General features: G+C 47.8%; 3 protein-coding genes across 35 annotated transcripts; 2 read left to right on the forward strand and 1 right to left on the reverse strand.

The window, feature by feature from the left end:
• The first annotated feature begins 14,857 nt into the window (after nucleotides 1-14,857).
• On the forward strand, nucleotides 14,858-27,563 carry ATXN2L (ataxin 2 like). 28 transcript variants are annotated; one of them, XM_053671574.1, is made up of 24 exons: nucleotides 14,858-15,487; nucleotides 17,022-17,058; nucleotides 17,261-17,317; nucleotides 17,400-17,471; nucleotides 17,851-18,001; nucleotides 18,851-18,975; nucleotides 19,759-19,850; nucleotides 20,298-20,498; nucleotides 21,347-21,522; nucleotides 21,673-21,783; nucleotides 22,532-22,744; nucleotides 22,835-22,906; nucleotides 23,142-23,212; nucleotides 23,395-23,690; nucleotides 23,771-23,840; nucleotides 24,368-24,514; nucleotides 24,638-24,710; nucleotides 24,804-24,991; nucleotides 25,387-25,516; nucleotides 25,608-25,729; nucleotides 25,892-26,104; nucleotides 26,261-26,504; nucleotides 26,654-26,813; nucleotides 27,082-27,563. In XM_053671574.1, exons 1-23 carry the CDS (start codon nucleotides 15,186-15,188, stop codon nucleotides 26,806-26,808), a joined length of 3,318 nt encoding a protein of 1,105 aa, XP_053527549.1. In that variant the 5' UTR covers nucleotides 14,858-15,185; the 3' UTR covers nucleotides 26,809-26,813; nucleotides 27,082-27,563. The 28 variants fall into 28 exon arrangements, with proteins under 28 accessions (XP_053527549.1, XP_053527562.1, XP_053527548.1 ...); XM_053671587.1 differs by having other exon boundaries at nucleotides 26,261-26,450; nucleotides 26,777-26,813; XM_053671573.1 differs by having other exon boundaries at nucleotides 27,059-27,149.
• Nucleotides 27,564-31,153: 3,590 nt separating this feature from the next.
• TUFM (Tu translation elongation factor, mitochondrial) lies at nucleotides 31,154-34,708 on the reverse strand. Its single transcript, XM_037140048.2, has 10 exons — nucleotides 34,567-34,708; nucleotides 34,263-34,457; nucleotides 33,636-33,802; nucleotides 33,275-33,379; nucleotides 33,024-33,188; nucleotides 32,744-32,876; nucleotides 32,543-32,647; nucleotides 32,273-32,424; nucleotides 32,062-32,181; nucleotides 31,154-31,503 (listed from the first exon to the last, which is right to left on the reverse strand). The coding sequence occupies exons 1-10, from the start codon at nucleotides 34,607-34,609 to the stop codon at nucleotides 31,330-31,332; spliced, it is 1,359 nt and encodes a 452-aa protein (XP_036995943.2). The 5' UTR covers nucleotides 34,610-34,708; the 3' UTR covers nucleotides 31,154-31,329.
• Nucleotides 34,709-44,718: 10,010 nt separating this feature from the next.
• Nucleotides 44,719-52,893, forward strand: SH2B1 (SH2B adaptor protein 1). 6 transcript variants are annotated; one of them, XM_037140039.2, is made up of 10 exons: nucleotides 44,719-44,828; nucleotides 46,784-47,811; nucleotides 48,075-48,176; nucleotides 48,426-48,517; nucleotides 48,628-48,803; nucleotides 50,464-50,667; nucleotides 50,848-51,059; nucleotides 51,199-51,370; nucleotides 51,831-51,930; nucleotides 52,108-52,227. In XM_037140039.2, the coding sequence occupies exons 2-10, from the start codon at nucleotides 46,873-46,875 to the stop codon at nucleotides 52,142-52,144; spliced, it is 2,034 nt and encodes a 677-aa protein (XP_036995934.2). In that variant the 5' UTR covers nucleotides 44,719-44,828; nucleotides 46,784-46,872; the 3' UTR covers nucleotides 52,145-52,227. The 6 variants fall into 6 exon arrangements, with proteins under 6 accessions (XP_036995934.2, XP_036995933.2, XP_036995929.2 ...); XM_037140038.2 differs by having other exon boundaries at nucleotides 51,199-51,426; nucleotides 52,108-52,198; XM_037140037.2 differs by lacking the exon at nucleotides 51,831-51,930 and adding an exon at nucleotides 46,402-46,429 and having other exon boundaries at nucleotides 44,763-44,828; nucleotides 52,108-52,893.
• The last annotated feature ends 2,330 nt before the right edge of the window (nucleotides 52,894-55,223 follow it).

Below are 55,223 nucleotides of genomic sequence, written 5' to 3' on the forward strand. Positions count from 1 at the left end.
ATAGTCAATAGTCAACAGAGGAAGCAAGCACATACAATGGACTAAAGATGGTTTATTCAATAAATGGTGTTGGGAAAATTGGACAGGTGCAGAAAATTAAACTAGACCACCTTCTTACACCACACATGAAGAATAAATTCAAATTGAATGGAAGACTTAAATGTTAGACCCAAAACCATAAAAATCATAGAAGAAAACATAGGCAGGAAAATCTCGGGCATTGCTCGTAGCAATATTTTATCAGATACATCTCCCCAGGCAAGGGAAACAAAATGAAAAATAAACAAATGGGACTACATCAAACTAAAAAGGTTTTGCACAGCAAAGGAAATCATCAACAAAATAAAAAGACAACACACAGAATGGGAGAACATATTAATGGATACATCTGATAGGGGGTTAATATCCAAAATTTATAAAAACTTATAAAACTCAACACCAAAAAAGAAAAAAAAACAATTAAAAAGCGGGCAAAGGACCTGAATAGACACTTCTCCAAAGAGGACATACAGATGGCCAATAGACATATGAAAAGATGGTCAACATCACTAATTACCAGAGAAATGCAAATTAAAACTACAACGAGATACCATCTCACACCTGTCAGAATGACTATCATCAGTAAATCAACAAACAATAAGTGGTGGCAAGGATGTGGAGAAATGGAACCCTTGTACAGTTGGTGGGAATGCAGACTGATGCAGCCACTGTGGAAAGCAGTATGGAGATACCTCATGCAGGGCAACCCAGCTGCTGGATTATGACGCTGTGTTCTGAGGACTGTATGTGGGGGTGGGGTCAGAGAGGGAACAACGGCACTTGCTCTGTTCTCTCTCAGATTTCAGTCCCCTCTGCTACTTCCCACAAGCAAACTGGGCCCTTCTGGTGCTGGTTCTCAGGTGGGTGGGCCTGCATATGTTCTAGAACTCTGTGGGTCTCTCCAACAAACTCTCCTGTGAGGCTGGGAGTCTCTCCTGGAACCTTTTCAATCAATGCTTTTAGGCTTTATTTCCCAATGCTAGTGCCCTGGGTTGTATGGTGTGTCTCACTGCCCATTTCTGCCTAGTCTATCTGCGCACAAATGTGTGATCTGGTCAGGCAACTAACTGCCTTGCACACTCTGCTCATTTCCTCCCCATGCCCAGGGTCTGCTAGCCCTGCACTGCCTGTGCTCCTGGGTCTGGCAGCCACCACCTTTTCCTGTTGAGATCCCTCTCCTCAGGCCCCTGACCCTGCCTCTCTTACCAGTCTGTATGAATGGTTGTCGGACTTCCATACAGTTCAATTTTTTGTCTGTTCTGGTTGTGTTTTTGTTTCTAAATCTTAGTTGTCCTGACTTTTTGGTTGTGTGAGGGGGTACAGTATTTCCACCTATGCCTCCATCTTGGCGGGAAGTCAATATTGATATTTTTTTGCTTTCACCAAGATCATTCATCAATGGATATTTGTTAAGTGCATACTGGTAAACATCATGACTATTAATATAGTATGCCAGTTACCAATTTATTGCCTGCCTTTCAGGTGCAAATCCATGAATTTGTTTGCTACTGGAGTTGGGACTGGCAAACATTTCTCCTTTGCCAGTAGAGGGCATTGGAGTGACACTCTTGGTTCCTTTGAAGTTCTTTTTTCTCTCCACTTACTGGTAAGAGGACACCTGGTGGCAGTCGACTTCCAGTTTGCCAGGCCCAGTCTGTGGTTCCTTGCCTGACAACATGCCAACATCCCAGTGGAAGGGTCTCCTGCTTGAGGTTCCCTGGCCACCAGTCTCGGCCTGATGCTATGGGACCAGCTCTGATGGGGGGACAACCCAGCAAACTTACTCACCATTCACTGGGCTTCAGCCACATCTCTTCAATGAAGTCTGAAACCCAACCTTAGGGAGGGCACACTCTTTCAAGTTTGTTCCTTTCTTGGTACTCTTCCTCAATATTTGGAGTTTTTTAGAGTTCTTTTAAAAACATTCAGTAGTAATCCCTGTAAATAGTTCATTCATTATGTTTAAATTTCCCTGTTTAAATTACTGTTTTTCCTGCCTCATGATTGGATCCTGATACAGAATTAGTACCAAGACTATTGCTAAGAGATACACCCACAAAGATAGGGTTACGGGATTGGTTTGGTCATACCATTGGGTTTGAGCCCTGTGCACTGAGTTCCTGGACAATGGGAAATGGAATGTTAGTAATTCATGACATGCAGTGGCATCAAAATCAAGCTGCCACCTATGGCTTATTTTAATGAAGTACTAACTAAATCACCTGTTTTGGGAGCCCAAATGACTGCTACATTTCATTGATATATCAGTAATGATGACTGTAAGGACTGTGGTGTGTGGCCAGTTATTTCAGTTGGTTAGAGTGTTGTCTAGATATCCCAAGGTTGTGGGTTCAATTCCCAGTTAGGGCACTCAAGAATCAACCACTGAATACATAAATAAATAAAACAACAAATCTCTCTCTTTCTCTCTCTGTCAAATCTATTTCTTTTTAATGTGCACTGGCCCTGGCTCTGTGGCTCAGTGGATTGAGCGCCAACTTGCAAACTGAAAGGTCACCAGTTTGATTCCCAGTCAGGGCACATGGCTGGGTACAGGCCAGGTTCCCCAGGTGGGGGCGTGTTTGAGGCAACTGAGAAATGTTTCTCTCACACATCAGTCTTTCTCTCCCTACCTTTCTCCCTCTCTTCCCCTCTCTCCAAAAATAATTTAAAATTTTTTAAATAAAAGTAAATAAAAATGTGCAGTGGATTGCTTACAGAGAGAAAATGGCAAACACTGGGCTTTTAACTCTCAGCTCATATCACAATCTCAGAACCAGAAAGCTTTCATAACAGCCCTAAAAGTATCTATTATTTGTCATAGCCACAGTACTAACTTTGCTTAAAATCAAAAGCAAAACTGTGTGGAGGAGTTCTGTTTCCAGCCAAGACAGAGTACCAGGGACTAGATTTACCTACCCAAGAAGTAATTTTTTTCCGCAGAATACATGATTATCATGTATGAAGTCCAATGGAATCTGCAGAAATGCCATTACAACTAGTAAGTTTAGCAAGACTGTAGAATATGTCAATGTGCAAAAATCTACTGTATTTTTATATTCTAGCCACAAGCAATTTAAAATTAAAAATTTAAAATACCATTTACAAAAGATAAAAATATAAAGTACTTAGGTATAAATCTAACATAAAAATGTGAAAGACATGAACACTGAAAACTATAAAATGTGTCTGAGAGAAATTAAAGAAATAATCTTAAGAAATTGGGAGCTATACTTTGTTCATGGATTGAAAGACTGACTTTTAAGATAACAGTTCTTCCCAAATTAATAATCAATTTTCATGCAATCCCAACCTAATCCCAGCAGACCTTTTTATTGTAGAATTGACAAGGTATTTCTAAAATGTATATGGAAATGCAAAGAACCTAAAATAATCAAAGTAACTCTGAAAAAAATGAGTAGAGGGCTACTCTACCATAGTAACTTCAAGTACCATTATAAAGCTACTGTAATCAAACCAGTATAGTCTTGTTGTAAAGATAAATTAATCGGTAAAACAATAGGAAGTCCAGAAATAAACACAAAAATGGACAAATGACTTTTGACAAAGGCACTAAAACAGTGCGATGGGAAAAGGATGGCCTTTTCAACATTAGGTATCCACATGCAAAAAAAGGCTTAGATCCATACTTCAGGCCATATATAAAAAGTAACTTGAAAAGGATCAAAGGCCTGATGTAAAATTAAAACTGTAAAACTTCTAGAAGAAAACATAGGAGAAAATCTTTGTGGCTTTGGATTAAGCAAAGATTTCTTAGATTTAACACCAAAAAGATAACTCATGAAAGAACTAATGTATAAATTAGACTTCATCAAAATAAAAAACATATGCTTTTCAAAAGGCACTCTTCAGAGAAAAAAAGGATAAGCTACAACTGGGAGAAAATCTTAGCAAAGTATATATCTGATTCAGAATGAAGAGCTCTCAAAACTCAACAATGAAAAGCAAACAACACAGTTAAAATATGGGCAAAAGATTTGAACAGACTCTTCACCAAATAAGATATATTGATGGCCAATTAGCATGTGAAAAGATGGTTTAATTGCAAATTAAAACCACATTGAGATCGGTAGTGGAAATATCAGGGGGGATCACTTTGTAAAGTATATGATTGTCTAACCACTATGATGCACATCTGAGACTAATACAGAATAATATGAAATGTAAACTGTAATTTAAAAACTTTTAGCATTAAAAAAACACATTGAAATACCACTTTATACCTATCAGAATAACTAAAATGTGATGATGATTGACCACACCAAGTGTTGGCAAGAATGCAGAGCAACTCGAGCCCTCCTCCTACATTGTGGGTAAAAACAATGCAACAGTTTCTTAAAAAGTTAAACATACACATATCATCTGATTCGGCTATTCTGATTTTAGTAATTTATCCAAGACGAAAGGAAATATATGTCCATTCAAAGACGTGTATATGACAATTCATGGAAACTTTGTTTGTAATAGTCCCCAAACCGGAAACAACCTAAATGTCCATCAACACTTGAATGGATAAACACATTGTGATATACCCATAATATAGATTGCTACTCCACAAAAAAAGAGTGATTAACTACTGATACAACATAGATGAATAATTGTGCTGAGTAAAATATGCTCAACAAAAAAATACTACAAACTGCATGATTCCATTTATATAGAACTCTAGAGTATTATATATACTCTATCTTGAAAGAAAAAAAATCTGTGAAACAAACATTGAACTCTACCCAAAATACACATGATAAAGTCTTTGGGTGAAGTTAACTTAGTTAATTTTGAAATGCATAAAAAACTATGATTACAACATCAGTAGAGATATGGATAAATGTATAGTTATGGGATAAGACAAGTATATTCAAATATTAATTATGGAATCCTGTTCACCATAAATTTTTCAACTATTTGTATTTTTTTAAGTTTTTATAGTAAAATTTTTGGAAAAATGACTAGGACAATGGGTTTGAGTAGCTTATTCTGAGATACCCAGAGAAACCAAATGGAGATGTCAAATAGGCAGTTGGGTATGTAAGCACAAATTTAAGGATACAGATTATGACTGCAGGCCAGATCTAGTCTGCTGCCTGTTTTTGTATGCTTATGTGCTAAGAATGGCTTTTACCTTTTTTGAAAAAGATCAAAAGAATAATGACATGTGAAAATTATATGAAATTCAAGTGTTAATGTCTATAAAGTTTTTTAAAAGATTTTATTTAATCACCTCTAGAGAGAAAAGAAGGGAGGGAGAAAGAGAGGGAGAGAAACATCAATGTGCAAGAGAATCATCAATCGGCTGCCTCTCACATGCCTCCAGCTGGGGACCCGGTCCATAACTCAGGCATGTGCCCCAACCTAGAATTGAACCTGCAACCCTTCGGTTTGCAGGACAATTACAACTCACTGAGGCACACCAGTGAGGGCTATAAAGTTTTATCTGAACACACCCATGCCCATTAGTTTGCATACTGTCCATTGCTGCTGTTGAGCTACAACAGAGAATGAAGTATTTGGGCTAGACACTCTCTTCACTTCAAACTGATGCTAGGGGCTCTGCAAATCACAGTGGCACAGTCTAATGTGACAATGTTTCAAGTGCCATACATATTGCCATACCCTTACTTTTTTTTAAAGCACCAGTTCATACCCATCTTGTCAAAATAAATAGCACTCAACTGTAGATTATTTTATTATCGAATTAGATGGCAAAGGATTGTGTTTACTTAAAAACTACTGGTGTGCTGCATGAATACATTGACCTTACCAAAATTAAGCATTCATCATAACATTCCTAACTCACAGGAAAGCAACAGTCAGAAAATTTAAAGAATATTTCACCACAGCAGAATTTCTTCACAAAAATAAAAAATGAAAAAGATAGACTGCAACCAAGTCCAAGTATCTTTTACTAACCAGGCAAGGAAACTATTTACTAATGATGAGTTCATTAAATCATATTGAATTACAGTAGACAAAGAAACATGTTAAGAGAAAAATAAAACCTGCTTAATATTATTAGCCACTAAATGAGAACAACTGATAAAATAGATGAAGAAATTGGGAACAACGCTGATGACAACTTAAAAAGCAGGTGAATGATTTCAATTGTTTTTCTTGGGTCTTGATGATTTAACAGATGTTACCAGTGCTGGTACTGTTGTTTATTTGAGAAATCAATGGTGAGTTTTAAGTGACTCAAGTATTTGGCTCTATGAACAGTTCAGTGGAATAACTACAGGCAAGAATGTTTTTAAAGACATTGAAAAAACACTAATTCAGTACAAACTAAAGTGGAATCTGCTAGGATGTGTTACAACCAATGTTGGTGAAAATATATGTGGAGCAGAAAAAGCCTTAGTTGGACAAATTTACAAAGCTTGTGAAAATGTAAGGTGTTTAAAGCCTATAATTATTCATTGTATTATTCATCAGCAGGTACTCAGCAAAAATTATTTTAATCTATTAAACCAATACTGTCAATTGTGAACTTCATTTGTTCTTGTGGACTTAATCATCAATTCCAGGAATTTTTGTTAGAAATAGACTTACCCTGCCACATAGCAGTTTGATGTTGTAGCAGTGCTAGTTTTACTGTTTGTTTTGTTTCCCTTTGCTTCAGAAAGCTTCCGTTTCCATTTGGTCCAATGCATGGAAAAGGGCTCCAGGGTGGTTAAAATGATGCCAAGCGGTTTCAGGGAGAGGCTCAGGCAAAAGGCAGACACCGGGAGAATGCAGAGGGGCCCCTCGAAGGGATCTGGGCTCCAAAGGCTCCTAGTCATGCTTGAGGGTGAGCCTTAGAAGGGACACTCGCCCAGCCCGGCCTGGGAAACAACCAGCCTGTAGAGGTTAGTCAGATGGTCACCCATCTTCTTGATGAGTTTCACCTCCTCATCCAAAAAGTGGTTCTTCAAAAACTCACAGAGATGAGAATCTACAATGGTAGAACCCAAGGCATGCATGTTCAAAAGGGCCTGGTTCAGATTCTTCTCCATGACCACAGTGGCTTCCATGGTGTCCTCTCATCTTGGGAAGGCTTCAGAACATCCTAGAAGAGAATGTGGCCACCGCACTGATTTGCATCTTTAAGAAATGCTCGGAGCCCCCAAGCTTCTCCTTGACCAACTTAGGAAAGAAGTGGCCCATGCCCTCTAGAACCACACTGCTAAGGTTGAAATAGAAACCTAGAGAGAGGTAGATGTAGGAGGCCTGCAGGTGAAGGTTAACCAAGCAATTGATGGCAGCCTCCACCTTGGTGGAATAATTCCGATGAATTTGGGAGCCATGGTTATTTGGAAATAAAGAGTTAAGGTCAAAAAACAGTGTTGGCTGGTCTCGGAGGCTGAGGATAGCTGAGGTTGTTCCCAAGGTGGTGACTGAAATGAAGTTGGATGGTGGCTGGAGGCTGGAAGGGGCATCCCTCGGGTCTGTTGGTCCCTAGGTCTGAAGCAAGAGACAGATCCAAGGACTGCTGAGGGCACTACCTACTGTGGTTTTGAGCCCAGGGCTTAGTTTGAAATTTTTCTGAATAGGAATAACCACCCTCAGCAACAACTATCAAACACTGAAAGGCTTTGATAAGCAGTTTTTGTTGCAGACTTGAGAATGTTTCTCAACCTAAAGTTACAAGGCAAAATATCCTATGTATACATAACTTATACTGCTGTAATTCTGATAACATTGTTTGACTCATAAGTAACATCAAGCTACTTTATGCACATGAAGTCAAAAGTTCAAACAAGAAGCAAGATCTCACATAAATTTGTAGTAGCTATATTTTCCAAGCTCAACAACAGTTCCAGAAGCATTTTTAGGACTTCAGTATAACTACAAAGGAAATTTTTATATTTCAACATCTATTTAAATGTGTAATTAAAGCAATTCCACCTAAATTCCAAATGGAAATAATCAAATGGCAATGTGGTGACATGCTAAAAAACAAGTACCAAGAAAAGAATCTGCCCTGGCTGGTGTGGCTCAGTGGATTGGGTGCTGGCCTGTGAACCAAATGGTCATTGATTTGATTCCCAGTCAGGGCACGTGACTGGGTTGCAGGCCAAGTCCCCAGTAAGGGGCACATAAGAGGCAGCCACACATTGATGTTTCTCTACCTCTCATCCTCCCTCCCTTCCCCTCTCTCTAAAAACAAATAAGTAAAAATTTTTTAAAAAGAATCTAATACAATAGAATTCTACAAATGCCTTGCAAATGATGAATACGCTCAGTAAAATCATAAACTTATGCCTTGATAGCATTTGGCAGTAGCTATTGTGACATTTTTAAAAAATCATTACAAATTCAAACTAACAGATAAACATTTGCTATAGAATCTGATGATAGGAAACACTAACTTCGAATCACACTAAGCAAAATATTATAGAGTTAATTATTTTCATTTTAGATTTGTATTTTAAAAATTGTACTGAATATTTTAATCTTATCTATATTTTTCTCATTATACAAGTACCCACATAATGTTATTCTCATTTTTGCTAGTTGTCCCAACTACACTAAAAATATTTACTATTTACCCTATACAGAAAATGTTTGCCAACTCCTGATGTAGAAAATGCAAACAATCTTTGGTGACAGAAAGCAGATCAATCGATAGCTGCTTTGTAGATGAGGGGCTTGTAGAGGGCAAGTGGGAGAGAAAACAAAGGGTCACAAAGAAACTTTTGGGGACATAGTTATGTTCACTATTGCGAAGGTTTCATGGGTGTACACATGTCAAAACAAAATTTTGTACTTTGAATACATGGAATTTATTGTAGTTTAATTCTACCTCAATTATGCTGTTTTAAAAAATTAATTCTGTCAGTTGAAAAATTATAATGACTGTTGAATTCACAGTTGCACAAGTTTCTTATGTCTAATTCTGGGCACAGCTTGGGAAAGAATGGGATTCTGAAAGTTGGAATAGAGATGTCTTATTGAAGCACGATGAAACAGAAAATCTTACAACCCAAATATTCTGAGTCTCTCATGCCAGAGGTATGTTGACTTCTGAAGAGGCCAGTATTCCTTCTTGAAAACTCTGTGATAACCTCATCTGCAACAGACTCCTTGGAAGGGGATGATCATCCTCCTTAAGACCACCACTACTGCTGTCGCCGTCGGACCCTGTTGACAAGGGCAAGTATCAGTGCACTCCAGAAGCTTCAGGTGCGCGCTATAACCCAGGAGAAAATAAAATAGAGCAAAATAATTTTAAGGTTTTGCTAATATAGACCAGCAGAAGCATGGGGAATATGTGTGGAAGGGGATAATAAGGATATTAGACCAAGTAGAGCAAAATGCAACACAAGGTTGGGTTAAATTAATTGATATGGGTGCATTTGCTAGAGTCTGGATTTAATGTGTATGCTCATGAAGCTGGAGGTTGCTCTCATAGTTTACTTGGTTAAGTTGACTGAAAATTGAACTTGACAGTGGCCTACTTTTAACAAAGTTGATATGCTAGAATTTGCTTGCCATGGTGCAGAGTAGAAAACCCAAAGGCTTAGAGAAATAGGAATATCAGAGTATATTTATCATGTGCAATCAACATACTCATCCCCTAACTATATTCGACCAGAAAGTCTCTAAGACACTTCCTTCACTAAGGCCCTGAAAAACACAATGAGGAAAGCACCTGCATTATTGAAAAGCTCTGTTGTTGGTATTTGTGTAAGCCCAGTATTACCATGGAGGGTGCTACCATTGAAAATAGCTCCATTATTTCAGTAGGGATAATGAGAACCTGCAGTGGTAAAGGCCAAATGACAGTATGCTACCACCAAAGACAAGATGGGTGCATCTGTTGTAAAGGGCATCAGAAACATACTGGTAATCAGAATGCCTTGGCCCACAGTAACTTGGCAATGGCTAATCTGTTATCATGTTCCTAAGAACAAATAGATGTGCAGCCTATTAAAGAATTGCTTGATCTTTCTAACAAAGAAAAAATCTTGCTCTGGTAGCCAAAAACCTGACTTGAGTAACCACAGTGGAGAGCCATGGTCTCTCTGTTTCTAGACCTAAGTCAGCATAGATTCAGAGCTTCCTGATTGAATGGGGAGGTTGGGTCTCCTTGAGGAAGGATCTACGACCTGTTTACTAGATTGACTAAGCATTAGGGAGAATACCCACACTTTTTGAGGATATTAAATACTGGCTCTGAATTGGCACTAATTTCTGAGGATCCAAATGCCACTGTGGCCCACCAACCAAAGCGGGGGCTTAAGGTGGTCAGTCAGCCTTAAGCTGTCTATCAAATAGATAGAGTCTTAGTTCAAATCCAACTCACAGTGGGATCACTGATCCATGGTCTTACCCTGTGGTTACTTCCGAGCCCCTGGGAGTATAATTGGAATAGGTACACATGGCAACTGGCAGGATCCCTACATTGGGGATGATCCATGGAGCGAGAACATTATGGCAGGAAGGACTCAGTGAAAGCCCCCGGAACTTCCACTTCCTAACAAGATAGTTAACTAGAAGCAATATCACATCCCTAGGAGAATTGCAGAGGTTAATAACACACTGGAAGACTTGAATGGGCAGTTTAACCTGTGCAAACATCAGATTGACCTTAGAGAATTACTACTGTGGACTCTTGTAAATTGATTAGTTGTTGACTCCAATTGTAGCCGTTGTCTCAGATGCAGTGTCATCACTACAACAAATCATCATGATCCCTGGTATGGTGAAACGGCTTACTAAAGACTCAATTATAACCCTGGCTGGTGTGGCTCAGTGGACTGGGTGCTGGCCTGCAAACTGAAATGTTGCCAGTTGGATCCCGGGTCAGGGCACATGCTTCGGTTGCGGGCCAGATCCCCACTTGGAGGCACATGAGATGCAACCAATCAACATTTCTCTCACACATTAATGTTTCTCTCCTTCTCTTTCTCCCTTCCCCCCTCTCTAAAAATAAGTAAAATTTAGTTTTTTTAAGATTTAATTATAATATCACTTGGGAGACCACACTCTGAAAGGATGGGGTTTTATAGGATGCAGTATATACTTTAATCAGTGACCATTATATGGTGGTGTCTCCCCTATAGCTGAAATACATGAATCTGAGAAGCAAGGGGTGAAAAATGAATCTTGCTCTTCTTACTATTATACTTACTAACCCATTTGCAGAATTTTTGCTTCCCATATTGGCAACTTTGAGCTCTGCTGAATATACAAGTATATGTGTGTGTGCACATATATGTACACACATATGTGTACATTTAATATACATATTAAATGTATATATAAGTGCAGGATGATATGACAGCTGTCACAATACAATTTAACAAAGTTATTCTGAATCAAGTTAAAGACAACTAAGCACTACTAGAGCCATCTTATAGAAAAAAAACAAATGAGCTTTTTGTCAAATCCAATATTTGAACTATAATAGATTGCATATATCATGTTCTTTTGCCTCATAATATGTCAGTGTATATTTACTAAGAATATGATCTTGCTCACATTCAGGAAATTTATAAAGGATGTAACAATTTATAGTTTATATCCAAATTCACCTATTTTCCCCCATAATGTCTTGTACAGCCATTTTCCTGGATCTAGGCCAGGATCAAGTACTTCCTTTAGTTTTGGACCACTTTACCCTTCTTTAATCTGGTATGGTTCTTCAACATTTCTGTCTTTCATGCCATGGACATTTTTGAATAGTCTAGTTATTTCTCTTACATGTTTCTTTTTACATGTATGTGCATATATGTTTATGTCTATTAACAGTGTGGATGCATGGGTCCTTTCTGTGGGACATTTAGAAGGCAAGATCTGGGAACCAGGTACATGTCTGTCTGTATTTCCTCATAAATTCTATACTGATTCCCATTCCAATCCCCACAAAGATTTTGCTCACTTCATTCATTCCACATCTGCTTCTCCTGACTTCCCCAGTGAGAACCCTGGTTCCCAACATCTATATATTTATTCACATGCACTATCAACACACCCCAATAGTTTCAGAATGGAAATACCCTTGCCACCACAGCCAACCTACTAAGAATTCAAGATTTATTTGCAGTTATTTTTCTTTAGACAGGTGGTTGAAAGTTACTTGAATTAGTCCTATTTTCCCCTTCCATATTACTTTTAGCCACCTAAAATAGAGTTGGACTTATTTACATCTATATTCAGATTTTAGGCACCTTCCATCTGATTTTTTTTACATATGTTGATCATTAACATATAAAAGGTCAAAACTATGTGAAAGGTATATTGAAGGAAGTTTGCCCTCTCCCCAGAGCTGTGTAACTTCCTTTAAGAATGTAACCTGGCCTGGCTGGTGCAACTCAGGGGATTAGGTGCTAGACTATGAAATGAAAGGTCTCTGGTTCACTTCCTAGTTAGGGCACCTACATGCTTGGGTTGGATCAACATTATCTCTTGCACATCAAAGTTTCTCTCCCTCTTTCCCTCCCTTCTCCTCCCTCTAAAAATTAAAAAAAAAAAAAAAAAAAAAAAAAAAGAACGTGCCCTGGCTGTTGTGGCTTGGTGCACTGAACGCTGGCTATGAACCAGGGAGTGGCTGCTTTGATTCTCAGTCAGACACAAGCCTGGGTTACAGGCAAAGTCCCCAGTAGGGGGTGCGTGGGAGGCAACCAGACATTGATGTTTCCTTCTTTCTCTCTAAAAATAAATATATTTTTAAAAAGAATGTAACCCCAAACCAATTATCCTTCATTTTTCCCTACCCCTCACAGGTACCCAATTTTATTAGTTTTTGGTTTATCTTTCTGAAGCTTTTACTTGCAAAAATTTGCAGACATACTTGTTTTATTTCCTCTTCTTCCTGCACAAAAGGTAGCATAGTTTATACTATTTTGAACTCTGCTTTCTTAACAATATATCATAGAAGTTCTTCATATCAAATCAGTGACAGAAAATCTAAATTACATATAATAAGACATTTCAGTCATTTACCAATTGAATCACTGTGTGCCAGCCACTGAGCACTACAGATAGGGAGATGAGTAAAAAACAGCCTTTTAAATGACCTTAACCGCCAGTGGAAAGGAGAGCCATATAAACAAAACCATCACAGTGCTCTGACAGCCCAGAGGAGGTAGTCAGTCACAGGATGTTCCAAAGGACTGACACTGAAACTTGAAGAATGAGAAAGTACATGAAGGAACAGCATATGTAAAGGCAAGAGTTGAATAAGGGAAAGGCATGTTGTGGAAATGGAAGTTTAAACTTAAACTCAGTATGGGAGTAGGATGTAGGTGGGAGAGAAAGGAGTGCCCATAATGAAGCTGGAGAGGTAACACAGCACCAGATGGTATAAGTAATGCAAAAAAAAAAAAAAAAAAAAAAAGCTGGACTGTGTTTTTAAGGCATCCAGGAGACATGGTCTTTAAAATACCATTCGGATCCACTCATGTCACAAGTATTTAATTGGCTGCCTGCATTGGCCAGGTACTGTAGAACGAGCAGTAACACTTAGATTCCAACCCTTGGGGAGCAAGAAGACAGAATTCAAGCTTTTAGATAAAGTGGGGGAAATGGCTGGGCAAGCACAAAAGAAGGGAATCTAACACACTTGAGGCTAGGAGTGCAGCAGGGGTGAAGGAACATTTCCCAAAAAGTAAGGCAGACTTTTATCTAGGTTGGGCATGTCTGGGGGAGAGGGTTTGGGAAGAGCTCTCGTGTTAATGCCAGAAGTGAAGAGAGACTGCAATATTAAGTTTCCCTGGGACTAATAACCACAGATCTATCACTGCTTCACTCCATTCTCCACATAACAATGAGTAATCCTTTACAAATCTGATCGCTTCATTTTCAGTAAAAAGCTCCCCACTTCTTTGAGGTTAATGTCCATCTGCTTAAAATCTGGTCCCAGGTTATGGTCTCCAGTTTCACTCTTTTAAACCTCTTTCCTCTTGAATTTTATTCTTGATTTGTCATATCCTATTCCCCTGCCTAGAAATCCTAGTAACCAGTATCATTCAATACTGTTTGATTACAAGGCCTCACTCCTACTGCTTTCATGGTGCCTTGTGCTTCACCTTGTCATTGCATTGTCTCAATCTACCACTAGGTTGAACTCCCTGGGAGCAGAAAGTGGTTTTACTGCAGTAGCATCCAGAGCATGCAGCCTAACGTCCTACATGTCCAGCTAATTTTAAATGAATGAAGGCAATCTTCACTGCAGAGGTAGCATTCTGAACTACTCTAGGAACTCTGGCCTTCAGTCTCTTTATTACTACAGTTTAAGGGTTCATTCTAGGGCTTGGATAAACCAACCATTTACATTTAAAATCACTGAAGTTTAAAATCATTTAGGATTAGGCATAGATTTATCTGAAAAGGACCGGCGTGCTCGGACTGAACATCTTAAAGCCCACTAGTCTTTTACTTAAGGTAGATAAGGTCGAGAGTACCGCCTCAGAAAACCTACCAAGCGTCAAAATACAGCGGCTAGTCTAGTCTCCGGATTTTTGGCACTTTGACTCCGCCCACGGGGCCCCAAAATGGCGGAAGAACTGCACGCTACGTCGTGACGTTTCACTGTGAAGGCATCCCTACGCTACGCCGGCGGCATGGGCGGGGCGGCCGACTCTTCCTCTCTGTTTCCTCCGCTCCTCCCCCGGCTTCACACGCTCATTGTGAAGCGACAGCAGCCGCTGGCGTCCTCTAGAGCCATTAGTGAACTAGAGGGCCTAAATTCTTGGCGCGTGAGCGCCCGCGCTGCTCCTTCCCCATTCCAAAGGCTGGGGGCGCGAGGTTCACCTTTATTCTTCTTTCTGCCCAAACTAACCGCCCCGGTACGCGCGGGCAGGGTACCGCGCCGTCGCTCCCCGCCCCTCCCCCTTCAAGAGATCCCGCCTGCGCGCTCCTCCTCCTTCCCTTTCCCCGGCGACGCGCACGCGCGCCAGCCCGGCTCGCGCCCTCTCGCTTTCCTCCGGCCAACGAGACCCCCCCTCCCCTTCCGCCTCACCGCGCTTCCTCGCCCCGCGATCTTCTCTATCCACCCCCAACACCGCCGGCCTCCCCCGCCCCCCGCCCGCCAACGGCGGGTCCCCAGCTTCCCAGTCTCCTTCGCTTCCCGCGCTCTCCGGCGGGGGCCTAGCTCCAACCTCCTCCCTCCCTTCCTCTCAATTCCCCTTCCGGACGCTTCCATCATGTTGAAGCCTCAGCCGCCACAACAGACCTCCCAGCCCCAGCAGCCGTCCCCCACGCAACAGGCCGTGGCCCGCCGGCCTCCCGGGGGCACGAGCCCTCCCAACGGTGGCTTCTCGGGCCCTCTGGCCTCAACCGCGGCTCCCTCGGGGCCTCCCGCTGCCTCCTGCCCGGGATCTGCAGCCGCTATCGGGAGCGGGCTCCGCCGGGGAGCCGAAAGTATCTTGTCGCCGCAGCCCCCACCGCCGCAGCAGCAGCAGCAACATCAGGAGAGGCCAGGGGCAGCGGCCATCGGCAGCGCCAGGTGAGGAGGGGTGGGTTTCCGGGCACTGGAGCGCTCGCTGTGGGACAGCAGCGGCTTGGTTCCGGCCAGGCAACCGGGACCTCAGAACACCGCGCGAGGCGCGCTCCTAGCCTGGCCACCCTTGAGGGACGCCGGGAGAGGGAGAACCCCTGCCCCCTTGAAGGTAGGGATGGGCCCACTCAGGTCCTAACAGGTCGGAGGTAAAGGGTTCCCTGCCAGTCACCAGGACTTTAATTAAGGACCGTGCTCCGCTCTCACAGCCTAGTCAGGGCTCGCTGCCTGGGCCTTAAGCGCCGGCGGGACGCATACCGCTAGCGCCGTTGGAACGAGGAGTTGGGGGGGGGGTAAAGAGGTGATAGGGTCCCCTACTCCATTACCGCGAAGGGTCTCGCGGTTCCGGGCTCCAGCCAATAGGGAGTCGGCTGCGCGAAGAGGTTCGGGCCGTGGCCAATGGAGGGGGGGCGCGCGGCTCACAGTTTAGCCAATGGAGAGGGAGGGACTTGGAGCGGGTTGCCACCTCCTCCTTCCAGGTCGGCCCAGTAGGAGGGTAGCGCGGTGGGGGGGGGGGGGGGGCGGAGAACGAAAGGAGAGACTACTGGGAGGACTGCGGTCCGGGAACCTTCTGAGCGCGCGCGCTCCTTACGTACGTGCGCATGGATTCTATGTCTCATGACCCGGGCACTTGGGATACCAGGGTAACATAGGGCCGTGGCTAGGAGTGTGTGTGGAGGGGCTCGTTGCTACGTGGGAGACACTCCACTCGGTTTCTAATGTGTATGGGTTAAAGGAATTGAGCGTGGCGGTACACGCAGGCGCAGTGGGTTCTGATCGCGGGAGGGGGTATTTTGAAGAGGCCCGTGGGGCTCAGTGCGCAGTCGCAGACCGGGCGAGGCCTCCCGGTGGATGCCTTTTGCGGCTGCGCTGTCCCCTAGCCCTGCCAACGGCCCCCTCAGCACCCTCCTCAACCGCTGGTTACATCAGCCAGAGAGGAGCAGGATCACCAGGGGACTGACGACCCCTCCCAAAGTGGGTAACTAGCTGAATGAGTAAAGAAGTCGACGGGGTGGGTTGTAGAGGGAGTACTCCTACCAGGGTTTGGGGCATAAGGCTCTGAAAATGATTGTATTTTCTGTTTGGGAGGTAACGTGCCTGAGCTTGGTGTTTACGAACCTGCAGTCCCTGAGCTTCCTGTTTTACATCTGAGATGGGTGATTAGTTATGGAATACTGTATAGCATTGGTCTCTTGGAAGCATGAAGCTCTGGCCCCTTGGAGAAAGTGAGACAATGGTTGTTGATTGAGGTCTGTTTTGCTGGCATTTGGAGGAAATGTGTTTACTGGTTTATAATGTGTATGCCTTTTTTCTCTATAAGGTGAGAGTTTGAAAACTTCATTGATTAATTGTAAACTAATGTTGGTCTAGGGATCAGCATTTTCACATGGTATGTGGTTCTAGGATACCAAGCCCTTTGAAATTAATTGTGTAAGGGGGATTGAACAGATTTAAATAACCAATTTTTTGTTTCCTCTTATAGGGGACAGAGCACAGGAAAGGGACCCCCACAGTCACCGGTGAGTGCCCCCAATGGTACAAAGACTTAAAAAAGATATGTGGGAATATGGGACAGGGTAGGTGCAGAAATAGTCTAGTGGGCTCAGAAGGGCAGGGGGCCCAGCACATAAAAGGTGATAATATGTGGAGTGTGGACATTTAGAAGGAAGGAAGGTAAGATGCCGGCTGGCTATTTATTTCTCCCTCCTGTATTACTGACAGGTATTTGAGGGTGTTTACAACAATTCCAGAATGCTGCATTTTCTTACAGCTGTTGTGGTAAGTGGATACTTTCTTTCAAGGGTGTAATGCATCTGGTTGCTGGAAACAGACACTCTTCTTATTTTTCCCACTTTCCCAGGGCTCCACTTGTGATGTAAAGGTGAAGAATGGCACTACCTATGAAGGTATCTTCAAGACTTTGAGCTCAAAGGTCAGTGTACACAAACTAGCTTATTTTTGGAATTGCATGCAAGGAGTAGGAGAATGAAGTAGGCTCATCGAAAATGTGAATTGAGTAGTATTGGACAACATTTGGCTATTTCAGCACGTGCTAGAGTAGAGCTGCAAACAATGAAAGACATGGGTCTGAAATTTGAGGGTTGGGTACTTTAAAAGTGTAAAATGTGAAAGTTAAATTTGGGGACTTGTGTTAAGTCCTATGACCAATATTAAGATGTTATATATACATCTTTCCCCAATATACATGATATTGGGGAAAGTTTAGAAAGCATGAGAGAAAAATAGTCATATTTCTGCCTTCATGTTTGTTGATACTGACCCTTGGGTTTTGGGAAATGGAACTTTTTTAGTTTGAACTGGCTGTGGACGCTGTGCACCGGAAAGCATCTGAGCCAGTAGGTGGCCCTCGTCGGGAAGACATTGTGGACACCATGGTGTTTAAACCAAGTGATGTCATGCTTGTCCACTTCCGAAATGTTGACTTCAATTATGCAACTAAAGGTATTGTGCCAGGCTATTATGTCAGACCCATTCTGTGAGTGGAGAGCAGAGAACAGTGACATGATGGCTTGATTTTACCCCCACCCCACCTCCACAACCACTTTATCATCTCCCACACACGCATGCGCGTGCGCGCACACACACACCCCATTCCCCTGAGGAAGATGGCTGGATTTTGCTTTTTGGGAGTGTATCTTGATGTCTAAGATAAAGTAGGACAGTTTGACCTATGTTGTGATTATTTTCTTTGTTTTGAACTCCTTGCTGCTTATGAGTGTTCTTTTTGTTTTGTTTTGTTTTTTGCTTTTGTTTTTAGAGAGAGGGGAAGGGAAGGAGAAAGAGGGAAACATCATTGTGTGCTTAACTCTTGCATGCCCCCTACTGGGAGCCTGGCCCACAATCCAGGCATGTGCCCTGACTGGGAATTGAACTGGCCACCTTTCGGTTCACAGGCCCACACTCAATCCACTGAACTACACCAGCCAGGGTGCTTCTGAACTATTAAGATACAGGATTTTTGTTTGTGTGTTTTAAGAGAAGGAGAGAGAGACATCAGTTTGTTGTTCCATTTAATTGATACATTCATTGGTTGATTCTCGTATGTGTCCTGGTTGGACACAAACCTGCAACCACGGCATATCCAGACAATGCTCTAACCCTAACCAACTGAGCTACCTGGCCAAGGCTAAGCTGAGGGTTTTTATGCTGCGCCTGTCCACCCCTTATCCCCAAACCCTGGCATACATAAACTTTTCTTTGCTTCTGACAACTTGGGGTAAGGAAGAGATGTTTGGGGGAACCACCTGTGAAATATGATATGACTCCTGATCTTCAACTCTGTCCCCACAGACAAGTTCACTGATTCAGCTATTGCCATGAACTCGAAGGTGAATGGGGAGCACAAAGAGAAGGTGCTTCAGCGCTGGGAGGGGGGTGACAGCAACAGCGATGACTACGACCTCGAGTCTGACATGGTACAATCTCCTTCCCTGAAATCCTGAGAGCTTGGCAGCTCTGCTGCCAGAATGTGCGTTATTGACACTAACATCATTCTTGGAACCTAGTTGCTTCTGGGGAGGGGGGAGGAAAATTATTTACTTTTGCCTGTTTGTGACAGTCAGATTCCAAATGGAAAGGTACAGAAAATAACGAAACAAAAATACTGTTCTCCCACCATCTGATTGACAGCTTCAAGTCATTTTTTTTTTTTCAACTTAACAAAAAGTATAAACAAGTGAGTACTGTGTAGGCCCATTTCCCTTCCAGAAAACAGCTACTGCTGTAATTTGAATCATCGAGAATTTTTCATGAGCAGATGGATTATTTTGCTGTTTAATTTGCACAAGAATTTACTTTCCTCACCTGTTTTTGAGTGTTACCTGATGCTATGTGCATCTAGTTCAATGCTTTTAACTTACTGTATACTATTCTACTTACATACCCATGTACGTACACCTGCCAAATTGTATTTCTCTCTTTCCTTACTGTTCTGTGTTTTTTGGCCCTTATAGTGCCTTCCTGAATTTTTAGAACATTACCGGAATTTCTCTGGGATATAAACTGGAAATGGATTTGTTACTGAAAATTTGTTAGAGTTCTAGTTGATATTCTCACCAGCTATGTTCCAGTTTTCCCACTTTTGGTGTGGTCAGTTTTGTTGTTGTTGTTTTGTTTTTAGTTTTTCAGCCTGATAGAGAATGATAGGTCATTGTTGCTTTCCTTGTTGGGTTTTAAAAGTCTCCCTCCTCCCTCCCTAGTCCAACGGATGGGACCCCAATGAAATGTTCAAGTTCAATGAGGAGAACTATGGTGTAAAGACCACCTACGATAGCAGTCTCTCATCTTACACGTGAGTGTCCTGAGACTCTCCATGTGGTGCAGTTAGAGGCATGGGGTCACCAACAGAAGGGCAGATCTCCAGGTGGAACATAGCTTTTGTTCCTGCTTTTCTGGGTGTTCATATTGCCCTCTCCCCACTCCTGTTGTGTTTAGTGAACTGCTTTTAAAGGTTTTCTTTTAGCCTTGATTCCAGACCACCTCATGGGTAAAATTAACTGCATATCTACTTGCCCATACTTTTTCTCTAGAACTTAAAATGTACTTAAATATGTGTTTATATGTGCCCCATATTCAAAGATACCTTGCTGCTTTGCCCGGGACCTAGTAGATGCCCATTAAATATATTGCTGGAGAAGTTAAACACCCACATACTTGAGGTTGTGATAGGACTGGTAGAAATATTTTTCCTTCTGTTGCCTGGCACTGGGGTGGTGATGGTCTCTGGTGGTCCTCTCAGGGTGCCCTTAGAGAAGGACAACTCAGAAGAATTTCGTCAGCGGGAGCTGCGTGCAGCCCAGTTGGCTCGGGAGATTGAATCGAGTCCCCAGTACCGTCTACGGATCGCCATGGAAAACGATGATGGACGCACTGAAGAGGAGAAGCACAGTGCAGTCCAGCGGCAGGGTTCAGGACGGGAGAGCCCCAGCTTGGTATCTAGGTAATTGCTGGGGGCAGCCTGGTATATTTGGGACTCACTATGTGGGCCAAAAGTTTTGTACACTCTTGTTTAAGCCTCATAGCTATATGAGATACAGGTTAATGAATAGTTATTCCCAGTTTTTATTTTGAAAGATTAAAACACAGTGGTTACTGTGGCTGGTGTGGCTCAGTTAGTTGAGTGTCATCTTGAGAATCAAAGGGTCGCAGGTTTGATTCCCAGTCAGGACACATGCCTGGGATGCATGTTTGATATGCCTGGGGCAGCTACAGAAGGCAGCCAATCAAGTTTCATTGCTGTTTCTCCCTCTCTCTGAAATAAAAGTAAAATAATTTTAAAATAAATTTTAAAAATAAATAAAATCTAGAGTGGTTAAGTGATTTGCCCATAGTAACAAGGCTAAAGTTTATGGGTTTAGAAAGAAATTTTGTTTCAGAGTTTTGATATTCTTTTCCATTTTTTCTCTGTATATTCATGTATATGTATACCTCATTCTTCCCTTTGTGAAAATAAAATCAAACTATGTGATGATCTGTATCTTATGAAAGATGTACCTTGACTGACCTACAGTGTGATACTACTTTTCTCATAGGTCAGGAGTGGTAGAATTGTGGAGCATTAACCTGGTTGGTCTGGTCAGGGTTGGCATAGGATAAGGTCATAAGCCTGTAGCCACAGAACACTACACCAGGACAATTCTTCAAGTGAGATAGTGCAAAAAGCCAGAGCCAAGTAGCATGTATGTGCGTGTGTGTGCGCACACATATACTTTAGAAGGGAGGGCTTTATCTTTCCAAAATGTGTGGGTTTTGTGGTTATTTCATCTCACTTCAACTTTCTTCTCCTAGGGAGGGAAAGTATATCCCTTTACCCCAACGAGTTCGGGAAGGTCCCCGGGGAGGAGTTCGATGCAGTAGTTCTCGAGGCGGCCGGCCTTGCCTTAGCTCTTTGCCACCTCGTGGCCCTCACCATCTTGACAATAGCAGCCCTGGCCCAGGTTCTGAGACACGTGGTATTAATGGAGGTAAGTTGTGAAGCACACTTTTGTGGAGGACAGGAAAGAGTTGGAAAGGATAATTGAATGGTTTTAGGTGGGTTGGAAGGGTGATGGATTGGTAGTAATGTAATAACAGGTACTCTGCATCTTTTTTCCCTGCCTTAAAAAAAAAAATAGGCCCTTCTCGCATGTCCCCTAAGGCACCGCGGCCTGTGAGAGGTGCCAAGACTCTGTCTTCACCCAGCAGTAGACCTTCTGGAGAAGCTTCTGTTCCACCTCCTCCTGCAGGTAAAATTTCAGCAGTGTTACATGAAGAAATGGATAGAAATTTATAGGGGCATATAAATAACATCAGTTGTTGGAATGCTAGGGTGGGAGACAGGTTCAAGATAACGAAAGGTATTTTAAGGGGTTTGGGCTTTACGGTTTTTAGGAAAGAATTTTTCAGTTCCCTCTTGCAGAAACCCCAGTGTAGCAGTCTACGGGCATGTCTGGCTGGCAGGTGTCTTTGTTTAAATTAGTTGCCAATATTTACAACAGGAAAAGTCATAGGAATTTTTCAATTTTTATTGAAATATAAGAGGTTCTGCCAGCACTGCCGTCTCTTGCTGCATAGCTCCATTTGGCTAGAACTGAGTATGACTGCTCCTTTAAGTCCTTTCATGATGCCCATGAAGCCATTTTATCTCCTTGTTACCTGCCTTGCCTTTGTAGGCATTTAGGTTTCTGATCCTATGTATAAAAAAGTAGATAGCCCTGGCCAACTGTGGTTCAGTGTTTTGGGCGCTGGCTTGCAAACTGAAAGGTCCCTGGTTTAACTCCCAGTTGGAGCACATGCCTAGGTTACAGTCCAGGTGCCAGGTTGAAAGCTTGTGAGAGGCAGCCGATGGAGATGTTTCTCACATCAATGTTTCTCTCTCTCTATAGGAATGAATGAATAAAATTTTTCTTTAAGAAAAAGTAGATAAGTTTTTCTTGGTGTTTTAGTAAGTTTTTTGTCCCCGTGGCTTGTTGACCAGCAGTAACCATTGTACAGCTTTCCCTTTTCTTCCAGTTGGCCGGATGTACCCCCCGCGCTCCCCCAAGTCAGCTGCCCCTGCCCCAGTCTCAGCTTCCTGTACTGAGCCTCCCATAGGCTCAGCAGTACCAACCTCATCAGCTTCCATTCCTGTGACATCATCAGTTGTGGACCCTGGAGTAGGCTCCATTTCCCCAGCTTCTCCAAAGATTTCACTGGCCCCCGCAGATGGTAAGAACCAGATTGTCAAGGGCTGTGGACAGTGTGAAGTGTGGTTCTGGGAAGAAAGACCTTCAGGCATCTCTCTCTCTTCTCGCTCAGTCAAAGAACTTGCAGTCAAGGACCCTGGGAGAACTCTGGAATCCCAGGAGCTGTCCCGAATGTCTGGGAAAGGTGAGGATTGTTTTGTTCTGCCAAAGCATAATGCCCCTTTGATTAGGAGAGCATTTCAGTAAGGAAAGTTGTTGAAATTCAAGAACAACATCTGTTAGACCTTTGATGCTAATTTCTCTGATAAGATTTTCAAGAGTTCCTCTTTTTTCTTTTTACTCTTGTGGGCTACTGGTGGTATGTAGCCACCTTTAAGAAAGGAAATGTATATTTTCTCCTTTATCACTGTTTCTCATAGTCCCTGGCCTTCAGAATGAACAGAAACGCTTTCAACTGGAAGAACTGAGAAAGTTTGGGGCCCAGTTTAAGGTGAGAGAAGTGTGGGAATGAGCTAAGATGTTAATAGGATGGAGGTGGAATGGGTGTGGGGCGCTTACAGGAGAGGCACAGGACTAGGTGGGGGACAACAGATGAGGTACAAGCAGGGATGGAAGAAAGCAGCAGGGTCTTGGGTCTGGACCAGTGTTACATGTGTGTTTCTCTCCTTCCAGCTTCAGCCCAGTAGCTCTCCTGAGACCAGCTTGGATCCTTTTCCTCCCCGGATCTTAAAGGAGGAGGCCAAAGGGAAGGAGAAGGAAGTCGATGGTCTACTGACTTCAGAGCCCATGGGGTCCCCGGTCTCCTCCAAGACAGAGTCCATATTGGATAAGGAAGACAAACCACCCCTGCCTCCAGCAGGAGGCACTGAGGGGCCAGATCAGCCCCCAACACCTTGCCCAAGCCAAACCGGCAGCCCCCCAGTGGGCCTCATCAAGGGCGATGACAAGGATGAGGGCCCTGTTGCCGAGTAAGTGGAGTAGAGAGCTGGGTGGGTGTTGGATTATGAGGGGCAAGCCGTGAGGATTTACTTTTATTTTTTTCTCATAGACAAGTAAAGAAGTCAACATTGAATCCCAATGCCAAGGAGTTCAATCCTGCAAAGCCTCTGCTGTCTGTGGTGAGATGGGGTAACATCTCCCATAAAGGAGATTTGGGAATGGGGTAACAACACTGGAGGGAAAGCATTTGATGTCAGGTAGTGAGAGGGGATGGGAAAGTGTGTAGGGATGGCAGCAGTTGGGCTGGTTTGGGAAGAACACACGTCTCGGGGCTAGGTGGTACAGAGGATCACGATGTGTCGGACAGGTGTTTTCAGGTTTCGCTCATACTTAGCGTTTGGCTTGGGGAGTTTCTGAGTGGAGTAGTTACGAGCATAGGCTTCATTTCGGCTCACTGACTTGGCTTACACCCCTGTATTTATTTACAAGCTGTTTAACCTGTTTGCTTCAGTTTTGTCACCTATAATTTGAGTGTGTCCATCTCTTAGGGTTTGATGCGAGTGAGGCTTAAGCAAGATAAAAGTACAGGATTTGTTTGACATATAACACTCTCTCTGCAAATGATGTTGCTATATAGGCAAGTGGGGGTACTGTAGGAGACAGAAAAATTAAGAGATTTTGTAACATCCTCCCTTGTGTCTTACAGAATAAATCCACCAGTACTCCAACCTCTCCGGGACCCCGGACTCATTCTACTCCCTCTATCCCGGTGCTGACAGCTGGCCAGAGTGGGCTGTATAGCCCCCAGTACATTTCCTACATACCTCAGATCCACATGGGACCAGCTGTTCAGGTAAGAGAAGAGACTAAACGGCCCAGGGTAAGAGGTTTGGTCGAATGGCTGAGGGACCAGGTCAGGCATGTTCTGGTCATTTGTAAGCGTGTCATTCAGCCTCCTCTGTGTTCTTGTTCCTAGGCACCTCAGATGTATCCATATCCTGTATCCAACTCAGTGCCTGGACAGCAGGGCAAGTACCGGGGAGCAAAAGGTGAGCAGGGTGGGGAGGGGCAGTCAGTGGGGCTGCCCATTGCTTCCTGGCAGATGGAGCTTGAGCTCTGCACTATTTTCCCCCCACCCCCAGGTTCCCTGCCCCCCCAGCGCTCGGACCAACACCAGCCAGCCTCAGCCCCTCCAATGATGCAGGCCGCCGCTGCTGCTGGCCCACCTCTGGTGGCTGCCACACCTTACTCTTCCTACATCCCCTACAACCCACAGCAGTTCCCAGGCCAGCCTGCCATGATGCAGCCCATGGCTCACTACCCCTCACAGGTGACTGAGGCACAGGAGGGACATGGGGATACAGAGGCCCTGCTAGAGATCCTATCACCTCCCTGACTCAAAGGAGCTGGGTGAGAGAGGCAGGCAGTGTTCTGGATTGTGGTGTCAAGTTTATGCTTCAGTCCTCTCTCTGGTAGGACCTGTTTCAAGGCACTTAAACACTCAAGCCTTAATTGTCATTGTCATCATCCCCTACCCCATCCCCCCAAATTAAATAAAGTTTGATAAAATAGCATCTATGTGAGTTAGATTATTGTGAATGTTCGACAAGGTAGTTATGACGAGGCCAGGGCAGTGCCCTGCAGAGGTTATGTACTATGAGGTACTATAGAGGTTATGTTCTACATCCTGTACTATGCCAACCATTTCGCTCCTTGCTGTTCCAGCCGGTGTTTGCCCCCATGCTTCAGAGCAATCCGCGCATGCTGACATCGGGCAGCCATCCCCAGGCCATTGTGTCATCCTCTACCCCTCAGTACCCTTCTGCTGAGCAGCCCACACCCCAAGCCCTTTATGGTGAGTTCTGTTGGACCCTCTCCTTTCAGGCTGTACTTCTCAGTCCCCTCTAGTGTGCTCAGCACTGATATTTCTCTCCTCCTTCCTATAGCCACTGTTCACCAGTCCTATCCACACCATGCCACACAGCTCCATGCCCACCAGCCACAGCCGGCCACCACACCTACTGGGAGCCAGCCACAGTCCCAGCATGCGGCCCCCAGTCCTGTCCAGGTGCCTGCCGTGGGGGATCTAAGTGGTTGGGGCAGGAGTGTGGCTAAAAGAAAGTAGTAGAGCTTGGGATGTTTCTCCAGAGGGGAGGCTCAGGTCAAGTGAGTGGAAGGCCTGGGTACCAGAGGAGTGGGTGGCACTGACCCTTCCCCTCCCCCCTGACAGCACCAGGCAGGGCAGGCCCCACACCTGGGCAGTGGACAGCCACAGCAGAATCTGTACCACCCAGGGGCCTTGACAGGCACGCCGCCTTCTCTGCCACCGGGACCTTCTGCCCAGTCCCCTCAGAGCAGCTTCCCCCAACCAGCCGCTGTGTATGCCATCCATGCCCACCAGCAGCTGCCCCACGGCTTCACCAACATGGCCCATGTTACCCAGGTAAGAGCCCAAGGGGCCTGCTTCATGAGGGCCTGAGCCACGATGCTATCTAATTCCTGAGTTTCCAGTGCCGCCTTTATGTAGTGTTCTGACACTAGGATTCTTGGCACCTGTGTCAAGCTTCTGTGGTGCTCCCAGCTACTTTGTTTTCCACAGGCCCATGTCCAAACTGGAATCACAGCAGCCCCGCCCCCTCACCCTGGGGCTCCCCACCCGCCCCAGGTGATGCTGCTGCACCCACCCCAGAGCCATGGGGGTCCCCCCCAAGGCGCAGTGCCCCAGAGTGGGGTGCCTGCACTCTCAGCTTCCACACCCTCACCCTACCCCTACATCGGACACCCCCAAGGTGAGCAGCCTGGCCAGGCGCCTGGATTTCCAGGAGGAGCCGATGACAGGATTCGTGAGTTCTCGTTAGCTGGGGGAATTTGGCATGGAAGAGCTGATGGGCTGCAGGTGGGGCAGGATGCACGGGTTCTGGGTGGGGAGTGAGGGGTCTTGGAGGCAGGGCTGTCCCACAGGGCGCCCGCCGACCTGCACCTGTCTGTGAAGTATGTAGGGTGGGCAGAAGCCACAGTCGCCGCCGCCAGGGGCTTGCTCCTGGCTCTGTCCTTTGCTTCCCTCCGTCCTCGCTCAGTTGTGATCCAGCAGCCCCCCTCCCCACTGCCTCCCCAGCTCTCAGTGACCCCGACTGTCTCCTGACTTAGCCGAGGTAAGGTCAGCGCAGCAGACAGGGCCAGGCTGGGGTGTGGGGGGCTGAGCTGGGCACACAAGTAAGGGCTCTGGCTCACTGGGAAACAGTGTTTGATCTGTGCTTCTGACAGCCCCATGAGACACCTTGAGGAGGCCGCTCCTACCCAAACACTCCCCCCACACCCCACACTGGACGGCATTGGATGAAGGGACAGCTGCTTGGGTTCTAATGCTCCTGCTCTCTTCTCTTTCCCCTCCAACCAGTTCAATCTCATCCCTCCCAGCAGCTCCCCTTCCACCCCCCGGGGAACTGAAGATTGTCCTGGCCGCGACCTGAGACCTCCATGAGTGGAGGGAAGAGTGATCTATGTCTCTTCCCCCAGCAGCTCGGACCAGTCCCAGCCCCCCAATCTCCCCTTCCCCCCCCCCCGGGGGGAGCTGGGGGATTCCTACCAAGCACCTTGAATGGGAGAGGCCTCAAAGTGGGTGGGCCAGGGTCCAGCGGGGGTGGGGGGGTTCCTACTCTGCCCCTGCCCATGCCCACCCCATCTTGCCCTCCCATCCTCTTACCCCTGCTGGAGACAAAAGATCTTTTATTTTCTATTATTTATAATGTCAGACTTGGGCCCCATGTTCTTCCTTCCCCGTTAACTTGAGTGATCTGTGTGAGAGACAGATATCCCACAAGGATGGTTGGACAGGACTTTTACTTTTTATTACATAAAAATATTTAAAAAATTAAAAAAAATAAAATTTTAAACTAACTTAATCTGCCTCTAGTTTCCTTTTTGGAGAATAGAGCAATACTATATTGGGTTGGCCAGAAAGTCTCTTCAGTTTTGTTTTTGTTTTAAAGGATTTTATACATTTATCTTTGGAAGGGAAGGAGAGAGGGAAATACCAGTGTGTGTGGTTGCCTCTCATGCGTCCCCTGTGGGAACTGGCCTGCAACCCAGGCATGTGCCCTGCCTGACTGGGAATCGAACCGAAATCCTTTGGTTTGCAGGCCCGTGTTCAATCCACCAGCCAGGGCTCTTCAGTTTTTTCTTAAAATAAGATATCTTTCATTATCTGAGCTAATAATTTTATCAATTTGGGTATTTTGAGTATGTCAGCTATTGTGTGGTATAACATTGATTGTTCTCAGTTAATGTCTGTCGGCCTCAGCTGATCTACCCAGCCATGGAGCATCATCCAGCGAGAAATCTCCAGCACAAAACTTTTCAAGCTACTTTTGACATTTAGTTACGAGACCTTCATACACTGCACAAGTCTCTGTTTCAGTTGCATTCTTACCATTTCTTAAAATAGCTTATTTTCCTCCATCTTCAATATTAAAATGGGTACACAAAAATTCACCAGTTTTAGTGTTTCTAAATTCATGCTGATGTGATAGCTGTCACAGTCTAACAAAATGGTTTCAGACGAAGTTAAAGACAAGCATTAGAGTCATGGGGAAAAAAGTGAAATTTGAAACGAATGTAGACTGACAGGTCCCCAAAGCCTCCACAAACCTTGTTTGGGGGATGGGGAAGAGCAAATGATAGGATTAAGCACTTTGCATTACAATGGCAATTTAGCCAGTTAATAGCTGTGCTCTACTGCCTTGGGACAAGGTGGGCATGACTTTCAGACTATCCAGATTCTTGACATAGCTAGTTCCCCTCTGGATCAGTCATTCTTGCCCTGACTTCGGATGGCAGCCAAGAGAATGTAAACTCAGAAAACTGGCAAATGTAACTCACTGGGGACCTGGAGATGAGGTCACACAGGAGACTCCGAGTCAAGATTTAAACTAAGGGTGAACAGCCATTCAAAGAGTGAGGAGGAAGAGCCGTGATGCAGCTGATAATGAAGGTAGAGAGGAGCCTTGTGGCAATAGGAGCTGGTCTGCCATGGATTAATACAACAGCAAGCATGCTGCTTTGATCATATCGGCTCTGGTGGACTCCAAAGATTGCCTTTACTGGATGCTGCCCTGCTGCCCTGCTGCCCTGCAAATCCTGACTATCTGGACACTGGGCCTGTGCCTTTCCTGATTCGCCATGATCCAGTGTAACACAGCACATGCCCTCCTGGACTATCATGTGGAGGCTGAGGACATCATACCCCAGATTCTGAAGAGAGATGCTGCATGAGAAAGGGGGCTTTGGTACTTTCCAGGGGGGCCGGAAAACTGCACAGCTGGCTTAAGAATATGGAGAACTATTGGGTTTGCTTTTGGGGGAACAAGGGAATTGCTGGGTCTCATGGAAAAGAAGGGATCCAAGCTGAAGTACCCCTAACCCAACCACACCACCCCACGGAGGCTGGGATGTAAATAAAGACCGGTTTCTCCCAATACTAACTGCTGGGTCATACACCAAGGCACCACAACGGGTCCATCTGCTCAGTTACGAACCCAAGAGTTGTCAGTCTTAGACATATGATGTGGTTCCCAAGACAGGGCCAGTACGGCTGACGGCCTGAGGATTCTGCCCTTCTGGCTCTGACTGGCACAGATTGCCCAACCTCCCAGTTACTGTTTTCTCACCTCAAAACTGGTCCTAATGAATTATCTCTTTTGAAATGAAATACTGTAGTGTATACGGTCACTGGAAACAAAGTGTAAGGCCTGTCAGTGGAAGAAGTTGAGTGGGCTGAGTTGAGCCCCAGGTTTAGGGGGGTTGGAGTTAAACTGGAGTTTGTGGGCAGGACAAAAAAACAAACGGGATCCAGAAAAGACTTCAGAGGTTTTGGAGTTTTCTTTTTAAGGCAGCAGCTGGAATTCTTTACTCTGACCTTGGTTTTCTTAAATGGAGATTACACCCTTAGGGGAATTTCAGCTCGAACCAAAGGCAGAGAAAATTGACTGGGTGGGAGAGGAAGAATGAAGCTTAGATACTGGGAAAGAATTCCCAGGGTGTGAGGATCTGAAACCTGGTGGGTGAGCATGGGGTTGAAGAATGGAGGGGAGGTATATTAGAGAGGTAAATGAAAAAGGATTGTAGCAGCTGATTGGCTGCTAAAAACGGGCAGTTCTGAGGTCCCAAATTAAAGAGCTCTCTAGGGGATGTCAGCTGGGGTTGGGGGACAGTGATGGAAGAAGCAGGAAAGTCTTCAATTGGGTTGAGGATGTTTGAAGTGCAGATGAAGAGACAGGTCTCATTCCGCAAGTGATTTAACTGCAGGTGTTATTGTGTAGTTCTTCTGATGCTTTAAGGAAGAACTGCAGACTGATTTTGACTTAACTGCTAAGAGCAGAAATCTCCAGAGTTGGAAGGGAACTATACTCCATCCAGTCAGGAACCCCCCTGTAAAAACTCTCAGCAGCTCATTGGACACTGAAGGTAAAAAACAAGCAGACCTGCCCTAGGTTAAGTTCTCTTTCTCCTGAGCCTCTCACAAGTTTATCTCTTCTCTGGAGTCATCAGGTTCTGAGTTTCTCAAAACAGCTTTCACACTGGAGAGCCTCCCCTCTCAGGGATGCTTGTCAGTAGGATGTCTGGAATATACTCATTTGTCAGGACCCAAATTTGAAAGGTGTGCCTATTAATCCCTCCTGAATGTTACCTTTTTTGTTTTAAGTTAGCATCCTGGTCAGTCAATTCAAGTTTTTAAAAATCTACTCAGCATTTTATTCTCTCCATGCCTGATAAAATCTCAAATGTTGAAAGTGAAAACTTCATTCTGCAACTTCTCAGGCCTGTATGGAATTAATGACAGTGGTGATAACCCATCAAGCACAGATTACATGTTAACCCAGCACTTCTTAGGTGCAGGGTGCTGGTCCTGTAGGTAAGATACAGTCCCCAGTACCAGGGCTTACACAAGGGTAGCTAAACATGAAATGCCTATTAGCTGAGCCAGTGCTGGCTCCAAGTGAGAAATCCTTTCACACTATCTCCCAGAAGGATATCCAGCAGTATCCTTTTTTTTTTTTAAAGATTTTATTTAGTTTTAGAAAGGAGAAGGGAGGGAAAAAAGAGAGCAAGCAGTGTCGGTGTGTGGCTGCCTCTCAGGTGGCCCCCACTGGGGACCTGGCCTGCAACCCAGGCATGTGCCCGGACTGGGAATTGAACTGGCGCCCCTTTGGTTTGCAGCCTGTGCTCAATCCAATGAGCTATGCCAACCAGGGCAGCAATATCCTTCTGTAGCATACAAAGCTCACTAGACTAGCTTTCAACACTCTGGCTTCTCCCAACTTGCTACAGCAGTGCTGACAGCTTTACAAAGAGGAGCTTTCCCAGCCTCTACCACAGAGATAAACTCCTGAGGCTAGAAAGCTCAGTAAAAATGGCTCCAGGGTACCTTTCGGGCTTCCTTTTTATAATCTCTCATCCTTCCAACTTGTGCAAAGGACACACAACCCAGGCTGGCTCACTATTCACAGAACAGTTTATTGATTTACCTCACCTGGCAGGCCATGGGGAAGTATCAGTCTAGCTGCAACTCTGCTGGGTTGCAGCCTATGCCCTGGGAAGGGAGCCTCAGAAGCAGGACAGAACACTGGCCAGCACAGCCCTGAACATACAAGCCTGAGCAGAGGTCCAGACTCAACTCCACTTTATGTTCTTGTCCTCCTCAGTCATGGTTGGTGTGTCAGTGACGAGGCCAGTGCCAATGGTCCGGTTGCCATCTCGCAGAGTAAAACGCTGGCCTTTTTCTAAGATCATTGGCTGCCGCAAGATTAGGCTAAGCTTCAGGTCCTCCCCAGGCATAGCAAGCTCCTGGAGGGGGGAGAAACGGGTCATGCATGGCCTTCAGGGGGTGCCTTCATTCCAACTGTTGGCTATCAAGGTGAAAGATTATGGGAAAATGCAGCAGAATAATTATTCTTTCTGGGGACAGCTTCATCCCAGCTGTCAGGCAGATGCAAACAGGATATGCAAAGGCAAAAAAAGGACCAATGATCAGTGTTCCTCTAAGATGCGTTCTTGAAGAGAAATGTTGAGGTAATTTGGGGTTATGCAGGTTTCTTACTCACTGACCTTCCTAAGTCCTATGCATGGTGAAACTCTTAAGAAATACACTGTTCTGGGAAGTCTTTTTGGGTAAATACTAACATAGATAGGTTTTTCATCTACTTTAGCCTTGGGAATACTGGATGAGGGTGAGGACTCACTCCCCCTAAAACCACTGGTCCAGGCCCTTCATCATTAGTTCTTCTACATCAGCAAGGCTCTCTTCACCCAAGAAAAAGTCACCGGCATTGTTACATACACCTTTAAAACTATAAGTGAGGCAGCCCTGACATGCACAGTGCTCCTTCACATCCCTATACCCACCTTCCCTGGAGGTAAAATGATACGACAGGCCATGTCCCAAGTCAGGGAGAACATGACAGGCATGAAGTGGGATACAAAGGGCTTGTGGCGGCCACCTTCCTCTTTGCTGAGGATGTAAACCTGAAAGACAGAGCAAGTGGCTAAAAGCACTGCCTCTGTAGGGGACAGTTTGTCTTAGTCAGCCCTGCCCACCATCATCCGGAGCCCTCACCTGTGCCTCCACTTTCTGGTGGGGCTGGATGGAACCTGGTTTGGCCATAACCAGGCCACGTCTCAGGTCTTCCCGCTTCAAGCCTCGAACCAGGGCCCCAAGATTATCACCTGCCTCTGCCCTCTCCAGGCTCTTGTGGAACATTTCAATGCCTGGGAGGAAGAAGAGACAAGGGAGGATGGTCTGGGGCAGAGGAAAGACACAAGGGACCTGCAAGGGGAATGGTCATCCTGGAGTGAGCCCCCGGTTCTCAAGGCTTTCTTCCTATACCTGTCACCACAGTGCGAATGTTCTTGTTATGTCCCAGGAACTCACACTCATCTCCCTTCTTCAAAATGCCACGTTCTAGCGTACCTGTCACCACAGTGCCCCGGCCTGTGAAGGAATAAGACAGGACATTAGGGACTGTGGGTGAGGCTTTTGCTGGGTTGGGGGAAGAGAGGGGACAATGAAAATGAGCACAGTCCTCACCAGGGATAGAGTAAACTGACTCTACAGGTAGCAGGAAAGGCTTCTCCAGATCCCGGGTGGGCACCGGGATGTGAGTGTCCACAGCATCCAGCAGCTTCTGTACAGACTTCAGGCCTAGCTCAGGGTCACGTTGCTGGGGTGGCAGGAATGGGGAAATGACAGGACTCTGAAATTCCTTTTCTGCTTAACAAGAACCACTCCCCAGACTCAAAGCACAGCTCTGGATGCCTATCCAGCCCCATCCTCTACCACAGCAGCCCCTGCCTGACCCTGTCTTCACCTCAAGGGCACAGAGGGCAGAGCCTACGATGACTGGGGTCTCCTCCCCTTTGTAGCCAAACTCAGTGAGCAATTCCCGGATTTCCAGTTCGACTAGCTCCACCATCTCAGAGTCCTGGACAGCATCTGCCTTGTTCACATACACCACAACGTGCTCTACTCCAATCTGTAGATGGGAAAGAGGGAGATGATGTCCTAACTGGCTCAGCACCCCACTCTTCCTCTTTCCACTCCTACCCAGGCTCTGCATACCTGTTTGGCCAGTAATAAGTGCTCTCGGGTCTGGGGCATGGGGCCGTCATTGGCTGCCACCACCAGGATGCAGCCATCAAGGGGAGCAGTGCCTGTGATCATATTCTGGGTAGGGGAGGAAAGAATACACTCAGCCTATTTCAGTGACCTCCTCAGATCCCCATTCATTTAGACATGCACAACAGTTAGGAACTGAAGCTCACCTTTCTCTGTCATCTCCTCACCACCCACTTTGAGGGGCCACGCCCACAAATCCATGATCTCAAACCTACATGTCTTGAGTACCAAATTCTTCCCCACAAACCTAACATTTCTTCTGACAGAAGGCAGCTCCTGGCCCTGTCCCCAGACACACTCTCACCTTAACATAATCTGCGTGACCTGGGCAGTCTGTGTGGGCATAGTGGCGGGCAGCAGTGCTATACTCCACATGAGCTGCATTGATGGTGATGCCTCGGGCTCGCTCCTCTGGGGCATTGTCAATCTCCTCATACTTCTTAAACTTGGCCCCACCTCCCTCGGCTAAAACTAAAGGGAGAGGGAGGGAAAAGAACACAGCTCTCAGCTAAAGTTCCCCAGGTAAAGGCAGGACTCAGGCCGCACCCCTAAGTCCCTCCCACTGAAACAAAGGACAACCTGGGAGGATGACCCGTCCCACAATTCCTCCAGCAGACATAACCAGTCAGAAATGCTGGAGAGCCTCAAGGATATGCTCAGCGACTTTCTAGGATAAAGCCTCTGCTTACAGGGCAGTTCCTACAGCCAAAGGGAGGCCATTCAGAGTCCTCCAATTTATGCATCACAAAGTTCTTCATGTTCAGGGGAAATCTGTTTCCTGCATCTTTCAACCCACCGACCACTGGAATTCTGGTTCCTGGGACTAAACTAAACACCTCCCAGCAGCCACTCTGCTAACCACACCTCCGTGGCTCCGGGTCCCGCCTGCAGAGCTAGCGTTGCCGGATGCCCCCACTGCAATCCCGCTTACTTTTCGTGATGGCCGCGGTCAGTGTGGTCTTGCCGTGGTCCACATGGCCGATGGTACCCACATTTACATGGGGCTTGTCACGCACATAGGTCTTCTTGGCTTCCACGGCCAGGCCACGACACAAGAGGGTCAGTGCCTGGGCCTTCAGCGGCTGTAACAAGCCCTGCAGTAGTGGGGTCGAGCCGGCGCCGAGACCTGCGGGGTAGACGCTTGGAGTCACCGCGCGGGTCCAAACCCGGCCACTCCGAGAGATGGGAAACTCCCACGTGTCCCTGTACCGGTATCAGGCTCCCCGCCCCCTCACCGCTGAAGAGGGGTGTCGCGCGCAGCATGGTGGTGACCGCCATTATGGTCGTATTTACTCCCCCAGCACCGGGTACCGGCGATCCGATGCCCGTGCGTGCAGCGAGAGGGCAATTGCGACTGGAAGCCACTTCCGGCGGAAGTGAGAACGGGAGGGCAAGTCCGGGCGCCTCTAGCCGCCAATTTCTATGGCCATCTCCTCCAATTTCCGGGCGCCGGTCGGAAGACGTCATGAAAGGTAAATGCTATTCTCGGAAGTGGGTGCGGATGGAGGTTCCCACAACTCCACGGGCCGCGCGGGAGGAAGTGGGTCACGCAGCTCTCCTTGGCAGAGCCGGGGGCGCTGTGGAGTGTCCCATAATGCACCAGTGCCCCGAAGACTCACGGACTCAGTCGTTCCCAGAGCGGCAGGATAGCCGAGGAATTAGGTGGGGTTTAGGACGGGTCATAAGGGAGGGTCCCGACCTCCACGAGGCAGAGGCGGCCTCTGCGCGGACTGTTCTGGAACATCGAAGTCGCGAGCCCCTGGGAGTCCGGCTGTCTAATGAGAGATCTGGCAGCCTTTATGCCACAGCGGGAAGTAGGACGAGGTCCTGCAGCCAGGCTGAGGAAGAAGGACCTGGGCGCCTTTCGGGGGTAGGGTTCAAGTGTGACCCGTGGTCGCTGCGGAGCCTTTGTTTTCTTATCTTTGTTTTAAAAGGGGATTACAGTAGTAATATCTACTACATAGAAAGATCCTGACATCCTGCTCTGAGAGTAAATGAGCTGGGCAGGAGGTAGGAGGGGGTCCCGGAGGCCTCCAGATCGCAAAGTCCTTAACCCTCAAATACCCGCCCTCTTCGTTCACAACCTGCTGGCAAATCTGTCCGACAATGCTTTCCTGTCCACCCACGTCGCGCCTCAGCAGTAAAAGGAATAATTCCCTTGTTCTTTGCCCCATCCACCCAATTTTACTGATGACACCAAAAGGGAGGAATCAGCCTCAGGCACCTTTAAGAGCAGCCTAAGTCTTTCTTGTCCTCAGCACGGAAGACAGAGCTGGGCATCCAGAAAGTGCTCAGTAGATATCTGTTGACTGAATGAAGAATGCAAGGATAGTATATAACCTTTAACGTTCATATCCATCATTTCATTACCTTGGCATAATAATAGCAGCTACTCATGTAATCCTGGTTAATGTTTCCAAAACTCATCAGATCCTAGGATTCAATTGACTAGACTATGTGTGTATGTGTTTTTTTTAGAGACAGGAATGGAGGGAGAAAGAGGGAGAGAAGCATCCACATGTGAGATACACATCGAGCAGTTGCCTCTCACACTCCAAGTGGGGACCTGGCCCACAACCCAGGCCTGTGCCCTGACTGGGGATGCAGCGAGTGACCTTTCCATTGGAAGGTGGGCACTCAATCCACTGCACCTCACCAGCCAGGGATACTATGTTTAACAGATTCCCCCCTTAGAAATTATGATTCAGTAGGGTCTGGGCACAGACAGAGAAAGCATATTTATTTCTTACACACATACACATTTCCTTAAGCTCAGAGGAGAGGGGGACATAATGAACTAGAGCTTCTTATGGATCAGGCATTGGGCAAATGCTTCATATTGCTTCACAGTCAGTGATCCCAGTGTTTCCCTTTGTGATACCAACTGGTATTTCCCCCATTCTACAGATGAGAAAACTGAGCATCAGGGTGATTAAGGAAACCAATACTATTAAACGTCAAAAAAGTGTACTTAACTGCACTGCACTATAATATTTACTGCTCAGATAAAATGAGGAACTGGCTAAGACCAGAAGTCTTAGGGCCTCCTGGTCCCTCCAACTTGTCAGCTCTGCTTGGGAAAGGGCTGCTACAGTATAAAAGGGTGGGGTTTTTTTTTTGTCCCTCAGTCACTCCACTCCTAGAAATTTGTCCTGTGACATTATTGGCCACTAATTTTGGGGGGGTCATAAACTTTCTTCTTTTTTTTCTTAAGATTTTATTCATTTATTTTTAGAGATATGGGAAGGGAGGGAGAAAGAGAGGGAGAAAAATATCAATGTGTGGTTGCCTCTCGCACGCCCCCAAGTGGGGACCTGGCCTGCCCCCCGGGCGTGCGCCCTGACTGGGAATGGAACTGGTTGACAGGGTGCTGCTCAATCCACTGAGCCACACCAGCCAGGGTGAAATTTTTTTCAGTTTCGATGATGGTGTATTAATTTTAATGTGTAGTAGCTTGGAAAAAACAAGTAAATACTGTAAAATATGAAACAATTTTAAAATAATATTTGGTAGATAATATTATGGGTCATATGAATATATGACGGATTTGGGGAAAATGGCACATGGACAACTGAAACCTGAGAAAGAGTACTCAGAAAAGTCCAAAGGGAGAAAAGTTTTTATAGAGCAGTCGACGTAGCATTCTCTGTAATAGGAGTCTTGATTTACAGATGACAGAATTTACATTGATTGATTTAAACAGAATAAGGATTTGTTTTAGGGTATTAGCTTACAGAATTGTGGGATGAGCTGTAGAAATAGCTCAGAAGCCATAGAACTGATTTGACCTGATAAGAAAACTGCTACTACTGCCATTGCCGCCAAACACTAAGTACCAAGACTTAAAACTTGTCTGCAACAGCTACTGCTGCATCAGTAAAGGGACCTACTCTTCCCCTTACCCCAAAGCTTGGCATATTCAAAGTCTTACATGTATGCGTCTGATTGGAGAAATCTAGATCATCATATGTCAGTGCTTTTTGTATTGGAGGAAGGCTCTGAGATGTGTTCTGGCTTTGATGTTTGGGGGCAGAACTGATGGCAGGGAATTTCCCCAGGTGCTGAGCCATGTCTATGACCGCATTGTCAACCACACAGTGACAGAGTGGAAGGAACACAAATGTCCAGTACACGGATATGGTAGCATGAATTTTGGCAGAGCCAGTAGATGAAATATCAGCGGAATAGATTCAGATCTGCAGAGAGAAGGGGAGCCAACCACCTGTAAAAATGCTGTGAGCAATGTTACATGAAGAGGAAGGCTCACTACTACTATAGAAAAGTTCTTTATGCAGAAGCTTGAACTTGTTCAAAAAGATGCTTTTGAAATCACATGGCCTTCCGGGGCTTCCAGCAATGCCTTCGTTCTGCTGTATGGCAGACACTTTGAGCTCCTGCTTAACAGCCATTGTCCATCTTCCTGCAGGCAGGGCTCATATTTTACTCAGGGGGGCCCTTTTCCCATTCCAGGAATAAATCCTGACAAGTCTAGTCCACTTCTGGTGGTCCTATTCTCTTTGCCAGGAGGTTTGTTTCCAACCAGGTGTGACTCCTTTGAGGCCAGTGATTAGTAAGAGATTGGGGGTGGGGGTGGCCTCCAGGAAAGGGTCCCACAGTCTTAAGAAGGAAACACCAAAGAAATGGACCTCCTTTTGATTCTGAATGTTCCTGGATCTGGATGGGAAGCTTAGAACTACTGTGCTCATCTTGCTTCCAGGCAATAATTAGCAGCCAAAATGCAGAAGAGAGCAAAGTGAAGAGGATCTTAGAAGGCTGGACTCCTTGTGGTGTGTAATGACAGTGTCCTTATTGTTTAAGACAGATTATGTCAGAATTGTCTGTTATTTGCAGTCAAATACATCCTAACAGATACCCTCTCTTCCAGCACTTGGTACCCTGAGATGTAGTTCTTGGTTTCACTTGTTTGAGACTGAGTGACTTGAGTAAGGCCAGGACTGGGCTTCCTTTATTTTTATATGCTCCGTGCCCGACCACTGTAGGCCTCTGAATGTTTGCCTTAAGTTAATGAGCCTTCCAAACCGATGGGTGCCTCTGTGTGGTGCCCCTGACGTAACAGATCTAGAACAGGATTCTCGGCTCTCTGCCACACTCTTCTTACACACCTAGAAACATCACCATTTACTCTTCCCCTCACTCTACACCTAACGCAGCTGATTCTCTCTCCAAAATATATCCTGAATGTGACCCCTTCTATCTCTACTGTGGACACTGGTACAACCTGGGATCATCTCTTACCTAGGTTACCTCACAGATTCCCCAGTGGGCCTCCCAGCTTCCACTCTTATTCTCAGTAGCTGTCGAATCCATCCTCCACACAGTAGCCACATCAGTCTTTAAAATTTGGCTAAGAAATTAATGCCCCCTCAATGACTTCTTGTGAAACTTAGGATAAAAGCGAAACTCTTAGTTGAAGTGGGTGGATTGTATGGCAAGTAAATTATATCTTGGTAAAGCTGTTATAAAATCCAAACTCCTGTGGCCCACAAGACCTACATGATCTGGCCCCTGCCTGCCTCCTCGACCCCATCTAGTATGCTTTCCCCCCACTTCCTAGCAGCCATACTGGCCATCCTTCTTGGCAGACATCTGCAATTATTTCTGCCTCAGTGTCTTCGATGTTTTTCCTTGTAGCTTTCCCTGTGATGCATTCTTACTCCTTATTCAGGTCCTACCTCAAATGTCACCTCTTCTATCTAAAGTAGCCCAGGTCACCCTTTTGTCAATTTCCCCCTTTAATTTTCTTCATAGCACCTAAATATTCAAAATTAACAAAGTTTGCGTGTTTTTTTTTTATTGTCTCACCAGCTCATGGCAATAAGAACTTATTTTTTATTCTAAGAACAGTGCCGAACAGGTAAAGAAATATTTGTTGAAGGAATTATGTGTTGAATCAGTTGAGGATCTGTGTTGCACTTGTAAATTTTCCTGATGTTTTCAGTGGAAAGCAAGTTCTGTATTCACATTCATTTTAAAAATAAAGGTGAGTCACTAACTTTGGGGTCCTCTATTATCTATAAAATGGGGATGGAGTAGCAAGGTTACACTGCATGATTTCTAAGATTTCTTGTAGCTCTAACTTCTTTTTAAAAATATTTTATTTATTTATTTTTAGAGAGAGGGGAAGGGAAGGCGAAAGCGTGGGAGAGGAACATTGTGTGGTTGCCTCTCATGTGTCCCCTACTGGGGACCTGGCCTGCAACCCAGGCCTGTGCCCTGACCGGGAATTGAACCAGTGACCCTTTGCTTCACAGGCCTGTGCTCAATCCACTGACCCACACCAGCCAGGGCAGCTCTAACTTCTAAAATGAGGGTAGGGCCCTGACTGGCATGGCTCGGTTGGTTGAGTATCATCCAGCAAAGAGAAGGGTTGCTGGTTCAGTTCCTGGGTTTCAGGCCCAGTCCCTGGTTGGGGTGCATGCAGGAGGCACCTGGTCAGTGTTTCTCTCACACGTCAATGTTTCTCTCCCTCCCTTCTCTCTCTAAAAATAAATAAATAAAATCTTTTTAAAAATAAAGTACAGGTGGGGTTTGGAGTAAATGAAATGAGTAGTGGGCTGGCCAGGAACTTAGTGGCAACTTAAAGATTAGGACCCAGAGCTTTGTCCTCAGTGTCACTAAACAGACTTTTTGGGAGCTCAGGGGCATCCTTCACTCTTTTCCTGGCAGCCAGCCTGGCAGTGTTTCCTCAAAAGTCTCTCTGAACATTATTCTAGGTACTAACCCCCCGCACTACCCTGGCCAGGTCCAGCTTCAACCCTCTCCCAGCACGGCACCAGTCTCCTCTCCTTTCATCCCCCACAACCCTCAGCCCAATACTGGACCCGGACACCCTTCCAGACATGTTACTTTGGTCATACTGGTGTCACGCAGATGTGACAAGACATTCCAGTTTAAAACACTTGGTGAAAAGCTACTAAGAGGCACTAGAGAGGTGGCCCAGGTGGTTCAGCCATGCCCAGCTTTCTAGAGGAAGACAGACGCACGTTAAAGTCTGAAACCAGAGGGAAGAAATGAGGGAAATGGTGTGTACAGGTTCAGAGGCAGAGCCTAAGTGAAGCTGGAGTACTTTAGGCTGTTGCACGGTCCTGACAGAGCAGAGTGTGATTTGGAGGGGCAGGAGGTACAGGCCAGAGCACCAAAGCTAAGCTGGACATCACAGGAAAGAAGACGGTACAAGAAATCCTCTTCTGGGGTGCGGGAGGGTCAGCCTGACCTCCAACAGAATCCCACAGCAATGGATTCCCCCTCTTCAGTCACCCTGGTTTTCCTTTGAAGAGCCACCTTCTGCCATGCTCACCTCTTCCTGGTCTCAGATGGGTTCATGATCCAGTGTTTACCAAGTACCATAATCTGTCCGACCTGGTTAAAACTATTGGGTCAGAGTTAGTACCCTGTTTCAACCCCAACTGGTGTTGACACTAACAACAGTTCAGTTCAGTTCTGGTACTAACTACCCAAGGTTAGCACAGAGTCCGCAAGCTAAGGGCTCCGTTATTCACAAGACTGGCCATGTCAAATGCCAGTTGCACTTCTGACCAACTGGCTACATATCTCAGAGTTTCCCATGACCCTACCCCACACACACACCCACACACACAAGGTTTGGTAATTTGCTAGACAAACTCACAGGATGCAGGAAATTGCTATACTTTATGATTACAGTTTTACAATAAAGGGCACAAGTCAGGAACAACCAAATGAAGAGACACAGGGTGCGGTCTGGGGGGTTCCACATGCAGAGCATCCTTTCCCTCTCCCCACGGAGTCAGCATATTGGCCTCCTGGAACATCCGTATTTGCCAACCAGGAAGCCCCATTGAGCTTCACTGTTCAGAGTATTTATTGGGGTTTCATTATTAGTCATGATTGATTAAATTATAACCCTGTGAATTCAATCTGCGGGCCCCACTCCCCTCCCAGGAGGCCAAGCTGGTTCAAAATCCCGATCCTCTTATCACAAGATTGGTCTTTCTGGTGACCAGCCCCCCATCCAGAAGATGATCTAGGGGCTGGCCATGAGTCACCTGATCAGGTGTGGTCTAAGGGGCCCATGGATAACACATGTCTGTCACTCCGGAAATGCCAAACATTTTTAATTCTCTGTACTGGGAACATCAGACAAATATCAGACAAATTCTTTTGTTGTTGTTGTTGTTTTTAAATTTTACTTATCTATCTTTAGAGGGGAAGGGAAGGAGAGAGGGAGAGAAACATCAATGTATGGTTGCCTTTCATGCGTCCCCTGCTGGGAACTGGCCTGCAGGGAACCAGCCTGCAACCCAGGCATGTGCCCTGACTGGGAATCGAACCGCTATTGCCTGGTTCGCAGGCCCACGCTCAATCCACTGAGCTACACCAGCCAGGGCCAGGCAAATTCTTTATTATACAACAGACAGTCATTGGGTGACCCAAGCTTAACTGATGAGATTCAACCTTATTGCATTTGTTGGAGCTATTGGGAAAGCTATGATCTTTTTCTGCTAGGGTTGCTAATCTGGTAGAATGTAAGCTTGCAGCTGCAGGTAGCCATCTTGCTTCCTGTGAAGGTACAACCTGCCTGAGATATGAAGATAGTCCAGAGAAAGCAGAGCTAAGAAAAGGAGGCCAAGTTCAAATGAGCATTGTTTGAGCAGGCTCCAGCCGTGCCTGAAGTCACTCTTTGATTTTTCAATTCTGTAAACCAACAAACTCCTCCTCTTTTTGTTAAACCAACCTTAAATTGGGGTTTCTATTACTTGTAGCTGAAAACATCCTGAGTACTCCATGTGGTGTCACTGAGGAAGAAGTGCTTCTTACTTTCTTGTTAATGGCTTGGCTTAACCTGGTCCCTGGATCCCATCCCTCCCACCTTCCCCAAAACTCATTCCTTCAGTTACCATCCTCTCTACTGGCTGATTTCTCCTTAGATTTCTGACATAAGTAGGTCTCCCTCCGGATATAAACAAGCAAATCTTTCTTATCTCTCTGACTACAATCATCCATATCTTTTTCCTTCCCTTTTTGGCCAAACTGGGTAGGACAGCTCTCCACATCCCCCTCCCACTTAGTCACTTTTCACTCATTCCTCGGTCATCTATCTTTTGGCTTCTGCTTCCTTCACTTCCCTGTGACTCTCACCAAGGTCCCTCAGCAGTGGTAGTTGTCAGTGTCTTGTATAGGAGACAACGGCAGTACCATGGGTCCCCGTCATTTGTTTTTGCCCATCCCCCCAAACACACACCCCTGGTCTTTGGTGTGTGGTTTCTGCCAGAACTTTCAGGATTTGTTGTTTCTGTTTTTTAGGAAAGCCCTCAAGCTACTGGAGGCTTTGCCTTGGAATTGACATCTCCCAGGGTCACCCTTGGTCAGCCGCTGAGCACTGTTGGTATATGTAAGGCCCAGTTTCCCTGTTGCCCGACAAAGCTGAAGCGTAACTTGCACCCAGAGCTCCACTGTGAGATCAAGCTGCCTGAGATTACAAATTTGCCTGGCTTCCTCTCCTTCCCTCTCCTGCTGCTCCCACGCCCTTACTGGTTTCTTCTGGTAACACTTTTTAAATAAATCATTTGCACACAAATCCTCATCTCTGTTTCTGCTTCTGGGAAACCTGACCCAAGACCTCATCTCAAGACTTTTTACACCTCTTTCTTTGCCTGCCTGTTAAGTGTTGCTTGTTCCCCAGAATTAAGCCCTGGATCGCTTCTCTTTACTTACATTACCCAGACAACCTAATTCATATCTGATCACTACCTAACTGCTTTGTGCGGGTCAGACCATAGATCACCTCTGCTATAAAGCTCCACCTAGCTGGCCACGGATACTTCCAGTACTGATGAATACAGTAGTCAGTAGCCCTGTATCAAGCCCTGTACCAATAGCCACATGTGGCTAGTGGCTACCACACTGGATAGTGCTGATACAGAACATTTTGTTGGACAGCTTAGGCACATTTCCAAACTTAACCTCATCACCAGCCCCTTGCCTTCCTTGTATTCCTCACCTGTATCTGTCCTAGACCACAGTGGATCCAACTACAGTGGGAGGGGGTGTGGGGTATCAGGGAGGAGGAAGATGACCAGGGAACTAACATCTTTTTCATTGATGTCTTTCTCTGAACTGGGACGATGGATGACCAAAGGTGGTGATACAGACAAAGGGCACCTGTGAGCTGATGTTGGTTTGGTTTGGTTAGAGCAGTAGCAGCTGGAGAACTAAGGCTAGATAGTCCAGAACTTGCCCTTCCACAGAGAATTTTTCCGACTTCATCCAGCAGTCTCAGCCATGAACATTTCCATGTGAGTTAAGGCATTCACCCATCGCCAAACTCTTGGGTCACTTGCCTCTGTATTCCAGGATGAGCACTTATTCCAAATCAATAAGTTAAAGTCAACACTGGGATATTGCAAATCTCAGGAAAGAGACATGTTCCTACTAGAGTTGCTAAGCTATTAGGACTTAAGTTTGGAGCTATAGAAAGCTATTTTGCTGCCAAGAGAGGAAAGCCTGCCTGAGAATGAAGCCAAATGCGTGGGGAAAGCAGAGCCTAGAGAAGGTGAACAACAGGTTCCAGATAACTTTCCGCCCTTTTATTCAGCTAGTCCTGAACAAGTTTAATCTACTCTGCTTGAGGAAATAGGTTCCCTTATTGCTTAGGGCAACTGGAGTTTGGTCAGTGAGAGGTTTGGATTGACTGAGGATCTCTTCCTGCTCTTTATTAAACTACCCTCTATACCTTAATGATTCTCAATCCCTCTATCTGGTCTTGATGGCTCTTCTGAGCTACAGACTGTACGCCCACCTGCCTCCAGATGTCCACGAGCATGTCCCAAACTGACCTCATCATTTTTGGCTCCCTCAATCGCACCCCCAATCCCGCCTTTATTTCCCGTCAGAGATGGAGTCTCCTCCAACCTCCAGTCCGATTCCTCAGAGAAGCCAAGGTCGCAAGTTCAGGCTCCGCCTCCTCGCAGGGCCTCACCAAGGTCACCCCCTTGTTCCCTTGCCCAGCTCCTTGGGGGCAGTAAGCCGTCAGCAGCTGGGCCAGACGCTCTAGGCTGCATTGGGCCTTCAAAAAGCTTTCTCATCTCGCTGGTTTCCACTACTAGGTGACCACTCTAGCCTTCAACAGGCTCTCGGGACTCTACCGCCTAAAGTGGCTCTTCTATGGTTGACTTCTCTCCTTTGTCCTGAATTTCCTCTGGAAAGACGCTCTGATGGGACCCAATTCCCCCCACCCCCTACGGCTGCTCCTGTCACCGATCCCTCCAATAGTATCACCCTGTTAGGTCTTCAGAGTTGCCTGGAGTGGGAGGATGGCGGAAGTGAGTGTGAAGGTGCCCTTCCCTCTCGCCACTCTTCTCTATGATCGCTTCCTTCGGTGACGAGAAAAGGGGTCCCGGAGCTTGCGCAGAACGGGGCTGGGAGATTGTGGCGGAGGGGGGGCAGGGAGCGGGAGCTGCCGCCGCCGCCGGAGCTAACCGCGGGGACCGAGATGCAGGTGGGACCGGAACCGGAACCCCCCCTCTTCAAGTCCTTCTTCCCTCTCCGCGATCCGGCCCCGGAGCCTCCAAGGAGCCCTGGGTGGGAGCGGGCGTGGGGGGGCCAGAGGCAGGAGGGGCACTCGGCCCAGGAGAGTGCAGCAGATAGGGCTGGTCCCCAGAAGACTGCGGCCCCGGGGTGGGTAGAGGGTGTCCAGGGAGTAGGGTCGGGTCAGAGTGAACTGCATCGGGCCCGGTGGGTATGGGCCAGGAGCGGAGCTTGAATCCTCCACCACCTGCCGTTTGGGAAATACCAGAACTGAGCCAAGAGGCAGGTGCACTGGGAAAACATGTCTGAGTCTTGCTTGACAGAAGAGAAACTTCAATCACCGGCTCAGTAGCCGCAGGGTCAGCAGGCCTGAAGGGGGCTGGGTCTGCCTTGTCGTATAGAGGGTTAGGTGGGCCCTTGTGAGCGGAGGTGGCCTCTGTCTAGAGATTGGTTTCTCTTCTGTGTCTGCAACTCTTGGCTCAGTTTCCCTGTGCTCCATGACTCGTGCATCAACTGGCTTCTTCTCGTTGGTTTGGAATTGGCCCTGTGGTTGGAGCCTTCTGAGTGTGTAGGGCCTAGGCCAAGGAGGAAGGGGAGGTTGCTGACTCTGGTTCTGAACAGGAGTCTGAGATTTTAGGGAGACTTTCCAGAGCTACCCTTACCCCAGTCCTGCTGCCAGTCATCTTCCAGTATAATATGGGGGAGAAACACTAACAAAAGAGCCATGGGTTGTAACTTCCGTGCCCAGTTCTGCCATTTGCTATGTGTAAGACCTTGGGAAACCTCTTCCTGCTCCAACTTCTGTTCTAGAATATTGGAACCCATAAAGATAGTAATAATGGCAGTCATTATCATGTGCTTACTTTGTGTCAAGCACTGACATGCTCCATTTAATTCTCCCGACAATTCTAGGGGTTAGAGATCATTAGCTCTTCTATAGATACAAAAACTGAAGCTCGGAGGGGACATATACTTTGTTCAAGATCACACAGCTAATAGGTGTGAGAGCCTGGATTTCTGATTCCATAACCCATGGCCTTAACCAGCAGGCTAGCCAGCCTTTAGTGAGAGAAGACGGCTGTGAGAAGTCCTAGGGCCCCAGCCCCCTGTAATGTTTTATTTACTTTATGGTCAGCAAAGACTTGCCCTGACCCAATCCATAGTCTTTCTTCACCTGGTGCTGCTGCCTCTGAACCCCAGACTGAAGGGGCACCAAAGAAGTGGGCTGTGTCCATTCCAAGCCTTCCTCGTACAGCGCTTGGGTGTAGGGCCCTGGGGTCAGCTGTCAAGACAGTTTCTGTTTGAATCCATCATCCATCCATCCTCCTCAGTGTGCATCCTCCCTCCTCAGAGCTGGACTTCATGATACATGAGGCAGGGTCTCTGAGCTCTGCAGACCTAGCTCCTCTGAGAGCTGGGGCAGTGAGGGGCTATGACTGAGGCTGGTCCAGCGAGTCCCTGGGGACAAGGACTATGCAGTGGGAAAAACAGTAGACTTGGAGGTCTGAAACTTTTCTGAGCTTCGGTTTCCTCATCTGTTATAGAGGTTATTAAAGCCTCTCACAGGGAAAGGTAAGAACAGCATGTGGGAAGCATGTGATAAATATTGAAGGATCTGTTTTAGAGAAGGGAGGTGACATGAAAAAGATTCTTTTTTAGAGGAAGGTGCTCCACAGCCGTTTATCACTCCTGGAACCAAAGCCTGGGAAAGCGGGTTGGGAAGGCAGCAGGAGAGGTGCAGGGGAGCTGGTTTTCTGGGGCTTGTGGGGTTTGAGGATCTGGGAGAGGGGAGGGAAGCACTTGTTGTTCTTCCCTGTTGCTTTCTCGGGAGCCTAGACCAGAGCAGGGAGTCTGGCTCGGGTGGGGCTCCTCCCCCAGTCCCACCTCAGCAGTGACTCGGTGTATGTGCCTCTCTTCCTTCTGCAGCTGCTGCCGCTCACCCCGTGTCTTCTGGCCGCTTCCCTCTTTGCTGCCCCTCCCCACAGGTTCCCCCTCTCCTCTTCCTGGGGACCATCATGAATGGTGCCCCTTCCCTGGAGGATGGGGCCTTCCCCTCTCCTCCCCCCTTGCCACCACCCCCGCCCCCTAGTTGGCGAGAGTTCTGTGAGTCCCACGCCCGGGCTGCTGCCCTGGATTTTGCCCGCCGTTTTCGCCTCTACCTGGCTTCCCACCCCCAATATGCAGGGCCCGGGGCCGAGGCCGCCTTCTCCCGCCGTTTTGCTGAGCTCTTCCTGCAGCATTTCGAAGCCGAGGTAGCCCGGGCCTCTGGCTCCCTCTCACCACCCATCGTGGCTCCTCTGAGTCCTGGTGTGGAGATCCCAGCACATGACCTGTCCCTGGAGAGCTGTCGGGTGGGTGGGCCCCTGGCTGTGCTGGGCCCTTCTCGATCATCTGAGGACCTGGCCGGCCCCCTCCCTTCTTCGGTCTCTTCCTCTTCTACGACCTCCTCCAAGCCGAAGCTAAAGAAACGCTTCTCCCTCCGCTCAGTGGGTCGCTCTGTCCGCGGTTCAGTCCGTGGTATCCTACAGTGGCGGGGGACTGTTGACCCTCCCTCCCCAGCCGGGCCCCTAGAAACCTCATCGGGCCCCCCAGTGTTAGGAGGAAACAGCAATTCCAACTCCTCTGGTGGAGCTGGGACCATTGGCAGGGGACTGGTTAGTGATGGAACATCCCCAGGGGACAGATGGACTCACCGTTTTGAGAGGCTGAGACTCAGTCGAGGAGGAGGGACCTTGAAGGATGGAGCAGGGATGGTACAGAGGGAAGAGCTGCTGAGTTTTATGGGGGCTGAAGAGGCAGCCCCTGACCCAGCTGGAGTGGGCAGGGGAGGAGGGGCAGCTGGGCCTACCTCAGGGGGAGGAGGGCAACCTCAGTGGCAGAAGTGTCGCTTACTGCTTCGAAGTGAAGGAGAAGGAGGAGGAGGAAGTCGTCTGGAGTTCTTTGTGCCACCCAAGGTGAGACCCAGAGGAGGGGGGTGACTGGGAATGAGTGATTGAGCTGCCAGAGTGGTAACAGCCCGTATACATAGCTTTGCTTACTTTGGTTTTTAAAGCTAACTCCTGACTCTGAGTCGGTAGCTCTGGGCGAGACTGAAAAAGTAGTAGTACTCGTTTTGTCTAACTCCCTTAGGATGCAGAAGGAAAGGTGAATCTCTGGAGGGAAGGGAAAGACAGTCTTTGCCCACCAAAAATCTGCATCTCGTTCTCTTCCAACCTAGGCGTCTCGGCCTCGACTCAGCATCCCCTGCTCTACCATCACAGACGTGCGGACAGCCACAGCCCTGGAGATGCCTGACCGCGAGAACACTTTTGTGGTTAAGGTGGGGCCCTGCGCTCCCCTGCCCCCATGGAGCACTTGCGTTGGGGAAAATGCACTTAGCGCATATAAGCAAGGGACATTGGTGGAGGGAGGTGCGCGTGTGTTAGAACATTCTCCTTGAGAGTATGTCCCTGAGGCTACAGCTTTTCTGGGAGGAGAGAGAGGGAGGACATTCTTGTTCGTACTAGGGGTAGCTTAAGGCCTCAGGAACTGGAAATGGCCTGTGGGCCTCCTGTTGTCCCCATCATAGGTGGAAGGCTCCTCAGAGTACATCCTGGAGACTGCTGACGCTCTGCACGTGAAGGCCTGGGTGTCTGACATCCAAGAATGCCTGAGCCCGGGGTGAGGGTCCGACTTCTGGCACCGAGGGAACCAGGGGTTGGGGTGGGGAGCGGCCTCGTGCTGCTCACCTCGTGGTTTTCCTCCCAGCACCATTTTCCCTGTCTCTGCAGACCCTGCCCTGCTACCAGTCCCCACCCCATGACCCTCCCTCTGGCCCCTGGGACCTCATTTCTTACAAGGGAGAACACAGACAGCCTGGAGCTGCCCTGCCTGAATCACTCAGAGAGCCTGCCCAGCCAGGATCTACTGCTGGGACCCAGCGAGAGCAACGACCGCCTGTCGCAGGGTAAGGGTGGGGCCTGGAGGGCCGTGAGCCTCTGAACCTGCCGTGTAAGACCTCTTCTGCCAGGCCCCGCGCCCTCTCTCCAGACTCTACTGTGTCAGCCCATTCCTGCTCCTCAGCGACCCACCCCCACCCACCAATTGTGTGTCTTTTGTCCCTGAACATGCCAAGCCACGGTTTGCCATCGAGGACCATCAGCATCACCACCCCACACAAGCCCCAGCGAAACTCATAGCCTGCTTTCTCTGCCCGGCCTTGCTACCTTTTCCATAGCTTTCTGCAGACCACCACTCCGGCTGGAGATAACAGTTCTCTTCTTCGGGCGTCCAGAACACTTCGTACACATCTCTGTCTTGCTCTTACTCTGTGTCTCTGTGCGTGTGTCGATGGTGCCAGGTTCTTCTTTGACTCTGAACTTGCTGGCCTGACTAAACACGTGCATACCCTCACTCACACACACAAACACACAGAGACTTGTAAGTCTACCTGACCCCAGCGCACCTTTCTAGACTCCAGCGTACCCTTCCCTCATGACCCTCCATTCCGAGTTTCGGTTTCACAGTGCCTAGCATACAGGCTGTATTCTGTGAGTGAAACAAATGATAGAATCTAAAAGCTAGAATGGACCTTGAAGCCATCAGTTCCAATCACCTGCGTTCTCAGGCAACCAACACCAGGGAGGAGAAACGGCGTTTCTAATGTCACCTGAGAGTCACTGACAAAGACAGGCTACGCCAGCTTGACGCCTGAGTCACCGCCCTCCACACTGCATATATACCTGTCTTTTGGGCAGCGACTCTGTGCGACACTCCTGTAGGCGCAGGCCTGCCACTGAGCAGACGTTTGGGAATGCCCTAGTACCTACTTGGCCCTGTGCTAGGTCAGGGGCAGGGGGGGGGAATGCAGACATGCCTGAGATGAGCTCCTTGCCCTCCAAAGGCTCACAGGGCATTCTAGCTGAATAAACGTCACTTTCTAAAAAGCAGGACTCTAAAATAGAGAGCCTGTGCTGAGTGTCCTCTGAGCAACACAAGAAGGAAGTACCTTTGGAGCTCAGAGGTGCACGAGAATCAGGGAAGGTGGAATAATAGCGAATATTACAGAGAGAAGGTGAGAGAAAAGAACACAGCTGTGGCGGGGGTAGAACACAGCTTGGAGGAGGCACGTGGTGAGAGCTGAGACCTGAGATGCAGACAGTGTGGGAGATGAGGAAAAAATGGATGGGACAGTTGGGTTCAAGTGGAAGATGCACGAATACAAGTTAATGTGAAGCTCAAGTTGGTTAGGTTGGGGAATTACTAGAAGGAAGATATTTGATCCCTCTGAGAGTTGGAGGCTTTGTCCTATTGGCCAAAATGGTTCATTTTTAATGCAAAAATATTTGAGGTATTCACTCCATTTCTACAATAGTTGCTATTGATTCAAAAAAGATGAAGGATCTTTTGGATTCAAAGGACCTCCTTTCAGTAAGTGTAGTCCTTGAGCAGTGGATGAAACAAGTTAGGAGCCATTGGTGAAAGACGGCAGGGGTCCCTGCCTGGAGTAGGACCCAGCGTTTCAGCCAGCTGACCCTGCCAGTGCACACAGGGGTGGCCCAGGCCCACCAGGCCTGCCAGAGGAGCTTTTCCACTTCTCAACTTCGCCCTCCTCTGTTTTTTTCCAGGGGCATATGGGGGCCTCTCCGACCGCCCCTCGGCGTCCATCTCCCCTAGTTCCGCCTCCATTGCTGCCTCCCATTTTGACTCAATGGAACTGCTTCCCCCAGAGTTGCCACCCCGCATCCCCATTGAAGAGGGACTCCCAGCAGGGACAGTGCATCCCCTCTCGGCCCCCTACCCACCCCTGGATACTCCGGAAACAGCCACAGGTACCAGAGGTGTGAGTGTGTGTGTGCCCGTGTCTAGGTCCAGTTGCCTCACTACCTGAAACTCTTGCCTTGGGGTCCTGAGGAGTCTGACCCTGGGGGAGGGGAAGCAAGGCTTTCTTCTCCCAGGATGGGGGAAGCTTCCTTGACACCCAGGTTTCCCTCTCTGTCTCCTTCCTGAAGGATCATTCCTGTTCCAGGGGGAGTCAGAGGGAGGTGAGGGGGACCAGCCCCTCTCAGGGTATCCTTGGTTCCACGGGATGCTCTCTCGACTCAAGGCTGCCCAGTTAGTATTGGCCGGAGGCACTGACTCTCATGGTGTTTTCCTGGTACGTCAGAGTGAGACGAGAAGGGGTGAATACGTCCTCACTTTCAACTTCCAGGGCAAGGCCAAGGTGAGTGCCTGAGGAAAAGGCTCTGTTCTGTGCAGAGAGCTTGCGGGTGGAGTGGGGGGAACATTGTTATCCAGGGGAGAAGTGTTCTGTAACCGGCAGGGCTGGGGCTCCTGCTTCACCTTGCTCATCCTGCCCTCAGCACCTGCGTTTGTCGCTGAATGAGGAGGGTCAGTGCCGGGTCCAGCACCTGTGGTTCCAGTCCATTTTTGATATGCTCAAGCACTTCCGGGTGCACCCCATCCCTCTGGAGTCTGGAGGCCCCAGCGATGTTGTCCTTGGCAGCTACGTCGTGTCCTCCCAGCGACAGCAGGGTGAGCAGAGCAGGTCTGCAGGGGAGGAGGTGCCCGTGCACCCAAGAAGTGAGGAGGTGTGTGTGCCAGAAAGGTGGGGTGGGGGACTGTGAGGAACGAGGCTTTGTTAGGGTGAGCAGGAAAAGAAGGGCCCAGCGTGTCGGGATTTCCGAGGGAAAGAAGTACTCTGAGGGGAAGGCAGAGGAGGGCACCTGGCCAGAACGGGGGTGCGGCTGAGAGTGGGCTGGCGCATTCCCATTCCATCAGACCCTCTGTTCCATCATCTGTCTGTCTCCCAGACCCATCCTCCCCAGCCTTGTCTTTGCCCTTCCTCACGACCTTGCCTCGGGCCTGCCCTTCTTAGGAATGCTCGGTTTGATACCCCTCCCACTTCCCTTGATGTTCGCTGTCCCTGTCTGATCTATCCCTTTTCCCCACCCCAACGTCCCATCTGTCCCCACGTTGCCCCTCCCCTCCCCAGGCCGAGAGCAGGCCGGGAGCCATGCAGGGGTGTGCGAGGGAGATCGATGCTACCCCGATGCCTCCTCCACCCTCATGCCCTTCGGAGCGAGTGACTGTGTGTAAGTGTGGTCCTCCTCTCACCGCCGCCCATGATCCATCTTCCATGGATGGGGGGTTGCTCAGGAGACTGGATGTGGGGGAGATAGCACATGGCTCCTGGGGGTGAGTGAAGGGGAGGCTGCTGCAAGAGCTTGCCTCCCTCCACAATTAGTCTGTCTCTTACCATTCCTATCCAGAACCGAACACCTCCCACGACTCACCCCCGCCCCCTGAACCCCCTTCATGGACAGATCCCCCACATCCTGGGGCAGAAGAAGCGTCGGGGGCGCCAGAAGTGGCGGCAGCAACAGCCACAGCAGCCAAAGAGAGGCAAGAGAAAGAGAAAGTGGGCAGTGGAGGGATCCAGGAAGAGCTGGTCCCCATGGTTGAGCTGGTCCCCGTGGTTGAATTGGAAGAGGCCATAGCACCAGGCATGGAGGTCCAGGGAGGCTCTGGATCTGGTGGGGTCTCCGGGGCAACACCGATGGTACAGCTACAGCAGTTACCACTAGGGGGCGATGGAGAAGAAGGGGGCCATCCCAGAGCCATTAATAACCAGTACTCCTTTGTGTGAGACACCCTACCCCGACCCTTTCTCCACTTTCTTGCCCCCCAGCTCCCAGTTCCTGCGACTGGGGCTGAACGGGGACGTATAGGAGCGGTAGGCACCCCCTTCCCATATGCTTCCTTTCCCTTGATGGCCAAGGGCATATACGTTGGTACAAGAAGAGGTTCAAGAGCTCTGTCAACTCCCCAGTTCATACACTACAGGTGCCCTATCCCCTGGGGAGGGGGTTCCGGCTCCATTACCTCCCCAAGGGGCTCTTATGGTCAGCCCCACCCCGGGGGGGCCATTTCCCCATTAACTACCCCCCAGCCCAAGGAAGGGTGAGGGGGAAGGGCTGTCAGTTAATATTAAGGTGGTTGTTGTTGTTGTTTTAAACAAAATGGAGAAGCATAAATAAATAAAAGGGTTTATCTCAGTTCGTTGTGGTGGCTGTGGCCAGTGTTTGCAGTGGGGGCTGGGACAGGTGGGTCACTCGTGCTGTGAGCTCCGGAGCTGAGAGGCAGAGGGCTGGGTCAGGTCTCGTGCCTGCTGCTGCCTTGGCCTGTGCTTTGCTCCTCTGTGGGCTGTCCTGTTTGTTGGGCGGTAAGTGCAGAGCCAAACGGTGCTTCTCGAGGTCTCTAGCCGAGTTCTCTTCATGGGAGAGGACAACGAACAGGCAGTGCTAACGATCTCCAAGGACCCCCTACTCCAAATTCCTCAGTGAAGGCTTCCTACCCTGGGTAGAAAGCAGGCAGAGAGAGATCACGGCAGTGGGGCTGGGGGCATGGTGGCTGTATTGGGGGAGGTTTAATGTGGCGGCTGTGGAATCTGGCTGCAGAGGGGTCCAAGGACAAGCTGATTGTCCCCCTTTCCAGATCCAAGCTGGGAAGCTGGAGAACAGATGGCAAAGAGCAGTAGCTTCTACTCCTGGCTTTGCCTCTTACTTGCTCTGTGGCCTGGGCAAGGTGTAGCCACTCCGGGCCTCAGCATCCTCATCGGTAAAATAGAAAGTTGCCTCTAGGTTGGAGCTGCCGACATCATTTGCTTGTCCTGGATAATGTTTCTTTCCATTGGAATTCCACATAAAAGTTCAGATTATTGGCTTCTTTTGAAAATCAGATGCTCCAGCCTCATGCAGTCCACCGTCCACATCTGCTCCATCCCCGCCAGATCACTTCACTCACATGACCTGCCTGGCCCTGTGGGTATTTGAGTTGGCAAAGTCTCCCCTTCCTCCTTGTGCCCACACCCCTACATCCGTTTAACCCAGACTCTGCTCTCTGAACTGCAGCTGTGCCCTCCGCCAGTGGAGGGCACCCCCAGGCTTCCCAGCTCTGCATGAGGTGGGTGCCAACAGGAAGGGGGCATATTCCGAAGACTCACTTATTTTGCTTTGCCCTCTCCCTTCCCACCTCCATTCAGCTCTGTTTCTTACCATCCTGCCTCTCCCCTTTCCTCCCAGGCGGCGTGCTGGAGTTCTCTGCCTCTCAGCCTCTGTCCCCACCTCTAGGCCCTACCCATGCTTATGACCTTGCTATTCTGGGCCTTGTGTCCTGTTGGGAGATGGACAGGAGACAGCTGGGCTCACAGGCCACCCAGGCTCGGGGCTAGCTGGGGGAAGCCTGCTGGCTCTCCCAGTTTTGTTTAATCCCTGGGACTCCCCAAAACCTTGGCTTCAGGAGACCAGGGATGGAATTGGCCTTGCAAAGGTGGGATGGTTTGGGGATCTGAGTGTTATATATTCTGAAAGGGAGATGGCGAGAAAAGACTATGGCGTCCCAGTGTAGGCAGGGCCTGATCCTCTCCTAATCTAGCAGCAACTGGTGCTACATGGCTCCCTCTCCCCCTAAACCCTGCCAGCTTTCTGGAACTTGCCTTCTGAAGATGGATAGGGAGGGATACATGGACCCCTCCTATACCCCAAGATTTGTATGCCTTGGCTGGAGGAACCTAAGAGATTATTTCCCTCTTAGCCCTTATGGATCATTCAGTTCAAGTTTGGAATTGGTCAGGGACTGGCCAGCCTCTACCTTCATGTCCTTCAGAACTAGACCTTTCCCATTCTAGGCATCAGCCCTCAGGTAGGGAGGGAAGCACACCTGCCAACTCTGGGCTCAGAGACCCCCGGGGGAGGGATCCGAGATCGAGAGTGACTCCTTGTGCGCCTGCTTCCATCCCAGTTCACCCTGATGGTGATGGCGTTTGCAGCTCTTGGCTGGTGCTTTCCCCCTCTGGCTTCATTTTCCCCCTCTGGGAAGTCGAGGGAGGTAGAGACGACTATCCTTAAAGGGCCCTGTTGGCAGCAGTGTCCTGTAAAGCCTGCCTCCTTTCCTCAGCCTCATGCTCTCAACTCCCTTGAAGCTGTGATCTGTCCAGTCTTCTCCCCCTTCTCCATGTTTGGGCATTCCTGCTTCTTTAAGACAGTGCTCCTGTCAATCCTCCAGGTGGTGGCAGGGAGAAACCAGCCAGTGCAAACAGCTTGGCAGATGCTGAGCCTGACTTTGGCCTGAGAAGGTGGGTGGGTGCTGGGCCAGGTGGAGGTGCCTGTCGGTGGACACTCATACCCCATTGTCTGAGCCCCCCTTTCCCCAGGTCACAGGAGGATTCCGCTTTAGGGGAGGGGTTTGTTGGAACCCTGAAGAGGGGGAGGGGAGGAGTACTGTGTCCTTAACTCACCCGGGAGGCTGCCCTCCCCTAAATCTAGGGGGAGGAAGGGATGCGTGTGGGGGACTAAATCCTTAAGTGCCATCTACTCCTGCTGGCCTA

The sequence above is a fragment of the Artibeus jamaicensis genome, unplaced genomic scaffold, assembly GCF_021234435.1.
Source record: "Artibeus jamaicensis isolate MK-2021 breed Jamaican fruit bat unplaced genomic scaffold, CSHL_Jam_final contig_700, whole genome shotgun sequence".
Lineage (NCBI taxonomy): Eukaryota > Metazoa > Chordata > Mammalia > Chiroptera > Phyllostomidae > Artibeus > Artibeus jamaicensis.

Bases quoted from the DNA above. Each gene is read 5' to 3' on its own strand.
- TUFM (XM_037140048.2), bottom strand. From the start codon at position 34,609: ATGGCGGTCACCACCATGCTGCGCGCGACACCCCTCTTCAGCG. The intron at 33,803-34,262 runs GTAAGCGGGATT...CTCTCCCTTTAG, and splicing joins GACCGCGGCCATCACGAAAA to TTTTAGCCGAGGGAGGTGGG. The intron at 33,380-33,635 runs GTGAGAGTGTGT...TCCCCTACCCAG, and splicing joins GTCACGCAGATTATGTTAAG to AATATGATCACAGGCACTGC.
- SH2B1 (XM_037140037.2), top strand. The intron at 50,668-50,847 runs GTACCAGAGGTG...TCCTTCCTGAAG, and splicing joins TACTCCGGAAACAGCCACAG to GATCATTCCTGTTCCAGGGG. The intron at 51,371-52,107 runs GTGAGCAGAGCA...ATTCCTATCCAG, and splicing joins GTCCTCCCAGCGACAGCAGG to AACCGAACACCTCCCACGAC.
- ATXN2L (XM_037140051.2), top strand. From the start codon at position 15,186: ATGTTGAAGCCTCAGCCGCCACAACAGACCTCCCAGCCCCAGCAGCCG. The intron at 15,488-17,021 runs GTGAGGAGGGGT...TTCCTCTTATAG, and splicing joins GCGGCCATCGGCAGCGCCAG to GGGACAGAGCACAGGAAAGG. The intron at 25,517-25,607 runs GTGAGTTCTGTT...TCCTTCCTATAG, and splicing joins CACACCCCAAGCCCTTTATG to CCACTGTTCACCAGTCCTAT.